The 72,089-nt window shown below is 42.5% G+C and overlaps 2 non-coding genes across 2 annotated transcripts; one reads left to right on the forward strand and one right to left on the reverse strand.

Moving 5' to 3' along the window:
- Positions 1-33,320: 33,320 nt before the first annotated feature.
- Trnat-cgu (transfer RNA threonine (anticodon CGU)) lies at positions 33,321-33,394 on the reverse strand. The gene has a single exon. It is a non-coding gene; the product is annotated as a tRNA-Thr (tRNA).
- A 174-nt stretch (positions 33,395-33,568) lies between these two features.
- Positions 33,569-33,642, forward strand: Trnai-uau (transfer RNA isoleucine (anticodon UAU)). Its single transcript has one exon. It is a non-coding gene; the product is annotated as a tRNA-Ile (tRNA).
- Positions 33,643-72,089: the final 38,447 nt, after the last annotated feature.

Raw genomic sequence — 72,089 nt, forward strand, 5'->3', positions numbered from 1 at the left:
AAAATATTATTGTCCACTGAGGTGACTTGCAGCGCATTGTTTATGTCGCGTATTCACTTCCTTGATGGCGGGGAGCCATGATGCCGGAAGCCTATAGCTGTCCTCTCTATCGAAATTAGATGCATTCTTCGAAATTTCAACCGCTTCTCGGACCTGCCTTTCTATCCAATGACGATGGGCTGCCAATGGTATCTACAGGAGATTAGCCAACAACGCCCCTGCTTCTGCATCAGAGAGAAAATATTAGCCTAGGACTATGGCCCACCAATGGTAGCGATATGAATTTTAACCAATACTATCACTTCTCCAGCACGAACGCAGGAAAACTCCCCGTAATAAGAGGACGCGACACTCATCTCTTACAGTGTTCTAGCAGTAGTGGACACCAGAAGATCCTGAGGAAGATCCCAGCAGAGAGATCGAAACGTCGATCATTTTAGTAGAAATATGACGCGACCTAATAACCCAGAAGATTTTGACTTCATATACTACTAGTTTGTTATGGTTGACCATTGCACACATTACAAACACCATCACAGTGAGAACAACTTATTTGTGGGTCAGCTAACCGTGAAAAAGTTGTAGTATAATTAAGGGATTTTGATATCTACGTCATGTCCGAGAACAGATTTTATTTACTCTCTACAATTCACACAATTTGCATGAAACTGACAGAAAATAAAGTTCTCTAAAATCTCTGTATAAAATATGAAAAATTACGCTAATATTTGGGGGGAGGGGAGGTACGAAATTATATGGAAGACTGTGTGACAAAAGTAAGATTTCCTCATCTCTGCAGCTCACACATTCAAATTTAACATGACAAGACACCAAAAATTATAATCAAATAGGCAACATAAGGTGTGTGGCAGAACAAGTAGTTGTGAGCTGCTCAGTATATGGTTTGCGTTCAATTCCCCAAACATCAGTTAGGATTCACCAGTCAGCACGAGATGGCGGCCAGTAAACGAACTGCTGAGAAACTTCCTTCTCAACACTCAACTCCCAACACTGAAGAAAAAATTTCCACATGGAGAGGATGACTCAGTGCTGTTGCCAACGTGACAAACCAAAATATCATTTATTTCACGAAAAAATATGGGAACACAGCAGAAACTTACTACTCTTGGCATACAAAACGTGCATTAACAAACAAAACGTTGTGACTGGCCAGGAACAGTGTCCCATTAATTGGTCAACCTCTTCGCGACAAGCATGGTGGCGATGGTGATTCATTGACTTGAATGCACCAAAACTTTGGAGCAAACTCAACTGACTTTCTTAAGCTGCTTGCTGTGTCCTTTGATGTCCATACGCAAAAGATAAATATGTCATGATCAGTTATTCTCTGGCGACATTAGAATCAGCACATTGGTCTCTGCCATCAGCGAGGTCAGGCACCGGCTCTAGTCAGCAGAAGCATAAAGTAAGCTGCAGTCCCTCTTCTGTGAAGCTGCTCAACTCTCTGGAAATGCTTGGCCCTCTTAATAACTCACTGGTCATCTTCTGTCGGCAGACAGAAACTAGAGACCACACCAGGAATGCAACTCCGCAGCGACAAAAATGCAAACTTTTGCTTCAGATCAAATATGTCCACTTCTCTCAATAAAATTCCACGAAACACTGGCAGAAAAAGGTAACAATATTGCTAGCGACATGGGAGTCATGCCATATGTATGATGATGCGTTCTTGCGTCCACTTGTGCCAGCTCAAAGTAAATTGTTGCTATATATTTCTTTCAAATACAGAAAACGGATTGCTACACAATACTCCAGGTCGTCAATGGGCTGTGCTATTAAGGTTTAGCTCTCCTGCGGTGTGATACAATATTGTGGCACTTGGATTTCAGTGTGTACCAGGAATACAAAAATGTATCTTCAAACAAATTACTTACATAACTTTTTTTTGAAGGTGATGATTAAAACTTGACGACTATCCTTGATACTCCAGCAACTGCTGGAACATTTTTACACAGACACAATAAGTGAGATTTGTAATTAGCATTCTTGAGTGATTAGTTTGTCTCCAATAGCACCATCTACCTAAATATGTCTCACTTGTCACCCCCTACGCTCTGTAAAGAGGCATGGGACTTCATTTCACATGCGAGAATGCCTGAATAAAAGGTAATAAACATTGGTTTCCTGCATCCAGTATCTGCAACATGAGAACATGCTCTGTTTTAATGTTAGTGCCCCTTATGAAGCCAACTTATTCTGCATTCAAGTAAAATTTTATACTTACTGGGGAGAGGAATCGTCTTTGTGGAGAACGAAAACCGCGCAACCCTCATAGTAAGAATCCTGCTAGTAGGACACCAAGTGATTAATCTTCACAGGCAGCACATACTGGATATTACACAATTCCTATTACAGGCTTCTTGGGTTTGTGGAGGGGACCAAGTAGATATCGTTTTGACAAGGAATCTTTGTTGGGAAGTGATCCGATTTGATCGCTTTCAAATCCTCCACTTTGTGGTGCACACACAAACTGAACAGAAGGTGCTGTCATCAGTCCCTGTTGTAATTATGACATCGAATACCACTGATGTCATTTGAGATAGATTCTTGGCATCCCCAGACTTGGATGCATCAGAAATAAAAAATATGGGAATTATAGGAAAAGAAAGCAGTATTCTCGACGCCATAAATAACAAAATATGAACTTGGTATGAGCAGATGTAATGAGCTGATGATAATTGACAGCCAAAAGGAATCTATGAATAGACACCAGCTGAGCAAAGAAAAAGTGGAAGACCACCTAGATGATGGATGCAAACTGTTAGTGATGCGAGGCATTCAAGAGGGCTTCAGGAGCAGAATTGGACTGATAGGAAGCCGTGGAAGTCGAGAAGAGGAAGATGATAAACATAGGAAAAAATGTACAGACACAAACTATATATATATATATATATATATATATATATATATATATATATATATATATGCTGTCTAGATAGGCGGCCTGCAACTCTGATTTTTCAGGGCCTAGTGACGCAGATCTGCGATGTTCTGGCAGCGGCCGTTTGGCAAGTATCTCGGAATGTCCAGACGGCAGTTGGCTGGAGTGCCCTTGAGCCCGCAACGCGGGTGGGCGACGTCGGGGGAACTACTGTGGCTCAGAGACGCTCTGATATATATATATATATATATATATATATATATATATATATATATATATATATATATATATATATATATAGGGTGTTACAAAAAGTTACGGCCAAACTTTCAGGAAACATTCCTCACACACAAATAAAGAAAAGATGTTATGTGGGCATGTGTCCGGAAACGATTAATTTCCATGTTAGAGCTCATTTTAGTTTCGTCCACCTACGCTCAATGGAGCACGTTATCATGATTTCATACGGGATACTCTACCTTTGCTGTTAGAACATGTGCCTTTACAAGTACCGACACAACATGTGGTTCATGCACGATGGAGCTCCTGCACATTTCAGTCGATGTGTTCGTATGCTTCTCAACAACAGATTCAGTGACCGATGCATTGGTGGAGGCGGACCAATTCCATGGGCTCCACGCTCTCCTGACCTCAACCCTCTTGACTTTCATTTATGGGGGCATTTGAAAGCTCTTGTCTACGCAACCCCAGCACCAAATGTAGAGACTCTTTGTGCTCGTATTGTGGACGGCTGTGATACAATACGCCATTCTCCAGGGCTGCATCAGCGCATCAGGGATTTCATGCGACGGAGGGTAGATGCATGTATCCTCGCTAACGGAGGACGTTCTGAACATTTCCTGTAACAAAGTGTCTGAAGTCACGCTGGTATGTTCTGTTGCTGTGTGTTTCCATTCCATTATTAATGTGATTTGAAGAGAAGTAATAAAATGAGCTCTAAATGGAAAGTAGGCGTTTCCGGACACATGTCCACATAACATATTTTCTTTCTTTGTGTGTGAGGAATGCTTCCTGAAAGTTTGGCTGTACCTTTTTGTAACACCCTGTATATTTTGTGTGTGTGTGTGTGTGTGTGTGTGTGTGTGTGTGTGTGTGTGTTGTGTGTTTTTGTGTATATGTTCCATGTCTTCTCCCAAAACACAGTTTCAGTTCTAACCATATTTGGTACACACCCTACAAATTTGATACACACTCTATTTATTGTCTAAGCAGAAGTAGGCTATTGTGGGGTAGTAACTACCTAGCTGCAATAGGAGTGTGGTTGGAGATGAAAAGGGTTGGTAACCCATGAAATCTAGGCCTCCTTGCACATCAGAACGTGTTCCAGGAGTTATACATGCAAATGCCACAACTGGACAGAGTGAAAGGGGAATGTAGGAAGAATAGTGACAGGGGGAGGATGAGGTGGACAGAGAAAGGTGGAAGGGCAGATGGGTGGAGAGAGGGAGGAGGAAATGGACAGACAGGCAGGGGTAGAGGATATGGATAGAGAGAGTTAAAGGAGGATATGGACAGATTGGTTGTTGATTTGGGGAAAGGGAACAAACAGTGAGGTCATTGGTCCCATCGGATTAGGGAAGGATGTGGAAGGAATTCGGCCGTGCCCATTCAAAGGAACTGTCCCAGCCTTTGCTTGAAGCGATTTAGGTAAGTCACAAAAAATCTAAATAAGGATGACTGGGCACAGGTTTGAACCATCAAGCTCCTGAATGGGAAGCCAGTGTGCTAACCACTGCACCACCTCACTTAGTATATGGACAGAGAGAGAAGGGAGGAGGAGGAGACGGCCACAGAGAGGAGGAGAAGAAGGATGGTGAGGAGGAGGGAGACGCAGGAGGCAGCTGAAAGATGGAGAGGAGCAGGTGGAAAAGGAAGAGGGGGGAGGAGGAGATAGAGTAGGGGGAGTAGGAAATGAATAGAAAGATGGAGTAGGAGATGGATGGAGAGATAGGGGAAGATGGAAATGCAAACGGAGAGGGAGGAGGCAGGCGGAGATGGATTGAGAGAGGGGAGGAGGAAATGTGAGCAATGTATACACAGGCAAAGCTGTGTGTAATAGGATAATACACCTGTACACATATTTTTTTGTCCGAATGCAATGGCTGCGAGAAACTGGTATGTTCGCAACATGGAGGGTAGACTGCGGTGCTCCACGGATGCGCCGCGCTCTAGACTGTCCGCCTTGTGCATACCGAGATGTGGGAGATAAGCAGGTGATCCTAGCTCCAAACTTAATTCACATCCAAACGTTACACTTGTGGACATGGGATCCTCGTCGAAACTTTATCTGCTATGTACCTCTACGATCCTTAGACGCTTGTAATAGGAATTGTGAAACAACCTGTATACTGTCGTTGACACAAAGTATTTGTTACTCAGTGTGAGGTCTTCTCTTGCCAGAAAAGAGAGTGTGGGGCAGGGAAAAAGCCGAGCTTCTTCTTGTACACTTTTTATCGAAAGCACGTTAGAACTTCGTCCTTTATACAACGCGGTTTCCCTTCTGACTTTTAGTCATGGACAGTGATTGATATTTGACGTGAAAGTCGCCTAGGAAAGCCCTCAGTGACCGATCTTGAGAAAAATATTGCGGTCGCTCGAGTTCCGGCACCTGTGGCAATTTTCTGAAGCGGGCTGTCGCCAGGTTGACATTTGCGGCTCCGGCAGTTCCCGTGCTGCGCGTCAGCACATTACACGAAACGGGAGCGCATTGTGCTGTCTCTGCTGCAGCGCGGCGGGTGAATCAGAGCGTCTCTGAGCCACAGTAGTTCCCCCGACGTCGCCCACCCGCGTTGCGGGCTCAAGGGCACTCCAGCCAACTGCCGTCTGCACATTCCGAGATACTTGCCAAACGGCCGCTGCCAGAACATCGCAGATCTGCGTCACTAGGCGCTGAAAAATCAGAGTTGCAGGCTGCCTATCTAGACAGCTTCCAGGGGCAACAAAGAATTGATTTGCTGTATTTTATATTACAATTGATCGAATTAAAAAATTTAAAATGCTATCATAATCTACTCATTACGTGGTTTAGCTTTACGTTAAAGGTTTAACACATTAACACAAGTATTAAAATTAGAAACCGTGTGTGTCTCTTGCAGCAGCGTAACTCATGGCACGCAAATTTCTCTGATTATACTCATCTAGTGTTTTATAGTGATAGCACTTAGTGACTCCCAACAAACTTAAAACAAAATTTTAAAAATTTTCGAAACTTTTTCGTTAGTCTACATTTGAATAAACCGACGCTCATGAAACGATAATAATAAGGGTTTTCGTCTTCAACCATAAAGGTTTTACACACGAAACATCAAATATTTAACCTATTAACTCACTGGTAAAACAATCAGGCATCTAAAGCTGTTTTATGTATGGGTTTTCCATTCTTTAAAGCATCATGGGAGGGGAGGAGGGAAGGAGTTGCTGATAAAAGTGTAACAGGGCAGTATGCAATCTGCTTTCGAGCGAGATACCACTATCACGAAGCGATATAGGGATGGAAAATTTCTGTTAAATGAAGAAGAAACAGAAGACAAATGGCAGGAATATACCGACGGTCTATATGAAGGAGAAAAACTGCTCCAACGTGTGATAGAAGAAGAAGATTAAGTTAACGTGCACATAAATAGATGACCCAGTATCGGGATAAGGAGTTGAGAAGGCAGCGGAAATCAATGAAAAACCTTCGGAGTTAATAAAATCTGGAAAAGATGTAGGAAGCAAAAAGTTTTTTGAGTTGCTGTCAAAGAACCAAGAAACCAGATATGTGTGTATGTGATAGTAAAAATATAAGTGAAGTGATGTAATATGCGATCCTGTTTGCGTGTGATTCGATTAAACTCACTGGTGTAGGTACTGTGCAATAGAGTCCACAGCGGCAGTTCGTAACAAAGCAATGCGTACTGCTTCAATAAGAAAAAGGTTTCCTAGGAACTTCCATTAGCTTTTTGTCGGTACACTGCCCTCCTGGATAAAGGAATGGACGTGCAGCGGGAAGCCACAATCCATCAAAGACACCGCTTGAAAATAGCGAGTCAAAGGAATCTGGTCATTGTGGAATATTATAGCTTTTTTCTTTTTGCATTGGGCGCATTATTTGGAGAATGTTTTGTAAATGTCTTTTTTAATTTATGTGATTCTTACAGTGTATCATGCAGATTTTTTCACCACTCCAGGAGTATAATAAATCAGATTATAAAATTTATAGCTTTAGTTTTAAGTTAAGTGTTGAGAACGAGGTACTAAAGGCGACTTACGTTGCGCGATATATATGTACCAGCAAACGTCACAGAATGAAATAAAAAACATTAGTATATGGTAGATAATTGACATCTTCAAATTTCATGGTGTAAATTTGTGTGCAGTATTTCATGTTTTTCATATTCGTGGGAATCAGCGTGTTTTGCTACTGTTTTGTTATGCTTTTTGCATGTTTACCATCCTGATAAAGTTCCTCGACAAACACAAATTTAGCATTGGAAATTCTAGGTTAAAATGAATCATGGAATGTGTGACACATGTGCCTACCACACTGGTTTTCAAAGCCGATCATCTCAAAACTTTTTGGTTGTGAAATTGTAATATTGCTCGTAGAAGAAGACAGTTTCTGAGCTTTTATTTTGCAGATACGTGTAAAATGAGTTTTAACCACGAGTGAGTGAATCCTCATCCTCCTGAAGCGAAAAACTTGTAGTTCCATGAAATAAGTGTCTAAAGTGTTACTCAGGCAGAACGAGAGAATCTTTCTGTCTAGGCAGTCTGGTAATAGTTGTCCTTCTCAGTCAGTCAGTCGATTCTAAAGATTTTTCATGTTGTTTATGCTCATTTCCGTTGCTTCAGTACATGTACTTACTAACGTTAATATTTCTCTGTCTGATTCCCAACATTTCCGTATCACATTGAACTTACTGAATAGAGTGAACAGCCTACTGAGAGAAAATATGACTGAAGCATAAACAAAAGTACTGTAGCAGAACGGAGAGCATGGACTCGCTTAATACAGCAGTGTAACGAGTAAAAGTATACATCAAAAACCTACCATTGTCTTGAAAAATTAAGCTAAAGGTTCAGTTAAAAATTTGAAACAAGAATTACCCGGATTTCCAGGCAACTTTTAGGTATGTTTCACTGATAATGGAATCTGATTCGGAAATTTTGAAGACAGCGGTACTGCTTTCCCAAGCGCAATGGGGATTTCATTGAAATGTTTCTGAAGAAAATAGATCAATAAATGTTAACCAGGAATACTGCTGCATTAATGAATAAATGTGTAATGAGCCTCATCTTATAGACGGAACTCGTGCAAGACAAAGGTATTTTCCATCTCTGCGAATTTAAACTAAGCATCCAATGCAACAACTTTTTGATCTTGATAAATAATGAGGAAATTTATGACAATATCACTGCTCCGAACTGCGTACATCTGCAAATTGCATCACGTTGACTTACCTGATAGCTGTAACTATTATGGAAGACAGCATAAAAATGTGAGGCGAAATAAGGTGAGTACCTTACTCACTGGAGTAGAATCGTTAAATGGGAACAGATGCCACGAGGAAAACCAGTAACGGTGCAAATATGATAATCTATGTGGATGAATAGTCAAATTTTTTTGTTAGTCTTCAGTCTTACGGTTGCCTTGATGCAGCCCGCCACGAATTCCTTTGTCGTGCCAACCTTTTCAACTAGTTCTTTCAACCTCCGTCCTCAAATAATTGCTGGTTGTATTCCAATCTCCCCCTAAAGATTCTACCTTCTACACCACCCTATAGTACCATGGACTTTATTCCCTGATGCCTTAACAAATGTCCTGTCATTCTGCCCTTTCTTCTTACCAGTGTTTCTCATGTATTGATTTCCTCGCCCAGGCTGCGGAGAGCCCCCTCATTCCTTACTTTATCAGTCCACCTAATTTTCAACATCGGTTCTGTACAACCACACCTCAAATTCTTCTATTTTCTTCTGTTCCAGCTTTCTCCCAGTCCATCTCTCACTACCATACTATGCTGAGCTCCAGACGTTCATTCTCAGAATTTTTTCCTGAAATTAAGGCCTATGTTTCATACAAGCAGGCTTCTATTGGCCATGGCTTCCCTTTTTGCCAGCGCTAGACTGCTTTTTATGTCTTCCTTGCTCCGTCCGTCATGCATTATTTTACTGCTTAGGTATCAGAATTCCCTAATTTCGCCTACTTCGTGATCCCTAATTCTGAGGTTGAGTTTTTCGCTGTTCTCGTTTCTGCCACTACTCATTACTTTCGTTTTTCTTCTGTTTACTTTTAATCCATATGCTCATCATACTGTTAATTCCATCAAACATGTTCTGCAATTCTTCTTCACTAAGGATAACAATGTCATCAGCGAATCTTAACTTTGATATCATTTCATCTTCAATTTTAATCACGTCTTGAATCGTTTTTTCATTTCCGCCATTGCTTCTTCTATGTATAGACTGAACTGCATCCCTGTCTTATACCCTTTATAATCAGAGCACTTCGCTCGTGGTCTTCCATTCTTATCGTTCTCTCTTGGTTCTTGTACATAGTATTACCCGTCTTTCATTATAGCTTACCCCTATTTTTCCCAGGATTTAGACCATCTTGGACCATTTTACATTGTCGAACGCTTTTTCTAGGTCGGCAAATTCTATTAATGTGTCTTGATTTTCTCTCAGTTTTGCTTCCATTGTCATCCTCAAAGTAAGAACTGCCTCTCTGGTGCCTTTACCTTTCCTAAAGCTAAACTAATCGTCATTTAACAGATTCTCAGTTTTCTTTTCCATTGTTCTTTATGTTATTCTTGTAACCAACTTGGGCGCTGATTGTAAGATAATTCTCTCACTTGTAAGCTCTTTCAGTCTTGGGAATTGTGTGGATGATTTTTTCCGAAAGTTAATAATCGTTTAGTTGTCACTCACCCCAATAATTTTAGAAATTCCAATGGAATGTTATCTGTTCCTTTTGGCTTATTTGATTTTAATTATTCCTAAGGTCTTCTAGACCCCCTGTCTCTTCCCTATCGACTCCTCTGCATTTAACAATGGAATTCCCATTGCACTCTTAATGTTATCACCCTTGCTTTTAATTTCTCCGAAAGCTGTTTTGACTTTTCTATATGCTGACTCAGTCCTTCAGACAAGACATTTTTCATGTAGCCATTTCGCCTTAGTTACCCCGCATTTACACTTATTTCATTCCTATTTCTGTATTCCTGAATTTACCTAAACATTTTTGTACTTCCTTCTTTCGTTGATCATCCGAACTATTTCTTCTGTTACCCGTGGTTTATTCGCAGTTACCTAAGTTTTTCCCTCCAACGTCTGTGGTTGCCCTTTCTAGTAATGTCTATTCTTCTTCAACTGAACTGACTACTGAGATATTCATTATCACATTACCTGTACCCTCAGAGAACTTCAAGCGTATCTCTTCATCCCTTAGTACTTTCGCATCCTACTTCTTTGCGCATTGATTCTTTCCGACTAGTGTCTTAAACTTTAGCCTACTCTTCACCATTACTAAATTGTGATCTGAGTCTATATCTGCCACTGGGTACGCATTAGAATCCATTAGCTAATTTCGGAATAGCTGCCTGACTGTGATGTAATCTAACTGAAATCTTCGTGTATCTTCCGGCCTTTTGCAAGTATACCTCCTCCTCTAGTGATTCTTAAACATAGTATTCGCTATTACTAAACTAAATTTGTTTCAGAACTAAGCTAGTCTTTCTCCTCTCTTATTCCTGCTACCAAGCCGATACACCGTTTCTTCCATGTTTATAACGGCATTCCAATCCCCTATTAGATTTTTATCTCCCTCTACACACTTAATTACCCGTTGAATACCTCTTCATCTGATTCGACGTCGGCATGTGTACCTGAACATTTTTGAGGGTTACGGTTTGCTGTCGATTCTGATGAGAAATGAACAGTTCACAGTAACACACTCTCTGCCCTACCTTCCTGTTCACAACGAATTCTACTCGCAATATATCATTTTCTTCTGCTCTTGATATTACCCTGTACTCTTCGGATCAGAAAACCTTGTCTTCTTTCCCTTTCAATTCACTGCCACCCACGGTATCTAGATCGAGCCTTAAAATTTCCCTTGACAGGTTTTCTAGCTTCCCTACCACGTTCAAATTTCTGACGTTCTACGACCCGACTAGTAGAACGCTAACCTTTCGTTGGTTAATCAGCCTTTTTCTCATGATCATCTCCCCGCTGGTAGCCCCCTGCCGAAGATGCAAATGGGAGCTAGTTTTACTGGAGAGATCATCACGACACTTTTTCAATTACAGGCCACATGTCCTGTGGATACACATTTCGTCTCTTTAATACAGTTGTTTCGCTTGCCTTCTGCATTCTCATGCCGTTGATCCGTTGATCACTGCTGATTCTTCCACCTTTACGGGCAGTCTCCCATGCCAAGGCCAAGACGTCCCCTAAACCTCTGTCCGCTCCTCCGCCCTCTTTGACAAGGCTGTTGGCAGAATGAGGGTGACTTCGTACGACGGAAGTCTTCGGCCACCATTGATGATGACTGTTATTCAAAATTTAAGCACTGGCGGGGTTTGAACCCGGTACCGGGTACGTTTTGATTACTAATCAAAGACCTACGCCAAGACCACGGAAGTCAAACACAGCAAAACTTTTAATGGAATGGGGTAAAAACGAACGCAGATTGTGATAGAAAGATATTATAATGTCCAAACAGATGAGCATCGCAGAATAGACAACACCATGAGGTCGATTGCAATTTGTCCAAGTTCCGCACAAAATCATCAGATGTGTAGTTATTTCAAAAGACAAAAAAATAATACAGTGAAATCATTATTCCTACTTTTAGTTGAGAGTGATAGAGAGAGAGAGAGAGAGGTTGAATATCACCGGAGCTCGCGGATGTGTTCATCGCAACTGGAGATCTCCATCTGTTTGGGCACATTTTCTACCATTTCCACATTTCAGCAGCTTCGATTCCTTTACAATTTACTCAAGTCTAACTTTCACTTCCAGAGAGCAGAGAACTCCATACGAATGAGTTTGCAAAGGATTTTCTCATATCTGCATCCATACTTTTCTAGTTAATACACTTTTCTTAGTCATAAATGCCTCTTTTGCCAGTACTGTCCTTCTCTTCACTTCCATTTAGCATCTATTATCGATGATGATGTTTACTCTACCGAGATAACAAACTTCTTTCACCTGATGAATTATGACATCATCAATTTTCACATTGGTTTCAGTTACTCCCATATTTTTCCGGACTACCACAATTTTTGTTTTCCGATTGCTCATTTTTAATTGAGAAAGTTTAAGAGTGTCTGACAGGACTTGCTTCATTCTGTTCATTTCTTTTTCGGTTCTGCAACTGTCACGTTGTCATCAGCAAATTGAATACGATGTATCCTTTCGTGCCTTCTTTTTCATGATCTAAGAAGCTTCCTCAATGGGCACAATAAGTAAATATGGGTTTAAGACATAATTGTCTAACGTCTTTTCTATTCGTGTCCTCTTGCTCTATGTTACTGGTATTTGTTTCTGTGCTTTGGTTCTGATACAATTGAACAATCATTCTTCTGTCCTTCCAGTTAAGACCTATTTTTTTCATAGTTCTAAATAGTAGCTCCCAATTCACTTACCCAAGTCAATGAAGGTGAGTGAAGTTCTTCTATGCATATGTATCCTTCTCTCCAATAGCACATGAAAGGTCAAAATTTCTACTCTTTCGTCTGTCTACACTGTCTACGAAATTTTTCCACCCACGCTTGCCCCCATTAACAAGCTGACGATTCCTAGTTGCTTCGGGGTTTATCCTATCAAGCGATCCCTTGTTTCTGTGACGTCGCGCCATAAATTGCTTTTTTCCAGAGCTGTTTTCAGCACCTCATCATTAGTTACTCAATCTTCAACATTCATCTGAAGCACCGCATTTCAGGGGCTTCTACAGGGAGAGTAAAAAAGAACTTTACAATTTTGAAATCATACAGAAATCTATTGAGAGAACTTACAAAATCGGTAGATGTGTCATTTTGTAGCAAACAACCAGAAGTTTCACAGAAAAGTGTCAAATGTTATTTGGCGGTAAACATCCCACCGGTAACCAATTTTTTCCCACTCTCGTTGCAGCAAATCGGGCGTAACTTGTGCAACATCAGCGTAGACTCGATTTCTCAGGTCGTCTAAATTGTTTGTTGGGAAAAGAACATACACACGGTCTCTAATGAAAACCCAGGGAGAAATATCCAGAAGTGTAAAATCTGGGGAGCGAGGTGGCCATGTGCTTGGCCCTTCACGGCCAGTCCACCGACAGTGGAAGCGATTATCGAGAAAACAAATTTCTCTTGCCAAGTGTACGGTGTTGGTGTGCTTGGAGGTTCTTCAGCGTATTCGGTACGAAATTTACGCCGAAAAGTTATTGCAGTTTTCGTTGCATGAAACCAAAACACACAGCGGGCATGCTCCGCACCAGTGAATGTAGCTGTTTCGACTGTGCAGTTCGCTGGCGCCCCTGATGGCGGAGTGGAATGAAACTTGAAAGTGTTTGCTGAAAAATGACACATCTACCGATTCTTTCAGTTATCTGAATAAATTTCTGTATCATTCCAAAAATGTAAAATCCTTTTTGACTCACCCTGCATTCTGCTCTTGTCTACATTGCTAATCATTCACGTTGCACTCCTGTACAAGGCTACACACCAGACAAGTACCTTCAAAAAAGACTTCCAAACACTTCAATTTGTATTAGGTTTAATAAACGTCTTTCTTCTGCAATGCTTTTATTGATATTGACACTTCACGTGTTGAATGCTCCCGCTCTGCTTTACATCAGTTATTTTCTGTCCAAAAATCAAAATCCTTTTACTAATTTTAGTGTCTCTGTAAACTCACATTTTATGTCCATCTTCACAGCTTTCGGATCTCAAAGATAGCATGAATCTTATATTTGTCGTCTGACTGCCTTTTCAGTAGTGGCTTGCTTTAAAGACAAATGCCGGTGCCTCAGCATGGTCTTCTCTCGCTTGACAGCGTTCCTTGTGAACGGCAGCGTTCCTTGTGAACGGCTGGAATTCAAAATGTTGCATATTTTTATGATGTAAAATTTGACTTAGATTGTAATATAACGAACGTTTATTTCAGCCGGTTGTAATTTGGTTCATTATTTGTCCTAATCTGGTTTTCTAAAGGTATTTTCAAAAAATTAACTGTTCTACGTCGGTCGTCTTAATACAACGATGCAGTTGATCGGCCGTCGTTGTCGACGCTTTAAGTGCAAATCGCAAGATCAGAATTAGAACCTGGAATGATTTAGATTTTACGTTCTCGAAATGCGGTATTATTTTGAAGAATCATCCTTCCACCAAGTCAATACAGACAGTAAAACTGTCTTTTCACTGTCACGCAACATCGTGTTAAAGATGGGTCGCCAATACAGACTTCGCCGATTCTGATTCCTCCCGTCGTCAATGTAATCGCACTTTCTCCCTTTTTCTTATTTTATTCCTTACAACCAACATTTAAAAAAATTACTTTTCAGGGAAGAGGCGCTTATATCTCGTTTCCTAATCTAATTTCCTCAGCATCGACTAACCTAATGTAATTACACTCTATTACCCTTCTTTTACTTTTTTTCATGTTCATTTTGTAAACGTTTTTCAGACACAGTGCATTCCTGTCAATTGATCTTCCAAAGCCTTCTCTGACGGTATCACAATGCCATCAGCAAACATTAAAGCTTCAGTTCATCTTCATGAAATTTAATTCCTATCCAAATTAAGGTTGTATACCTGGAAGAATCCTGGAGATACTAAAAGGTATAAGATAGATCATATAATTGTAAGACAGAGATTTAGGAACCAGGTTTTAAATTGTAAGACATTTCCAGGGGCAGATGTAGATTCTGACCACAATCTGTTGGTTATGAACTGCAGATTGAAACTGAAGAAACTGCAAAAAGGTGGGAATTTAAGGAGATGGGACCTGGATAAACTGAAAGAACCAGAGGTTGTAGAGAGTTTCAGGGAGAGGATAAGGGAACAATTGACAGGAATGGGGGAAAGAAATACAGTAGAAGAAGAATGGGTAGCTCTGAGGGATGAAGTAGTGAAGGCAGCAGACGATCAAGTAGGTAAAAAGACGAGGGCTAATAAAAATCCTTGGGTAACAGAAGAAATATTGAATTTAATTGATGAAAGGAGAAAATATAAAAATGCAATAAATGAAGCAGGCAAAAAGGAATACAAACGTCTCAAAAATGAGATCGACAGGAAGTGCAAAATGGCTAAGCAGGGATGGCTAGAGGACAAATGTAAGGATGTAGAGGCTTGTCTCACTAGGGGTAAGACAGATACTGCCTACAGGAAAATTAAAGAGACCTTTGGAGAGAAGAGAACCACTTGTATGAATATCAAGAGCTCAGATGGCAACCCAGTTCTAAGCAAATAGGGGAAGGCAGAAAGGTGGAAGGAGTATATAGAGGGTTTATACAAGGGCGATGTACTTGAGGACAATATTATGGAAATGGAAGAGGATGTAGATGAAGATGAAATGGGAGATAAGATACTGCGTGAAGAGTTTGACAGATCAATGAAAGACCTGAGTCGAAACAAGGCCCCGGGAATAGACAACATTCCGTTAGAACTACTGATGGCCTTGGGAGAGCCAGTCATGACAAAACTCTACCATCTGGTGAGCAAGATGTATGAGACAGGCGAAATACCCTCAGACTTCAAGAAGAATATAATAATTCCAATCCCAAAGAAAGCAGGTGTTGTCAGATGTGAAAATTATCGAACTATCAGTTTAATAAGTCACAGCTGCAAAATACTAACGCGAATTCTTTACAGACGAATGGAAAAAACTGGTAGAAGCGGACCTCGGGGAAGATCAGTTTGGATTCCGTAGAAATGTTGGAACACGTGAGGCAATATTAACCTTACGACTTATCTTAGAAGAAAGATTAAGAAAAGGCAAACCTACGTTTCTAGCATTTGTAGACTTAGAGAAAGCTTTTGACAATGTTAACTGGAATACTCTCTTTCAAATTCTGAAGGTGGCAGGGGTCAAATACAGGGAGCGAAAGGCTATTTACAATTTGTACAGAAACCAGATGGCAGTTATAAGAGTCGAGGGGCATGAAAGAGAAGCAGTGGTTGGGAAAGGAGTGAGACAGGGTTGTAGCCTCTCCCCGATGTTATTCAATCTGTATATTGAGCAAGCAGTAGAGGAAACAAAAGAAAATTTCGGAGTAGGTATTAAAATTCATGTAGAAGAAGTAAAAACTTTGAGGTTCGCCGATGACATTGCAATTCTGTCAGAGACAGCAAAGGACTTGGAAGAGCAGTTGAACGGAATGAACAGTGTCTTGAAAGGAGGATATAAGATGAACGAGAAATTTGTTAACATCGAGTATAGATTTAAGTGTCAGGAAGTCGTTTCTGAAAGTATTTGTATGGAGTGTAGCCATGTATGGAAGTGAAACATGGACGATAACTAGTTTGGACAAGAAGAGAATAGAAGCTTTCGAAATGTGGTGCTACAGAAGAATGCTGAAGATAAGGTGAGTAGATCATGTAACTAATGAGGAGGTATTGAATAGGATTGGGGAGAAGAGAAGTTTGTGGCACAACTTGACTAGAAGAAGGGATCGGTTGGTAGGACATGTTTTGAGGCATCAAGGGATTACAAATTTAGCATTGGAGGGCAGCGTGGAGGGTAAAAATCGTAGAGGGAGACCAAGAGATGAATACACTAAGCAGATTCAGAAGGATGTAGGTTGCAGTAGGTGCTGGGAGATGAAGAAGCATGCACAGGATAGAGTAGCATGGAGAGCTGCATCAAACCAGTCTCAGGACTGAAGACCACAACAACAACAACATCCAAATTTCTCCATTCTGATAGTTCTATGTAGAGGTTGCAACCGCTGTCTCACTCCCTTCTCAATTACTGCATCGCTTTAATGTACTTGCATTCTTGTAACTGCAGTCTGGTTTCAGTGCAAGTTGTATATAACCTTTCGTTTCCCGTATTTTATCTGTGCTATCTTCAGAATTTCATCGAGTGTATTCCACTCCATACTACAAAATCTTTCTAAAAATTTACTGATGTTGCAAAGTTACATTAGCTTTTCTTCAGTCCATCTTATAGGATATGTCGTATAATTGGTAATCCTTCGTGTGTTCCAACAATTCTCCAGGATCCAAACTGATCTTTCCTGACGTTGACTTCTATCAATCTTTCCCTTCTTCTTTACATAATTCGTGTTAATATTAACGCCTGACCTATTAAATTCTTGGTTCAATATTATTCACACCAGTCAATCGCTGTCTTCTTTGGAATAGCTATTATTTACTGTAGCAGCCCGGCGGTGAGGGGCCACTATGGCATAGAGGTTGAGAGGCGGCCAGAGGGTGGAGATGATGGTGCCGTCCGGTGGTGGGTAGGAAAACACAGCTGAAAGGTAAAACATTTTAATTCAACTTATGCTACAACATTCATAGTGCGGTGACATCGTGGTCATGCCCTCTTGTGTGTCTGCCGTGGAGGTCCAGCTGTTCGCTGCAGAAGCCATCTGTCGGCGACGTGTCTGGCTCTGATGTCTGCACCCTACGTTGCTGACACTTGTTTCGCCCGCTCAGCAGTGTGGGCGAATCCTGCACAGTGTGCTGGTATGCAGCAAGAACACGTATGTCGGCCAGAATTCTCGTGGAGGTGTCAGAGTGCAGGAGCCTTTGCCCTTGCATACGATGATTGTAGGTGCCGGAAAACGCGCCCAGGATGGAAAAGGCGGAGGACTGCATCGTCCTGGTCACGGACCGCTGCCCTCCAATGCAGAAGTTTGGCTGCTGCAGTAGGGGGCTTAGTAACGGCTCATCTGTCGCACGGCATGAAGTCTAGAGATGGCATACTTATCACACGGAATCTGTCTATTGGAGGTGGTATCCCCACCCAGTGTCGGCTGTTTGTTGACCTGTAACCTGCTGGTTGCTGGGGTTACCCTATATTCGCGGTGGTTGCTGCCAGACCGCGAGTAACTAAAACCAACGAGTATTTATACTGGTTAATGACACGTTTGTTATGTCGATGCACGGCTTCCAAACATGTATGAATCGACACCCCTGTGGCTGAATGACGTAGAAACACATGGCTCATCCTGCAGTTGCTCTGTACTTTTGCTACGTCGCCATGATTGCGAGGCGCGGCTTGGTCTGCCTCGTGCTAAGTAAAGAGGCCCCTTGATGAAATTGGCATAGAGTTGTCCCAGCGCCCACGGTTTTCAACACAGCCGTAGCAGAGCTGCTGTTTCCATGGTAGCGCCGAATAGTAAACGGCAGCACACTGTTAGTATCTCCTTGAAGTCTGACGATATTTCGCTTGTCTCACATATCTTGTATGCCTGGAGGAACTGCTCTGTCGTGACTGGTTCTTTCAAGAATCTCAATAGTTCTGAGGGAATTTCGTCGGCGCCAGACGCATTATTTCGCTCAGGTAATTCAGAACTGTGTCAAATTCTTCTTGCAGTATCACATCTTCAGTCTCATCTTCATCTAATTCCCACCCACTTTCCATAATAGTGTCTTCAATTTCATTTCCCTTCTATATATTCCTTCCTTCGCTTAGTGCTGGCGGCCATCTGAGCCCTTGATGTTCACACAGCTGCAGCTCTTTTCTCCAAAAGTTTCTTTAATTTTCCTTTAAGTGGCATCTGTACTTCCCTTAGCGATGCAGGCTTCTACAGCTTTGCGTTTGTCCTCTTGCCATACTCATTATGCCATTTTACACTTTCTGGCAGTATCTTTTTTTTATCATCTGTATTCCCTTTTGCATAATTCGTTTTATGCATTTTCATAGTTTTTCCCTTCATTTCTTAAACTCAGTATATCTTGTGACGTTCAAGTATTTCTACTGGACGTCGTTTTATTGCCTATTTGATCCTCTGGTGCTTTCAGTATTCCGTTCCTCAAAGCTGCCTTAAGTTTCATTGTATTCCTTTCCGCTACATTAATCACACAGCTGCAGAGATGTGTACGGGTTAATAGGCGAGCAAATGTTGAGCAAGTAACTAACAAGATGGAACAACGGACTACGATCAGTTTCTCCTCAACGACTGTTCAGCGAACGTTGCTGCATATGGGCCTCCACAGCAGGCGCCTCGTTCATACACACATGCTATACGCTATCCGTCAGTAACGAAGGCTGGAATTTGCACGCCAGTACTGCAACACGACGTTCACTGAGTGGAAGTAAGTGACTAACGCTCGCTTTGAAACTCTTGAGAACTGGTTCTTTCAATTTATCCATGTCCCATATCGTTAATTTCCTATCTTTCCGTAATTTCTTAAGGGTTAGATTTCAGTTAATAAGCAGTGACCTGTTGTCAGACTCTTCGTAGATTTTAAAATTTAAAATCTTGTATCTAAATCGGTCCTACCATTATACAGGTTATTAGAATAATTTTGGTACAAATTAAAGGGGAGAGTAGGGAATGAAGAAACAAGCAAACAATCGTAAAAAATGTACCGTGAGAAAATCAATTCACATTACATACCATGAAAAAAAAAGTAGAAGAGCCTGCAACTAGGCTTCAGAAGAGGATCAGCAGCTACCAGTAGATAGTTTAGTTTTTTAATTGATTGCCTTGACAGGCATATGACGTTCCATTATCTGATTTTAAAATTATTACAAAGAACTGGTTGAAAGCTCTTAGTACACTAGGACAGTTTTATACATGCTGCAAAGATGATCTTATTTACTGACTCTCTTGTCCCTAAGAATATTAAAGTCGTGTGATTCTGATCTGCAAATATTTTAACCAACATAATATAGTTAATATTCTTTTTATAAAATGTCCATGTATTTTCTTTGTATTTGTTTTTTTTTGTCTGTATTTAATGTACTTCTGTATGACGACATCAATTACATTGCAGTATGATAAAGATGGAATAAAATGATTTGATTTGGTTTAAAAAAGGAATAAACTTAGGCCCGGAATCCAATAGTTTCTCCGGTACCGGGTATTACGACTGAGTACACGAACATTTTATAACAGAGTCCCTGAGGAGCCAAAGTGCAGTTATGCACTTTAGGACAAACACATTACAACAAGTTTTCCACATGTTCATGTCCCCTCATCAGTATACGTACACGGTCAAATATCTCAGACTTGTTCCGAATACACTGACAATCACCCAAATCACCCACTATGCGTTCCTGCCGTTAATCGACCCTGTTAACAGCTCTGGAATACTCGAAAGCTTGTAAGAATCCCAAAACAAAAGTCTGGCGGGTTCAAGTTGGGGGATACGGGAGGCCATGGTGTTGACGAGCTACGACCGATACATTTGCTGTCGAAGATTCATGCTGCATATTCCTGAACAGCCACACAAAGATGTGCCTGTTCGCCATCATGCATTTACCACATACGCCTCGTTTCGTCATAAGGAAGATCATCGAAAACATAGCCTTGGAAATTAGTGTTATAACATTGATTTCACTGCAACTGTTACATCGTATCGCGGAAACCTCTGGTTTCTAGACCTGTGTTTTTTTAGGACTATTCACGTATTTCATTGTCCTCTACTCGTCGTTTTAGGTTTAACTGTAACAGTGAAACAGCCTATATAATCTGAACTAACGTATGCAAAACAGTTTATAGAAGATGCTGGGAGCTGTACTTACGTAGAGACGAAAAGATTGGCATCATATAGGAATAGATGGAGGGCAGCACCAAACCAGTTGCAAGATAGATAACTGGAAAGTATGTGGTTCTGGTGAACGTAGGATAGCCACTCACAACGTTCTTCGCAACAGGTGTGATCTGACACACGCTATCGCAGCTTCTTTTGTAGTCGAGATAATTTCTGAATTCTCACAAAAATAGGTTTACTATATTTACTGGTAGTAATCCCCAAACTAAGGTAACTGAAGAGTTCATTAAGTAATGCGTTCATCGGATGGACGCAAGGATGTCGCATACTGTTCTGTTGAGATGTAATGGGATGAAGGCATTACGTCCAATATAACTCTGCCGAATTAAAATGCGATAGCAAATCAGCAGTGACATTCGCATGGAAGAATGTGTTAAATGTAAATGCGACAAATGTAAATCATGATGGTTGTATGGGGATTTGAGCCGGGCCTGGTGGTAAAGTGTAAAAGCGTGTGCTTTGAAAACGAAAGGTGATGGGGCCAGTTGCCAGTAATACCATCGATTTAGTTTTTGTCTACCTTTAACCTAACATTCATCGCTCAGTGATGTGAAAATTCGCCAAAAACGACTCGTGGTTCGGTTTCCACGTTAAGCAGTAGGTACACTTTCCCCATGTGGATAACTGTGTGCGGTTTGGTGGGCAGGGGAGTACGGTAAACACGTACTGGAGGGATTCGAACCAGGCAAGTATTCTGCGAGCTGTGTGACATGTTTCCCTGCCCTGCTGGTAGGTGCCATCGTGCTGAGGACAAACAGAATGCACGTAGAGGTGGACATGGTCCCCAAGGATAGATGAACACGTGTGTTGATACATTGTGGCTTGCAGAAACTACGATATGACCCAGGGAATGCCATGACAACATTCCCCACACCGTAACACACTCTCCACCGACCTGGAACATTCCGACGATTGTTGCTCGGTGTTTTTCCTCAGATGTTTCACGCCGTACACGTCATCTGCCCGATGGAGCATAAAACGCGATTCATTCGGAAATCCCACCTGTTTCTACTCACAAGGGAACCTCCCCATCGCACCCCCGTCAGATTTAGTTATAAGTTGGCACAGTGGATAGGCCTTGAAAAACTGAACACAGATCAATCGAGAAAACAGGAAGAAGTTGTGTGGAACTAAGAAAAAAATAAGCAAAATATACAAACTGAGTAGTCCATCCGCAAGATAGGCAACATCGAGGAGAGTGAGAGATTAGCAGCGCTGTGGTCCTGTGGCTAGGGCGAGCACCTGGGGAGTGAGAGGTCCTTGGTTCAAGTCTTCCCTCGAGTGAAAAGTTTAATTTTTTATTTTCAGACAATTATCAAAGTTCAGGCACTCACACATGATCAACTTCGCTCTCCAAAATTCCAGGACATGTTCAGATTTGCTTGCACATATGCAGGATTTGGCGGTCTACACACGGAGAAATTTGAAAACATTAAAAACATATGTTTTGACAGAACACAGGGAAAACTGTGCGACTGTGAAACTGTTGCATTCATTTGTTGCAGTTTACGTGACAAACTCTTATGTTTTCATCACTTTTTTGGGAGTGATTGTCACATCCACAAGAAAACCTAAATCGGGTAAGGTAGAAGAATCTTTTTACCCATTCGCCAAGTGTACAAGTTAGGTGAGTCGACAACATATTCCTGTCATGTGACGCACATGCCGTCATCAGTGTCGTATAGAATATATCAGACGTGTTTTCCTGTGGAGGAATCGGTTGACCTATGACCTTGCGATCAAATGTTTTCGGTTTCCATTCGAGAGGCACGTCCTTTCGTCTACTAATCGCACGGTTTTGCGGTGCGTTCGCAAAACACAGACACTAAACTTATTACAGTGATTACAGTGAACAGACACGTCAATGAATGAACCGACAGATTATAACTTTGCGAAAATAAAGAAAGTAAACTTTTCAGTCGAGGGAAGACTTGAACCAAGGACCTCTCATTCCCCAGATCCTCGCGCTAGCCACAGGACCACAGCGCTGCTAATCTCTCACTCTCCTTGATGTTGCCTATCTTGCGGATGGACTACTCAGTTTGTATATTTTGCTAATTTTTTTCATAGTTCCACACAACTTCTTCCTGTTTTCTCGATTGATCTGTGTTCAGTTTTTCAAGTTCTATCCACTGTGCCAACTTATAACTAAATCTGAGGGGGGTGCGATGGGGAGGTTCCCTTGCCAGTGAACGTCCTGTTGCAGTACTGGCGTGCAAAGTCCAGCCTTCGTTACCGACGAATAGCCTACAGCAAGGGTGTATGAACGAGGTACCTGCTGCGGACGCCCATATGCGGCAACTTTCGGTGAACAGTCGTTGAGGAGGCACTGCTCGTAGTCCCTTGTTCCATCTTGGTAGTTACTTGCTCGACAGTTGCTCGTCCATTCGCCTGTACACATCTCTGCAGCTGTCGTTCACCCCTGGTGCAGCACTGTTGCCTAGACGCCGGTTTTGGATAGCGCCATTTTATTGTGCACGGGAACAGTTAACAAACTTAGCCGTTTCGGTAATGCTTCCACCCTTGCCCCGAAAGCCAATGATCATGCCCTTTTGGAAGCATTACGACCTCGACTGCAGTGTTTTCTCTCCGCCAACCCCCATCCTCCCCTCGCCGAATACGCTTTTATACAGCTTCCACTGCTTGCGCTGCCACCTACCGACTGTAAGTGGTTATTGTACGTCGACGTAGGCGGTGGTGACATTAATGCCACTGGACCGTATACTACCATTACAGGAACTTGAATCTGTCCCATCTCAATACAGGAGCAGCATCTCAAGCACTAGGTTAGCTCGTCCACTTACGACGTACAGCCATTCTGTTTCCTCCGCTTTACTATTCAGCAATCCAAACGGTTAGCGCGTTTAACGAACTTCAAATATTATTCGCGAATAAAACGCTCTAAGTTAAAGTTTAATGTAATTGTTTTAACAAATTACAGTACATATCCAGTGCTATTCAGAGACCGTGCTGTGTGGTCATATGCTACATTCTAAACGATGATTCATAAGTTGATTGTAAATTATTTACAACAAACCTGAATACGGCGTCAGTCACGCTAGTATATACTACGCATTTCATTGGTCGCACCTCGATCACCTGGTGCAGTCTTTTATCTTTTATACTTTGAACTGTTTTTGTGGCGTCCACGTGAGATGTTTTTCGGGATACAGACATACACTGACAGCCTAACGTGCATTCGTATACACATGGCACATCAACATCAGTGGCGTGCTTTTCTTCAGAATGCGACGACAGGCAGAGCGAAAGCAGTTTTATGCCATGGAACCACTACTTGTAATGGCGGCAAAAGAACGCCCTGAACGCTGTTAATTACATGGGTAGCCTCCAGAGCCTTATGGCCTCAAAGTGTATCTCGAAAACCGTGGACATATTCGGGCCGGATGATTCATTACTTCCAGATCTCCGAAAAACTTTCCACGCCTTACCGCACTATTGGCTGATAAAAAAGATACTAGCACCCAACTTATGTCTTTCAAAAATTATCGTATTCACTAACGTAGCTTCGCCAACATTGTCATATTCACCTCTCCAACCTCCTCCACGCCGACATTTCAAATGTTTCCACTCTCCTTTCGTACTCTCTTCTCAGTATACATGCTTCAGCTCCCTTGAGTGCCACACTCCAGACAAAACAATTATTGGCTAGTATTTTCCTGGGCTCTTTATCTAGCTTTCCTCTTTACATTGAAAGCTTCCTTACTTACCGCAGTTCGAGTTTTGACCTCAATGTGGCACCTTACATCTATCACTATTATGCTTACTAAATATTTGAAATCGATTTTTTGGTAATTGTAGTTTGTCCTATCCTAACATTAGCTGTTTTACCTCCTCTGCTAGTCACCATGCACATTACGTTTCTCTTATTGATCTTCATTGCCATATTCTTGACATGTCTTATTCAGATCGTTTAACATTTTGTTTACGCTTCCTGCTAGTAACGTCATACCATCGGCAAATCGTACACATACTATTTTCTTTCCTCCAGTATAAATTCCACTTACTCCAACCGAAAAATTCTCAATATCTCCCACTTCGTATAGGTAAAGAGCAATGGGGAAAGACAGCAGCCTTGCCTCACTCACCCTTCCGATCAGACTTTCAGACATTTCAAAGTTGCAAATATATATTTTAGATCAGTTTTTTCTCCTTCCATCAACCCCTTCTTCTTTTCTAAGTCAGCAAATACAGCATTAATTTCTCTCCCTCTCTCAAACTATTTCTCTTCTATACTTTTAAATAATCCAGTTGCATCTCTCGTTCCTTTAGCTTTTCTAAATCCAAACAGTCCCTCCGTAATATGAAAACTGAAATTAAAGGGAAATGAAAACTGTTTTTATAGCTTCAAATGACTCCATGCCGCCTTCAGCTCTTGAATTTCAGTTTATTTATGCACTATTACGTAATTTCGGCCTTAGGCCATTTTCGGGTTATTTGGCCATCCAAGTGTTATAATAACAAATGTTGCCATACCGGTCTATTGTGTGTGTTGTGTATGAAGCACGCCACATAAGGGTCACAAAGCTACAGTTCGTTAGGTTTGGCAAAGTACGTATATGACGAAGTAAATGGTAGGATTACTGGTAGTGTTGGTAGCATTGGTAGGAAAAGAAAAATTAATATGTGACAGCGAAATGGGGAACAGATAGCACTTTGTTTTTTATTTGTTTTCCACATAACTGAAACCGCACATAGTTTAGCGTTAGTCTGTTTTGTATGTTATGTCCTTACTAGATATAAATTGCATTTCATAAGTAATAAAAATTATGTGATCGCGTAACTTCTGCGAGCTTTTGTAACCAAAGCAATCACATTTGATGCAAGTACAGTTTACATAGATTTTCTTAGGGGGAAATTGTGTTTTCAAGAGCTATATGATAAATCTGTATTTTTATTTTATTTTTACTGCAACATCCCTCTGTTTTGCGTTACAAATCAATAGTTTAGGATGAAACGTGAATTAAACGTTGACAAATTCAGTGTTGCTATAAATACTATTTATTTTTAAGTACGTGACAGGAGGATAACTATACAGAACAAAAATGTTCGGTAGGTTACATGGACTTCAATATATCTTCACTCATTTTCTACACAGTTCACAGCTTCCAGTTTCCAGCGGAATCTAGTAAGACACTGATTGCCTATGTGAACAGAGCGATCGCTTTGCACACCTAATGCACAGGCAACGCGGTTACGATCTTAACTGACCGAGGCTACAAGGGAAACGACAGTAGTTTACGTTTACTTTTGATAGTCTACGGTAGACTACGTTAGTTTTACAGTTCTAGTCGTATGTATTATTAAAGCGTTCCAACTAGCAATTTTGCTATGTTTATTGCAAACACTTATGGAGTATACAAGTTCCCGCTGCGCGGCCACTCCCGCCGATGGTTCGAGTCCTCCCTCGGGCATGGGTGTGTGGTTCTTACAATAAGTTAGTTTAAGTAGTGTGTAAGTCTAGGGACCGATTACCTATGCAGTTTGCTCCCTTAGGAATTCACACCCATTTGAACATTTGAACAAATGCCCGATTATTTGAATGGGAAGCGAGAATTTTTAAACGTGGACAAAAAAATTTCAGTTTTGAACAGATTCTCGAATGTTGTATTTACTTGAATAACTGTATTTAACATCAAAATATTCTCTCTCTCTCTCTCTCTTTCGGATACTTTGTGCCGAAAGAGCACTAAATTTCTGCCGCTCTGCACTGTGTTCATAGAAGAACGTCGTCCGGTAACTTCACCATAAATGCGTTTGCTTCAGAGGAGCATTATCTGTTCGTTAGCCTCTGTTGTGCCAGTTCGTGCGCTCACTCGCACATCGGTGACACGCGCTAATTTCTTTCCGTGCAGCCATGGATTATGTATGCAGGCGCGCGACGTCAATGGATGGATAGCTCGTTCCATTATGATCGGCGCCGCCCTTACGTCACCTCCACAAGCCTTCCGCGATGCAAATGCGTCGCCCGCGGCAGTCTGCTTCATTGCGCGCATTCCCGCAGGGATCGGTCGAAAGCGACGCTTCAGCAGTTCGAAAGGTACATCATTTGATCAAAAGTATTCGGACACCCATTAGTGGACGCTAATAAAGGATGTACCCATTCCTCGCCTTGTGACAGCTTGAACTCTGCAGGGGACACTTTAAGCGAGGTGTCTGAATGTGTGTGGAGGAACGGTAGCCCAATCTTCCTCAAGAGCCGAAATCAGAATAGGCAATGGAGTCGGCCGCTGTCTGGAGCGAAGTCGACATTATAACTTATCGTGGAGATGACCCATTAGGTTCAGGTCGGAACGCCAATCCATTTGAGTAATTGTGGTTGGTTTTTACTTTTAATTGGTTTTGTAACTATATTTATGGCGGGGTTGGGGGCAAATTTCAGGAATGTTATTGTCCGCAAACCTTTGCCGCACAGATGCTGCTCGTTTACGCTTTAAGGTGATAATGAATCATCGACTACGAATTGTTCTTCTGCTGTATATAGTACACATTATTATGAAATGTGTTCATATTTTCCTGCATTTAACGTTTTCATAATCGCAAAGAGTGGAACACGTCCTATTCACGAGAAACACCCCCTAACGTTACTCCACCTCCTATTGGTGGTGGTGGTGGTTAGTGTTTAACGTCCCGTCGACAACGAGGTCATTAGAGACGGAGCGCAAGCTCGGGTTAGGGAAGGATTGGGAAGGAAATCGGCCGTGCCCTTTCAAAGGAACCATCCCGGCATTTGCCTGAAACGATTTAGGGAACTCACGGAAAACCTAAATCAGGATGGCCGGAGACGGGATTAAACCGTCGTCCTCCCCTCCTATTGGCCCTTCACATGATGGCAGGTAACATTCTGCAGGCGTTCGCCAGACTCAGACTCTTCCATCAGATTGCCGCAGGCTATAGCGTGTTTCACCTCTGCAAATCACTTTTTTCCAGTCATCCACCGTACAGTGGCGTTGCTCTTTCTATGTCCCCACCGCAAAAATGTGTGGAGTATGAGGAGCTTGCACTACCCCCCATTATTTTTAACTCCATATGCACAGTCATTGTGCTAGCTGGAGTGTTGGTCGCATTTTGGAGTGATTTCTTCCGTTGCTTTCACGTGATTTTTTAGAACCACTTTCACAATTCTCGACGATCCCTGACCATAATAATTATGTGAGGTGTCCATGGTCATGGCGTGTTTCTACTCCAGAACCACATCACCAACAATCGACTTGGGTATCTTTAGAAGTGCTGAAATACCCGTGATGCATTTGTTACACAGGTGACATCCAATGACAAGTCATGATCGAAATCACTGAGCTCTCCTAACTGAGCCGTGCTGCTGCTAGCTCTGTAGACAATACAAGACTCCCTGCCTTCTTTTGTGCTGGTGGGTCCACCCGTCGTGTAATCTATGCCAAATTCCGAATTACATTGTGGTGACCAGATACTTTTGATCAGATATTGTCAAACGTGTCTACCTGTTCGTTTCTTGTAGCTTCAGCTAATTTATCACTTGTGCATTGTTGCCCATTATCGAGGTTGCCACGCAAAATTTTTACCGTGCCAACTTTGCAGTAAGAAGATGGACGAAGCTAATTGTTTTATTACATTTATTTCTATCGATGCTATTTTTATTTCCTTTATCCAGTATTTCATGAATGATTGTCATTGGATGGTTGCGTGCATGTTTGGAAATTAACGTAGTGTGGTGACAGAGAAGGGAATAGGCTTTAATAGGCACAGGGCGAGAAGATTGATTGGGAGTTACAAACCCAACAAATTTCTCTCCCACCTCCCTACTTTTTTAAACAGAGAAAGGACCACGAGAAGGTTAGAACAAAAAGCGAAGCCTGATCTAAAGAGTAACTGGACATTTCGAACCCAACGAATCTCTCCCCTCTAATTTTTGAACAGAGGAACTGTTCTTTGGATACCGTGGCGGTATGCATGACAGGGAAAAAGACAGTCTCGGACAAGAATGAAAACGTTACGACGGGAACGAGATTTCTTGGTTAGTTATTTCAAACTCAATGAATCTTCCCCCTTCTTACGAACAGAGAAGTCATTTCCTTAATGGGGTTATTTTCGAAACACTTGTGGCTGAACTGTGTAAGTGAGCATACGTGCTCGTCAGTCCATTTTTGTCTGGTCTTGGGCGAACGGTATTACAATGTGATCGTTTGCGATCACTTTTACTTTAGCTCCGTTATGTTAGAGAAGATTTTGTGCTGTTATTGGATTTTACAGTGATTTTGGATTTAATAAGAGGTTCGTAGGGTTCCGACATGTTCTGTCTAACCCGCAGGACAGAACAGATAGAATAAATTGTTGAAAGAGGCCAAAATAAGGGGCTGTCAGTTACACTCGAATATACAACTTTATTATTTGATCAAATATTACAAGAGCCCAAAAAATTTTTTAAACACTGAGCTTTAATCTTTGGGACTTAATTACCGGCTGAAAGCAGCTTTAATTTAAAAACCGCTGAAGGCCAATAACTTAAAACGTAAGCATAACCAGAAATTTAAAAGGCAAGCCTTATCTTGAAACAGTTCTTTAGTTAGGCTGAAGTAAACAAGTTAAATTCAAATCGGCTGAAGGCCACTTAAAACTCCAAAACAATTTTTTCTAAATACCAATGTCCTTAAGTGAAACAGTTCTTTAATTTAGGCTGAAGGCGTCAAGAACAAACAACTGAAACTCAAACTGGCTGAAGGCCGAAGACTTAAAAATTCAATAGGTTAAAGTAAACAAGTTAATTTGAAATCGGCTGAAGGCCGAAGACGTAAGAATTCAAAATTTTTTTAGAATGCCAAAGGGCTTACGTGAAACAGTACTTTAAACTAGGCTGAAGGCTTTAAGAATAAGACAATTTAAAACACAGAACCGGCTAGAAGCCATACAAGTACCAACAACAAGAACAAATTTTACAAAAAGGGCAGTCCACACAAGGGCGCCCAGATGTTCGAGGGTCGGCCTGTAATTCAAACACTAACGCTCACTTAGGTGAGATAGGCAGTCGGGCCAACCATTCACGATCCGACAAAAACCCAACCGACCGACAGTCAGCTGACCAACCGACAAGATAACTTCCACTTCACCCGACCAGGGCAGAACAGGGAGTTCAACGGAACAACGTAGAAGATATTGGCACCCACAAACAATCATACACGGAGCTGTCTAACTACACACCCTGCTGGACAGCAACAACACGATGAGGAAACGACACTACCTGAAATTTACGTCAACGCCCAGGGCAAGTAACCGGAACGTTAACGGCCACAACGCAGATGATTCCGCTGGTGCACTTCAGTTCATATAATCAAATACAGAGAAATTCCACTGGAGGGTGGCTAGAATTTTCCAACTTGAAAACCACATTGTTGCTCGCGGGAATATCCCAACAGCCGACAACGAACTCCAAACAACACAATGTGAACAGTCTTGACTTGCTGGTAGATTAAATCAAAACTCAACTTTCGTGTCCAGGGCCAGTCAGCCACGGACCTCGTAGCAATGGGGACAGCGCCACACTCTCCGACACCGAGTAGAGACTGCCAGCGGGCCCTGGCCAAACTACGGCCCGCCGAGAATTCGTCACTGCTTCACGCCAACCGACCGACTCCTCAGAGCCACTACGCCGACAACATTTAAAATAACTTGTCAGTCAAACTCACACCAACTACACACAGTTTCACGAACACTCGCACGAAGAACTAGACAATGCTAACGGCAGTGACTGTACAATAACAGGGAGGAATCACGAGTCGGCACACACTGCCAACCTATAAGCGATTGCCGGCCAAATACACGTCGTCCGGCAAGACGACCGACCGACGACCAACCAAAGTCGTTCTCAGTCAAATCATGTGTGTCGGAACCGACGGGCGAGTCATAGCAGTCCGAACCTCACTGCTGCCGCGCCACAACTGAACTTGTGCCGCGTGCCAACTCAAACACTGCCAAGTCCGAACTAACTCGTAACACACGACGACCGGGAAGCAATAGCAGTCCAGCAAAGATAATACGGCAGGGCCTGTATCGATAAGCGCTGCTGCTGCCGCTCACGGGCAGGCAGAGCAGCAACGTAGTGACACCGGTAATTGAAAATTAACGTAACGAGGTGGCAGTACAGTAAAACCAGGGTGTATATTAAGAAATGGCATGAACACGAGCCACGCACGGCTCAGGTTCCTGTTTCACGCTAGGCAGTGCTGCTTCCCGCACTCTGTCACTCTATTTCACCATAGTGAAGAGTAATTAATAGCATGGCACGGTGTTAATATGTATATGTGGTGTATAAGAGTGGGTAACATTTTTTACTTCATGACAAACAGGTCCCTCAGTTCCGCCCCAGTTAGTGCATCTTTTGACATTTTAACTAAATGTTAAACTTCTGTGTTTTTAGGCACCACTGGTTCTCATTAACTGTTTTTATTGCGACTATATATGCATATTGAACCATTTGACCCTGTTTAGAAGAATAAATGATTGTCATTGTAAATTATAGAATCATTACACCGTTTATACATAACGGTTCTGATAATTCCCACGACTTTTCACTCACCAGAATCTGTATATGAGAAAGAGTAGGTGCGTTTGTATGGTAAGCCCTTTCAGTGTTAAATCACATCATAACTTTAATTATGTGCAACATCTGCATATGCTATATGCGTTCCATTAAGTCTATATGCTTATAAGACGTTACCCCATTGCGAAAAATTGGATTATGATTTTTACTGGGCCATGTTATAGTTATTTCGCCCTTATCACTAAAGCAACAGCTGATGAGAGAGAGAACAGAAAAAGCAAAGAGGTAGTTCCAAGTTAACACAAGTGTTTCATTCAGCACCTTACTTCCAGGACAACAGTAATAACTTAATGGTTAACTTTCATTAACCGACATGCCTGCCAAGGTAATAAAAACATTTATTAAGGATCAAAATAATCATTTTTATTTTACTTTCTTCATTTATGTTGAATATTTTTATGTTCATCATTTATGTTTAACTTTTATGTTCATCATTTAATAAATTGTTAACCTTTTCTTTATATTACTAACATTATTTTTCTTGTCATATTTATTGTAATAAAGCCAAATTCATAAAAAGTCCAATATTTACTACATAATTCTTTTTAAATTGTCGAATTTTACATCACTACCAACAAATTAATAATAAATATAATTTAAATTCTTATCATCTTGTATGAAAATATTTTAAAAAATTAGAATTATCTCTAACTAATTGTTTTTGTATTTTTGAATATGTTTGACTTTAATAAAAACAATCTATTCCTTTCTGTCTACTTCTAGTAAAATAATCTCTAACTATATCTTGATTTACAAAAATGAAATCATCAGAAAATGAAACTGAATTATTTTCACATTTGTCTAATGGAATAATGTCTTCACTGTTTTCAATAAAAGTAGTATTTTTTCACTAAAATTATCTTCAATATTTCACACATTTTATGAATTCTTGATATTTTGTTTGGTCTAAACTTTGAGAATAAATGTGCCAATGGTAATTTTATTCCAGTTTGAACATCCAGGTCTTAAAATATAATTATCAATCATTAGTGTTGTTTTTGCACAACCACTTGGTCCTATTATTCTACACTGAATATAACTTGGTAAAAGTTTACCTGTGTTTATTTCTTATTTTTTCTGGATTCTGTTTTTTGGTTCACAATCTATCATTTGTTTTCATAAATTTTATTAATATAAATGAATAGATTATTTCAATCGAATGATAATTCATTCTAAAAAAAAGATTAACTTTTCTGTAAGAGAAACATAAAAATGTTTCACTAGTTCAATTCCATACAACTTTTTAACTCCAAATATTACATCAAAAAATAATAGATTAAACATTAACAAAGAAATGATATAAATTACTGTTGGTCAATATAGTTTGTAAAATCTGGAAAAATTTATTCAATTGAAAAGAACCTGATATACACATTAAATAGGATAAAATTTTAAATAGAGTTGTTATTGAAAGTAACATTAAATTAGCTATCGATAAAGAAGATTTTATTGGTCAAATTTTAGTATTTAATGATCCAATTATTGAAGCTAATGGAAGAAAGAATTGATAATAATGGTTATAAAATTATTCCAGTTGAATTAATAAATATTAATGTTAATGTAGTTGTTGGAATGTCTGTTAAAAATAATTAACATTATAAATGATGACTAACTGAAACCCTCAGCTGCCGACAGGTGTTGTTGATATACCTCGATGAGGACAGCTGAAAATGTGTGCCCCGACCGGGACTCGAACCCGGGACCTCCTGCTTACATGCCAGACGCTCTATCCATCTGAGCCACTTAGGACACAGATGAATAGCACGACTGCAGGGACTTATCCCTTGCACGCCTCCCGTGAGACTCACATTCCCAACTGTCCACAATTCTACATATGTAATGTACCTTATAGACATTTGCCCATTCACTCATTACTCGCGCATGCTTTGGCGATTCCCGTAAGAGTTTCGGCAACCTGTGCGCATTCGCACAGACGAAGGTGAATGGCTGGGTAGCCTTTAACTATATATATGAAGACAGTAACTGTTCTCGAAAGAACAGATTACTGTTGTTGACCGTGCAGCTTTTCCCTGGAATAAATGATGACTAACTGAAACCCTAAGCTGCCGACAGGTGTTGTTGATATACCTCGATGAGGACAGCTGAAAATGTGTGCCCCGACCGGGACTCGAACCCGGGATCTCCTGCTTACGTGGCAGACGCTCTATCCGTCTGAGCCACCGAGGACACAGATGAATAGCGCGACTGCAGGGACTTATCCCTTGCACGCCTCCCGTGAGACTCACATTCCCAACTGTCTATAAAGTGCATTACATATGTAGAATTGTGGACAGTTGGGAATGTGAGTCTCACGGGAGGCGTGCAGGGGATAAATCCCCGCAGTCGCGCTATTCATCTGTGTCCTCGGTGGCTCAGATGGATAGAGCGTCTGCCATATAAGCAGGAGATCCCGGGTTCGAGTCCCGGTCGGGGCACACATTTTCAGCTGTCCTCATCGAGGTATATCAACAACACCTGTCGGCAGCTGAGGGTTTCAGTTAGTCATCATTTATTCCAGGGAAAAGCTGCATGGTCAACAACAGTAATCTGTTCTTTCGAGAACAGTTACTGTCTTCATATATATAATTATCATTATCATAGAGAAACTAATAATTTTTCTTCATCTAAACGAAACGCTGAATTTGACGCTGTTTAAAAAACTGACTGCAAAGTGGTATACCAGCTGCCTCATTCTACCTTACTCAGTTCCTTCAAAAATGTTCCCCAAAAATTTGGCAAGCGAATCTATTCCTCGCTTTTTTATGATGAAAAAGAAGGAAACAGTGGCTGTGGGAAAGAGATGGAAAAGTAATAAACAGTGAAAGATCGTAGACGAAAGTTGCGGTATAGGAAATGCGTGGGAGAAAATGGCAGTGTGAGAGAAAGAATGGGACACAGTGCTAGTGGAACATAGTTGATAGTGACAGAATAGTCCTAGGAAAGGAGTAAAGGACAGGTTGCCAAGGGGACAGGAATAAAGAGAAGGAGAAAGTGTAAGTAGGTGAAAGGCAGTGATGTTAAGAGACAGAGTATCTGCCAGTGACAACAAGGAGGAGAGAGATTGTGACACTGACAAGAGACAGCAGCAGTGAAGAGAAATAAATAAGACAGTAGAAGTAAGAGAGAGCAAGAGGGAGACAGTGAGAGTGGGACAAGACAATAGTTGAATGACAGAATGAGTTAGACTGTGGCACAAAGTCACAAAGAGATAATGACAATGAGTTAGGCTGAATGTGTGAGTGACAATGAGCAAATGGGAGTGGATGAGATGAGCAACTTACAGCGATGGAGTGTTGGGTGAGTGCGAGTTACAGTTCGTGGAGCGAGTTGTGCACTGAAAAAAGCACGAAAATTTTCGCATGCCAAATTCTTTTGCAAAAGTTTTTAAGATGCTGTGTAAGGTAGAATAAGGCAGCTAATACCCTACTTTCCTGTCAGTCTTTTAACCATGAGCATATTCACATTTTTGTGCTCAGATAAAAGCATTTATCTGCTGGTTACCCCTGCCTTTTAATCCGCCTCTATAGTCTAGGTCGCTGGCACACAATTCTGGGACGGTGCTCGACCTGGAGGTAGCTGGATCGAAACATGCGAGGCCGAAGAAACTTCCTTTGCCACTATTTGACCGGCAAGGGGAGCAGAAATGGTGGCATAGGGCAGATGGTCTTTAGACTCAGCCATAGCTGGCATAGTCTCATACTTTCGCAAATTGTATGCAGTGTCTCACGGAGTAAGTGCATGTGACATTTTTGATGGTGATCCAACTGTTAGAAAGGGTACGTTAAACTACACTCCTGGAAATGGAAAAAAGAACACATTGACACCGGTGTGTCAGACCCACCATACTTGCTCCGGACACTGCGAGAGGGCTGTACAAGCAATGATCACACGCACGGCACAGCGGACACACCAGGAACCGCGGTGTTGGCCGTCGAATGGCGCTAGCTGCGCAGCATTTGTGCACCGCCGCCGTCAGTGTCAGCCAGTTTGCCGTGGCATACGGAGCTCCATCGCAGTCTTTAACACTGGTAGCATGCCGCGACAGCGTGGACGTGAACCGTATGTGCAGTTGACGGACTTTGAGCGAGGGCGTATAGTGGGCATGCGGGAGGCCGGGTGGACGTACCGCCGAATTGCTCAACACGTGGGGCGTGAGGTCTCCACAGTACATCGATGTTGTCGCCAGTGGTCGGCGGAAGGTGCACGTGACCGTCGACCTGGGACCGGACCGCAGCGACGCACGGATGCACGCCAAGACCGTAGGATCCTACGCAGTGCCGTAGGGGATCGCACCGCCACTTCCCAGGACAATGCACGTCCGCATGTATCCCGTGCCACCCAACGTGCTCTAGAAGGTGTAAGTCAACTACCCTGGCCAGCAAGATCTCCGGATCTGTCCCCCATTGAGCATGTTTGGGACTGGATGAAGCGTCGTCTCACGCGGTCTGCACGTCCAGCACGAACGCTGGTCCAACTGAGGCGCCAGGTGGAAATGGCATGGCAAGCCGTTCCACAGGACTACATCCAGCATCTCTACGATCGTCTCCATGGGAGAATAGCAGCCTGCATTGCTGCGAAAGGTGGATATACACTGTACTAGTGCCGACATTGTGCATGCTCTGTTGCCTGTGTCTATGTGCCTGTGGTTCTGTCAGTGTGATCATGTGATGTATCTGACCCCAGGAATGTGTCAATAAAGTTTCCCCTTCCTGGGACAATGAATTCACGGTGTTCTTATTTCAATTTCCAGGAGTGTAGATGATTAGAGAGGATTACACTGTAAGCCAGAGCGCAGAATCGGAACCTGCCACCTCTCTCACACAATTAACAACAACACTAACGTCACAGTAATAAATCACACTTATCTGTGATATTAAAAAGCCTAGTCCCAGTTACAGTTGGCTATCTAACAGTTTGCAGGGGCAACAAGAATTTGATTCCAGAATGAGATTTTCACTCTGCAGCGGAGTGTGCGCTGATATGAAACTTCCTAGCAGGTTAAAACTGTGTGCTAGTTCTGCAAGGTCCGCAGGAGAGCTTCTGCAAAGTTTGGAAGGTAGGAGACGAGGTACTGGCAGAAATAAAGCTGTGAGGACGGGGCGTGAGTCGTGCTTGGGTAGCTCAGTTGGTAGAGCACTTGCCCGCGAAAAGCAAAGGTCCCGAGTTCGAGTCTTGGTCCGGCACACAGTTTTAATCTGCCAGGAAGTTTCAAGAATTTGATTTTCAATACTTCACTTGATTATTGACCGAATTTAAAAATTTTAAATTCTGTCATGAGCTGCTCATTAAGAGGTTCGATCTTGCATTAAAATTTTAACTCTATAAGTCAACTTCAATGTTATAAACTGCGTACATGTCTTGAGACAGCATAACTCATGCGCACGAGTTACCCAAACTATATTCATTCCGTATTTGAGACTTCCGACAAACTTAACGGATAATTAAAAACCTTTAGGAAAGTTTTTCTCGGTGATACTCCCCAAAAAGTAATCACAGGAAAAAGTTTCGAAACATATTTTGCAGGTAATATCCACATATACCACCGAATCTTCCTGCTAAATTATATCACTGCACGACACATAGTTCAGGAGAAATGACATTGCAGACATTGAGGAGCCATGATAAACTAGATTTTCTTAAAGCTGAACGTTTCGTCAGACATTTAACCCATCAACTTTTTTGCAAAGTAATCAGACATCTGAAGCTGTTTTCTACACGCAAGTTCGGCTCATTAAAGAATCGAGGTGGAGACTTGGGGGTCACTGCTAAGAGAGGGATTTGGGCTAAGCAGTATTTTTCCTTCGCCCAATACGTGTATCGAATAGGAATCAAAATTCATAATACTGGTACAATGTACCTGCACCAGGCACTATACAATGGCTTGACGGAATGTATGCAGGGTGTTTCAGATAAGACATTTTTTCATTATAACTAAAAAATAAAGCGAAATGTATATTTATTTGGGTACATAAACGTAAGAATCTAATAATGTAAGAATCTCACCAACAGTATCTGCATACCAACAAATATGGGACACAGAGACTATAAGAGTTTGAAGAATGCTGATATAATGACTCGTCATCTTCCATTGAGGCCAAACTCAGAATGAAAGACCAATTTTACCAACTAGTTTTTTTCTAAATCACTCATATTCGCATGTTTTAGAAGCCACAAAATTACCTTTGATGAGCAACTACAGCAAATATCCACTAGGAATGTCTGACTAAATACAAACAGGAGCAAGTGCAAAAAACTACAACAACAATAACTGATTAAAGTTGTGAAGATTTCAAAGCACGCACCAGCGTACTTCATCAACGACAAATGGCGCTTTATAGTCATATGAGTGATTTTTGAATAGGTAGACACTGTATCTTAGACGTCTGATCAGTTGTTTTGACTGAAATTTATTTGTTCCTAATAACGCAAATTCACAAATATTAAAAGTTTGTCTGACGTGGCATAACACATAATTCTGAGTATACTATAAAATTACTTGCAACAATTAACCTCATTTCATACCAATTTACTTATATTTAGACCACCAATAGTCGTTTTGAGGTTCAAGTTTTCACTTCTAGTTCCTGTTTTAGAAATTATGCTTAAAATTTGCTAACATTGGTTAAAAGTCGCAGCCTCATTTCATTTGTAGCGATGTAATAGAATTTATGACTGATAGCTTCCATGAGCCAATTCACGAAGATCAGATATGAGAACACTGTTTAACTTATTTATCAGCACTGTCTGAAGACAGCCATTTGAAAGTTATTCATTAGGAAGCGTCTTCCACACCATCTACCTAAATGTGAGTTATAATTGCTGGCGAAATGCAAAGACACTACACCCGGGTTTCATCCGCTAAGAATGTTACAGTGTTTGCCTACATAGTGAAAGATTGTCTACACGCTAGACTTTGAAGATGGTAGCTGACTGACCAGTCCTGTGTCAGCGCAGGAGAGATTTGAACTAGTGTACTCATGTGGCCTGTAAGAACAAGCACACTTGCTTCTCCGGGACTGCCTACGCTAGGCAAATTGCATGGATGCTGCCCACACTTTCCGTGGCTCTAAGTCTACAGCTTGCTTAATATTTAATTTCGATGACTATTTCTACGCTGCATCATACAGGAAATTATTTTCGTCACTAAGGTTCTATCCGTTACTGAAAGAGTGAGTACCTGTTCTACTTTCAACTATCTATATCGGTGTTTCACTTATTCATCCATGAATTTAGGACACGGCAAACATTACAATTCAACTTATTTACCACTATTACGAGGATCAGGAATTATATCGGGTTCGTTTTGTTCTGTTTTTTTGATGCAAGGTAACCTTTTTTACTAAATTCAGCTATCTATTCGATGAATAATAAACCAGAGTTTCGTTAAATTCTCTTTACATATTTTTTACCCTGAAGCAATTTATACGTTTTTACGTATGTCCTGGGTTTTTCATGTGCTCATTTATTCTTTTTCTTGTTATTGGTTGAAATTATTTATTAAATAAATTTGCCTTCAGCGTAGACGCACTTCAGACAAACTGCCGTCAGCAGGAGTAGTTTTAATTTCTCTGTATGCATTTTACATCAAATATAATGTAAATTTGTGTTGCGGATGACTTAGAGAATTCCTGCTGATCCTGAATATGTTCTAAGAGACTAGAGTAAATGATGTTTATCGTGCGTAGGTTTTAGACTCCACAACGTTATATTTACAGCTCCATTGCACGTGTTCTCTCTATATGAGAGAATGAAAACATACTTTCAGATCATCCTAGGAGGTCTGAGTATGTTGATGATAACTTTGCCCGCTATATATCTCGTTGCGCTATGAAAGTCCTCCATACTTTTTAATGTATCACCAGTTGAAGTCTGACGCCGTTAATAATCACCCATAGATCAAAATATTTAGTGAAAACATGAATAATTTCAGGCCATTTACGTTGAAGTCATAATAGTTACGTTCTCGCCTTAATTTCAAAGAGGTGGAGGACGCTTTGACACGTTGAACGATTGAGCTATCTCGGCCGATACCAGTGGTCAAAATACCTATATTAAGACGCCAAATTTCCCATAAAAACGACGTTTTGTTTAATGAAAACCACTTGATGTGCTACTTTCGGGGCAGCATACTGATTCTCACGATGACTAACAGTGGTAACCGATTAGTTGTCATATATCCACCAAATTCGATCAAGATATTCGTGAGAAAAAGAGTGTCGAACCATAAGTTTAATCGGTTAGTAAATACTAACGTAACTACTGTGTGGAAGGATGGAACGACTGGTAGAAGCCGACTTGGTGTAATAGAATATGATTTCCTGACAATGTCAGAACACGCGAGGTAAAGCTATCCTTACAAATTATTTTTGAAAACGGGTCGAAGAAAGGTAAACCGATATTTATAGTATTAGTCGTCTTAGATAAAGCGTTTGATAATGTTGAGTGGAACAGACTCTTCGAAATCGTGAAGTTATTGAGGGTAAAATACAGTAAGTGAATGGTTGAAACGTGTAGGTTTGCCGCCGTCAAGATAATTCTCTCTGAGACGGGATAGGACTTGAAGAGCAGTTGAACGGACAGGACAGGAACTTGAAAATAGGTCGTAAAATGAAAATCAACAGACATAAAAGACGGATAATGGAGTGTAAGGGAATTAATCCAGCCGATAATGAGTGAATTACATTAGAAAGTGAGACACTGAGGTTGTCGATGAGTTATGTTATTTGGACAGGAGACCGATGACCGTAGCAAAAAAAATGGCTCTGAGCACTATGGGACTCAACTGCTGTGGTCATAAGTCCCGTAGAACTTAGAACTACTTAAACCTAACTAACCTAAGGACAGCACACAACACCCAGCCATCACGAGGCAGAGAAAATCCCTGACCCCGCCGGGAATCGAACCCGGGAACCCGGGCGTGGGAAGCGAGAACGCTACCGCACGACCACGAGATGCGGGCGATGACCGTAGCAGTCTGGTCCCTTTCATCCCACAAACCGCCCATTTGGACAGGAAAACGAGAGAGGACAGCCGAAGTAAGTACGATGTAAAATGTGTAGTACGAAAAGTAAGGAAAGCTAACATCGAATATACTCTGTTCAGCCAGAACGTCCAGACGATAGCACCGTGACCTGGCGAGGAATAACTGCTAGTCAGAAAAGCTCGTTGTGGGTAGAATGGGGAAGGCGCGCGATCTATCTGAGTCCGACCGAGGGCAGATTACGATAGCCCGGAGTCTGGGCGCGAGTATTTAGAAAACTGTACGATTTGTTGGGCGTTCTGGTAGTGCCGTGGTGAGTGTCTTCAACACATGACGAAACCGAGGTGAAATCACGTCCAGACGTCGTGGAGTTGGGCGTCCATCCCTCATTACAGACGTCCGACGTCGCAGGCTGGGCAGACTGATAAAACAGGACAGGTGGCAAACTGTGGCGAAACTAGCATCATACTTTAGTGCTGGGCAGAGTACAAGAGTGTCTGAACCTGCAGTGCACAGAACACTCCTAATGATGGACACCCACAGCCGATGTCCCATGCATGTGCCAAAGTTAACACTACGAACACTGGCAACTGCAGCTGAAGGGCGCGAATCCATCGTCTTCCAGAGGAGCAGCTCTTTGACACCTGTACTGTGGGACGAACACAATCTGGTGGCGGCTCCATTATGCTATGAGGATCGTTCACGTGGGCATCCTTGTGTCCAGTGGAGCTCGTGCAATTCACCATGATGGCTGAGAAGTATAGTACGCTGGTTGCAGACCACGTACTCCCCTTCATGACGATCATGTTTCCCGACGATAGTGGCATTTTTCAAAAAGATAGTGCGGCATGTCACAAGGCCAGGAGCCTGATGTTGTGTTTCTAGAACCATACTGGCGAGTTCCAATTGATATGCTGGCCCCAAACTCGCCAGATCTGAACCCGATCGAACACATCTGTGATGTGATTACACGTGGCGACAGAGCTCATCGCTCTCCTCCTCGGAATTTGCGAGAATTACGTGACTTGTTTGTGCAGATGTGGTGCCAACTCCTTCCAGCGACCTACCAAGGCCTCACTGTTTCCATGCTACGACGCGTCGCCTTTGTTATCCGTGCCAAAGGTGCACATACTGGCTCTTAGGTAGGTGGTCATAATGTTCTGGTTGATCAGTGTAATTTTAAGTATTAGGAAGGTTCTTCTGCAAGCATTTCTTTGGAGTCTATCCTGATATGGGAATGAAATATGGACGTTAAACAGTACAGAACAGGGGAGAATAGAATCTTTTGAAATTTGGTGATGCGCATTAGATGAGTGCATTGAATGTCTAATGAAGAGGTACTAAATCAAAAAGGGGAGAAAAGAAATTAATGTCGCAGTCTGACAAAAGGGCAGGATTTCGCAACGGAGGGGAGTATGTGTATCTGGGGGAGACATAAAATGTAGAGGGAGACCACCTCTTGATTACATTAAGCAAGTTCAGGTGGACGTATTTTGTAGATATGGAGAAGATCGCTCTTGATAGACGCATGGAAATCTGCATCAGACTACACTGGTGTCCAAAATTAAAGCAACAAACGGAAATTTTGCAACTTTGCGTTTATTTTTCCACAAAATAGTATAGACAGGTGGATTAAAAGTAGAAACAACATAAAGAATACAGAACGTAAACGACTGGAAAATGCAGAACAGTAGACGAAAATGTTCTTCGTTTTTTGCAACTCAACAGCTTTGCACACACACTTTCTGACAACTGGTTAATGTGCTCACTATAGGGGTGTGATCATCTCTGGTAGTAATAGAGTCCAGGAAACGACGGAGCATGCTGTGAATAACGTCATCAATGTCATGTTGAGGCAATAACGCCCATTCTTCCCGCGGAGTTGCTCGCAAATCTCTTAGTGTGGTTCGTGGATGTTGGAGTGATGCAATCTGTCTCCCTAGTGCATCCCAGATTTGTTCTATGGTATTCAAATCGGGAGAGCGAACAGGCCGCGCCGTGCGTGCAGTATCTTCCGTTTCCAAGAAAACACCACTTGTTCTCTATGAGGTCGAGCATTATCGCTCATCAGTACGAAGTCTGGGAGCACAGCACCTCGCAACAACCGTACATGAAGTCCTAAAAGCTCGTCACGGTACCGGAAAGCAGTTAAACCTTTTCGATTCACCGTAAAATTTCATGAAGAGATGCTCGAGTGGTCAACACAATCCCTGCCCACGCCATTAGCGATCATACTCGTTATCGGTCTCTTTCCACAATGATCTGGTCTCGAAATCGTGTTCAGCATTCCCTTCAGAAGCGAATCTATCAAGAATCACTCTCAAGACTCATCTGTGAAAAGAGCATTGGCCAACTCTTCGACTGTACAGGTGGCATGTTGACGACTCCACTCTAGATGTCCCCTTCTGTGAAGACGCGTCAGAGGCTCACATTCAGCAAGTCTCCGACAATAAAGGCCACTCTGTCGAAGCCTTCCCTACAGTTTGCCTCGATACAACACGTCCAGTGGATTTTGGCGAGGTCCGACGCCAGTTGCCACGCAGCACTAAGAACCGTCGTGCCCTTTCAGACAAATAACGATCTTCTCTTTCTGGTGTCGCACGTGTTCGGTCCTGCCCTGGTCTTCAGAGGGCCACCTTCGCCACATCCGAGAAACAACAGAACGACTCACGTTAAGCTATCGGGCCACATGAGTTTACGATTTTCCTGCTTCCAATCTTCCTATGGCCCTCCACCGCAGAGAGTCTGGTAGGCGTTGTTCTGTGCCATACTGCACCGTTCGTGACTGTGTACACAGCGATTGTGAATGTGGGACTACCCGACAAACACTACTCCCTTTGATAGGTGCCCTGACGTCAACGTTGGCGTGGTTTTCCGTTGACTGAAATGCCGTCGATCGTACGGACGTCTTGGCAGTTTGTGTGATTACATCGTGAATTAAACACAGGACGGGGAAACAGCGGTTTGTTGCTTTAATTATGGACACCAGTGTGGACTGAAAACCACAAGACAGTCGTCCTGCCGAAAGGGTAAACATACTTCTATGTATGATTACAATTAATGCATTGCTCATGTGAGTTGTTTGGGTGCGAAAACGGCTTTAAGCGTCACACAGTAACCGCAATTTGGTTTCCGGCACTTTTGAACGGCGTTAGTTAGCAATCGCGAAGTTTGATGCTCTGAAAGATCATTATGTACACGACGTAATTCCACATATTGAGAGCAGTCTAACCAGTAAGCGTTACATCAGAGAAGTATTGCTAGTTGTTCTGATGGCATGGACGCGAAAGAGGTGACTATCATGTGCGTCTTAGACTTCAGCAAAGTCTTTGAAACTGTTGACTTCGACATCTTCCTTTCCAAATTTAGCAGCCTAAATTTCACGCTAAGTGCAATACAATGGTTTCTCTCATACCTGACGTCTTGCCAGCAATGCGTCACGCCAGGGTGCATAAAGTCGCAATGGAGGCAGATATCAGGCATCCCTTATGGTTCGGTGCTAGGTTCTACATTCTTTTCGTTGTTAGTAAATGATGTACCATCAGTTTTGTGCTACTGCAAAAAGGGTACACCGATTGGTTCAAATGGCTCTGAGCACTATGGGACTTAACTGCTGAGGTCATCAGTCTCCTAGAACTTAGAACTGCTTAAACCTAACTAACCTAAGGACATCACACACATCCATGCCCGAGGCAGGATTCGAACCTGCGACCGTAGCGGTCGCGCGGTTCCAGTGTGTAGCGCCTAGAACCGGTCGGCCACTCCGGCCGGCATAGGGTACACTCATGACCTCCAGTTACATCTAGGACGCAAGACTACTATGAGAATCTCAATACTGTACCTACCTGTGTGCGCTATGAAAATGGACGCAGAATAAAGGATTAAAAATCAACCCATCCAAAACCTAAGCGGTACTGGTTGGTCATTCTAGGCACATTAGCCAGAAATATTGGGAATATCTACCGTCTTTACCCCTAAATTGGGTAAATATCAACTTCTCTCCTTCAGCAAAGAGTCTAGGAGTTACAGTAGATGAAAATATAAATTGGACTGAGTAAACTTCAATATGCAAGAAGCCATCAGCACTTCTCCATTACCTGCTCAAAAAGAGAACTGAATAACATCCGCAGCTTCAGAAGACGGTCAATGACATATCTACTGAAGCAACAATAAATATTCCATTGCCCCTGTAAACACTCGTTACCCTCGTACATCTTTCTTCCCAACCAGATCCACCTCTTTTCTCAGTATTCTTAGCTGGTGCGGTTTCCTTCAATTTCTGCTATATCAGGAAACATCTGTCTAGTATACCTGTGAATTCTTTTCTTATCTGCCACTATCATTATTGTTGTTACTGCCATTATTATTACTACGGGGGTTAGAACTTTAATAGTGGCAACTATTTATTCGCAAACGATACAAAAGAGTTACATGTTTGCACCTGTTACTGTCCTTCAAAGTAGTCACCAGCGTTGTGTAGCACCCGTTGCCAGCGATGCGGAGGGGCCCTGTTAGCAGGGCCTGTTCTGTTAATGATGCGAATGGTTCAGTCTACTGCCTGTCGAATCTCTGGAACATTACTGAAGCGAATGCCATTAAGTGGTTCCTTCATCATTGGAATGAAATCAAAGGCACAAGGACTTAAGTACGGGGAGTATTGTGGATGGTACATTACTTCCCACTCCCATCGACCGAACAGAGCAGACACAGCTTGCGCTGTATGCGCCCGCGCATTGTCGTGAAAAATGATTGGTGGGTTGCACATAAAGTGACGCCGTTTCTTTCGCAAAGCTGGTCGCAGGTCATGCTTCAAAAACGAACAGTAATACTGTGCACTGACGGTCTGCCATGGAGGAACGTAATTCGTTAGCATAACACCATCACAGTCGTACATGAGAATCACCATCACTTTAGACCCATCAACAGAACAGGCTCTGCTAACGGTATACTACACCTTCCACATCGCTGGCAACGGGTTCTACACAACGCTGGTGACTACTTTGAAGGACAGTAACATGTGCAAACATGTAACTCTTTTGTATAGGTTGCGAATAAATAGTTGCCAGTATTAAAGTTCTAACCCTCGTATTATCACTATTAGCGGTAGCAAAAGTAGTACAAGTATTGCCAGTATTAACTTTGTTAGTTCATGGTCAGAATTATTTACCCGCATTGCCACTTCAGACACTCAAATAATTATAATACTATTTGTCGTATTACAATGGTTGTTTCTTAGGAAACAATGTTATAAAAAGGTGCTGTATGTGTGAAACCCTGATATAATGTAAGAGTGAACCAGAGGGCGCTAATCAGATCAGATTAGATAAATAAACAAAAAAATATTTGGAGAGGGCAATGTCTGGACTCATGTGGCAAGGAAGTGCAATCCTTCTCCCATGAATGAGGGGTACCATTGGTTCTCTGTCCTGAACGTTCGCCTTACGTGTAGCCCATTGAACATGTCTGGTATATGGGCGATTAGCTACTTGTTGCAAACATTACTACTTGATCAATCGGTGATTATTTCTGATTTCCTTTCGCTTAGAGTATACGCGATTCAGGTGATTAGTGACGTTGTCTGCCTTTGTCTCATTAATCGTGAGCTTCCAGATATAAGGCCTTGTAGAATGTTATAATTTACAACTACATTGAAGCGGACGGAGAAATACGCCACCAGCAGACTTCAGCAAGTCGCTTTAATAATCAAACACGAAACAGGTCTCAGTTTCATCGTGAGTGTAAGGCAGCTGAAGTAAATGTTGTCCTTAAAAGATAACGAGTGGAATAAGTCGTGTTGTAGAAGTGATCAACTTATATGCTGATGGAAGCTTTTTTTAAAACTGGATCTTCAGCTTGTACGTCTTAGAGCAGAAAGGAAACGAAAGAATCTCGTCAGCATATAACGCCATAAAGGTCGCCATAAAAGACATTCTGACGCGAGACGTGCGGCGATGGGAAACCGTATCTAGATGGCACGCCAGTGTGTGGTTTCATTGTGGGACTTATCGAAGATCTTGCAGCTCGTGAGTCGTGCAGAGTAATGGCAGTGCGGGAGAAGCGTGTGTGGGAGCTACAGCATGGCGCCATTCCGTCATGATTGAGTGGCACTTGCAGTGTGTATCACTTTGTGGTTGAGCTACCTACAACGAGTATGGCAAAAATAAGACCGACGCACATCACATGCCCGCGGTGTACAGATAAATACCCCCACTACCGAGATGCAATCCTACACAGTACCTGTACTCAAAATCCTACTTGTGCGTGTTACGTCTGAATCAGTTGCAGATTTGACAACGTCAGTGCTTGGTACGCGCAGTTACGGTGGTAGCTGGCGGACAAGTTATGTGACTACAATACGCTGTTTACTCCATTGGCTCTTCAGCGAGCGCCTCGTATCACACATTAAGTTTCGGCCTTCAGACCGCAATCGCTACGTAAGGTCTCACTTGTCTCTTGTTCTAGCTCCTTCTCGACTGCCGTTATCCGCCTTCGGAACAAGCTACACTGCACGCTGCTCAGTGTCCTGTTGCAATGAAGAAGAAACTAAAGCTCTTCCTTTTGTCCCCGTCATAACTTTTCCCTAAAAAATTAACATACGTGGCCAATTGCCCCTCTCAAATGTTGGACAACACTTCGAACTGACGCAGATAATTGACACTATTTTTCAACGTAGTCACCAAGTCTCTTTAAACAACGGTCGGAACGTTCTACTGATCTATAAATTTCTCGACGATAGAAGTCCGCTTCTTGGTCACGTAACCATCCGACAACCGCTGAGTGAACGTCCTTACCATTGGAAAATCTCTTTCCGCCCGTATGTTGTTTAAGTTTGCCGAAACGATGGAGATCATACGGCGCAATACCTGAAATGTATGGTGGGTTGTAGTGGTAGGGAGCCTCGAGGTGGGATTGATAAGCTGCTGAATCAAAGACCAAAAAGTCTTAACAAAATTATTTGCTTCAGCGACATTTTGAAAATGGCAAAGTGAAAAATAGGGACCACCATAAAATGTTTAATGGCCACAATGTGAACGATAGATCAAGTCATTGAGTATGTATCGAAATTTTCAAAATTTGGTACAAGTTCTTGAACATGACCAGCAATGAGATAATTTATTTTAAGAAAATTTAAACAGTGAAAACAGGGACCATATTAGATTTCATTTCCAAGAGTGGAACAACTACACTATGTGATCAAAAGTATGCGGACACCTGGATGAAAATGACTTACAAGTTCGTGGCGCCCTCCATCGGTAATGCTGGAATTCAATATGGTATTGGCTTACCCTTAGCCTTGATGACAGCTTCTACTATCGCAGGCACACGTTCAATTAGGTGCTGAAAGGTTTCTTCGGGAATGGCAGCCCATTCTTCACGGAGTGCTGCACTGAAGAGAGGTATCGACGTCGGTCGGCGAGGCCTGGCACGAAGTCGGCGTTTCAAAACATCCCAAAGATGTTCTATAGGGTTCAGGTCAGGACTCTGTGCAGGCCAGTCCACTAAAGCGATGTTATTGTTGTGTAACCACTCCGCCACAGGCCATGAATTATGAAAGGCTGCTCGATCGTGTTGAAAGATGCAATCTCCATTCCCGAATTGCTGTTCAACAGTGGGAAGTTCTTAAAACATCAATGTAGGCCTGTGCTGTGATAGTGTCACACAAAACAACATGGGGTGCAAGCCCCCTCCACGAAAAACACGACCACACTATAACACCACCGCCTCCGAATTTTACTGTTGGCACTACACACGCTGGCAGATGACGTTCACCGGGAATTCGCCATACCCACACCCTGCCATCGGATCGCCACATTGTGCACCGTGATTCGTTACTCCACACAACGTTTTTCCACTGTTCAATCGTCCAATGTTTGCGCTCCTTACACCAAGCAAGGTGTCTTTTGACATTTACCGGCGTGATGTGTGGCTTATGACCAGTCGCTCGACCATGAAATCCCAGTTTCTCACCTCCCGCCTAACTGTCATAATACTTGCAGTGGGTCCTGATGCAGTTTGGAATTCCTGTGTGATGGTCTGGTAGATGTCTGCCTATTATACATTATGACCCTCTTCAACTGTTTGCGGTCTCTGTCAGTCAACAGATGAGGTCGGCCTGTACGCTTTTGTGCTGTACATGTCCCTTCACGTTTCCACTTCACTATCACATCGGAAACAGTGGAACTAGGAATGTTTTTTTTTTTTTTTTTTGGTCATCAGTCTACTGACTGGTTTGATGCGGTCCGCCACGAATTCCTTTCCTGTGCTAACCTCTTCATCTCAGAGTAGCACTTGCAACCTACGTCCTCAATTATTTGCTTGACGTATTCCAATCTCTGTCTTTCTCTACAGTTTTTGCCCTCTACAGCTCCCTCTAGTACCATGGAAGTCATTCCCTCATGTCTTAGCAGATGTCCTATCATCCTGTCCCTTCTCCTTATCAGTGTTTTCCACATATTCCTTTCCTCTCCGATTCTGCGTAGAACCTCCTCATTCCTTACCTTATCAGTCCACCTAATTTTCAACATTCGTCTATAGCACCACATCTCAAATGCTTCGATTCTCTTCTGTTCCAGTTTTCCCACAGTCCATGTTTCACTACCATACAATGCTGTACTCCAGACGTACATCCTCAGAAATTTCTTCCTCAAATTAAGGCCGGTATTTGATATTAGTAGACTTCTCTTGGCCAGAAATGCCTTTTTTGCCATAGCGAGTCTGCTTTTGATGTCCTCCTTGCTCCGTCCGTCATTGGTTATTTTACTGCCTAGGTAGCAGAATTCCTTAACTTCGTTGACTTCGTGACCATCAATCCTGATGTTAAGTTTCTCGCTGTTCTCATTTTTACTACTTCTCATTACCTTCCTCTTTCTCCGATTTACTCTCAAACCATACTGTGTACTCATTAGACTGTTCATTCCGTTCAGCTGATCATTTAATTCTTCTTCACTTTCACTCAGGATAGCAATGTCATCAGCGAATCGTATCATTGATATCCTTTCACCTTGTATTTTAATTCCACTCCTGAACCTTTCTTTTATTTCCATCATTGCTTCCTCGATGTACAGATTGAAGAGTAGGGGCGAAAGGCTACAGCTTTGTCTTACACCCTTCTTAATACGAGCACTTACTTCTTGATCGTCCACTCTTATCATTCCCTCTTGGTTGTTGTACATATTGTATATGACCCGTCTCTCCCTATAGCTTACCCCTACTTTTTTCAGAATCTCGAACAGCTTGCACCATTTTATATTGTCGAACGCTTTTTCCAGGTCGACAGATCCTATGAAAGTGTCCTGATTTTTCTTAAGCCTTGCTTCCATTATTAGCCGTAACGTCAGAATTGCCTCTCTCGTCCCTTTACTTTTCCTAAAGCCAAACTGATCGTCACCTAGCGCATTCTCAATTTTCTTTTCCATTCTTCTGTATATTATTCTTGTAAGCAGCTTCGATGCATGAGCTGTTAAGCTGATTGTGCGATAATTCTCGCACTTGTCAGCTCTTGCCGTCTTCGGAATTGTGTGGATGATGCTTTTCCGAAAGTCAGATGGTATGTCGCCAGACTCATATATTCTACACACCAACGTGAATAGTCGTTTTGTTGCCACTTCCCCCAATGATTTTAGAAATTCTGATAGAATGTTATCTATCCCTTCTGCCTTATTTGACCGTAAGTCCTCCAAAGCTCTTTTAAATTCCGATTCTAATACTGGATCCCCTATCTCTTCTAAATCGACTCCTGTTTCTTCTTATATCACATCAGACAAATCTTCACCCTCATATAGGCTTTCAATATATTCTTTCCACCTATCTGCTCTCTCCTCTGCATTCAACAGTGGAATTCCCGTTGCACTCTTAATGTTACCACCGTTGCTTTTAATGTCACCAAAGGTTGTTTTGACTTTCCTGTATGCTGAGTCTGTCCTTCCGACAATCATATCTTTTTCGATGTCTTCAAATTTTTCCTGCAGCCATTTCGTCTTAGCTTCCCTGCACTTCCTATTTATTTCATTCCTCAGCGACTTGTATTTCTGTATTCCTGATTTTCCCGGAACATGTTTGTACTTCCTCCTTTCATCAATCAACTATTTCTTCTGTTACCCACGGTTTCTTCGCAGCTACCTTCTTTGTACCTATGTTTTCCTTCCCAACTTCTGTGATGGCCCTTTTTAGAGATGTCCATTTCTCTTCAACTGTACTGCCTACTGCGCTATTCCTTATTGCTGTATCTATAGCGTTAGAGAACTTCAAACGTATCTTGTCATTCCTTAGTACTTCCGTACCCCATTTCTTTGCGTATTGATTCTTCCTGACTAATGTCTTGAACTTCAGCCTACTCTTCATCACTACTATATTGTGATCTGAGTCTATATCTGCTCCTGGGTACGCCTTACAATCCAGTATCTGATTTCGGAAGCTATGTCTGAGCATGATGTAATCTAATTGAAATCTTCCCGTATCTCCCGGCCTTTTCCAAGTATACGTCCTCCTCTTGTGATTCTTGAACAGGGTATTCGCTATTACTAGCTGAAACTTGCTACAGAACTCAATTAGTCTTTCTCCTCTTTCATTCCGCGTCCCAAGCCCATATTCTCCTGTAACCTTTTCTTCTACTCCTTCCCCTAAAACTGCATTCCAGTCGCCCATGACTATTAGATTTTCGTCCCCCTTTACATACTGCATTACCCTTTCAATATCCTCATACACTTTCTCTATCTGTTCATCTTAGGAGTGTGCAATTACCGCATACAGACTTATGACACAAATGACTCCAAATCGCCTGACCACGTTCGAAGTCCGTGAGTTCCGCGGAGCGCCCCATTCTGCTCTCTTACAATGTCTAATGACTACTGAAGTCGCTGATATGGAGAACCTCCCAGTAGGTGGCAGCACAGTGCACCTAATATGAAAAACGTATGTTTTTGGGGGAGTCCGGATACTTTCGATCACATAGTGTATAATTAATATTTACTCAAGCATTGGGATCAGGTGTTAAGCTTGAGCTTAACCCAGACATCGCTCGGTCTCTCATATTAGTTGCTCTAAAACACACACAAGGTAAAATGTAATCACAAAGCAACAAAGTAGCAACATCACAAATGAATACAATGCCGGTTGACATATCAGATTTGTCTGTATCGAACCGCATCATAATGTAAAAAAAGGAAAAAACTGTACTGGAGAAACCAACGTTCCTATGATAGTTACAGTGGCCTTCTTCTGGGACTACTGGTTTCTCCAGTACAGGTTTTTTACATGATGACGCGGTACGATACTCAGAAAACCTTTATGTCAACTGTCTCTTACCATGGAAGCTTACGCAATTATAAATATAAGATCCTTTCAGGTTCTAACTGTGACTCAGTAATATTTTAAAAACTATATGACAATTTTAACATATGAATAGTTTAAAGAGGATGAACACCTTAAAGGATTAGCCTGTCATAGTTACACACATACCTTTAAAAACGAAGCACGCAAGTTAGAAAGTTAATTTTTCTTTTTGACTGGAAATCGGGCATACGACTTCCATAAAACAGTACGCCTTAAAATCTAGCTTAGTTTGCCTTTAAGAAATACACGTACAAGAACTCGGGCATGTGCTGATATATATTGTGGACTGAGACAAAAAACAGTTGTTGCTCAAAACAAGACAGCGGTACATGCGAGAATTAAAATACAGTCTGTATAGCAAAGCCGTGATCAAAGAACCAGAGTGACAAACGGCACATCATTCACACATAACAAAGAGTGCCCACCATTTTTCGTTCTTCTCCGGTGCATGGCTGTAAATACAAGCACCTCAGTTTCCTCAAATCAAAGTAGTAGAAATAGGAAACGTGCCGACTCTGAAGACTCAAACGTACGACCACAAAGGCAAAGAGAAGTAGTAAGCCTTCAGATATGGTACACACACTTTCCACAGCCATCCATAAAATGACGAACTTTGACCTCATTCCTCTATCTGCAACCCCAGTTATTATGGAGGAGAGCAGCCAAATATTCCCCCAGGAAGGAGCGCACGTGTGTCAGACTAGTTCGTTGCGCGGCACTCATGGATGTTACTATACTTCCCACCGAAAATGCCTTTGCTTAATTTTCTAGGTGTAGCGCAGTGATGTCCGAGTTATACAGTAGAGATAGGAATTAATGGTTTTGCCCTTTGCCATAAAATCCTTCGCAGTCAAAGAAAATGGTGGCCATGACCTTCTTTTACATTTCTTCCATGGACGAGATGAGACGTGTCTGTGTTCCATAGGTGCTCTCTTCGTTGCAGGTGACAAATGATCGATCCATGTCTCATTTCGCGTAATGATGCAGTTTAGGAAATCGTTACCTTCCATGGAAGGAAGTACAGTGACACCGAAAACTCTGCCCCTTTGTATGACGGTTACAGTGATTGTGGAACCCACTGTGAGCGCAGTTTCCTATACTGCAGACGACATCGATACGATGGAATGTGCGCCTCCTATTGAGATACACATTTACCGAACAAAGTCCGTGATAGCCACTACGTGACTGCTGTGAATCTGTTTCTCCACTGCCCGGAGATTGTCATCTGTGGTCGAGGTTAATGGCATTTCTTACTGATCAGCTTCACCCACGTCTTACTGGCACTATTTCACCAAGACTGGTTGTGACATTTCATTTGGCTCTTATGTTGCCAGAATTGTGAATCTATGTGCAATTTAAACGTTTTGCAAACAAGAATTTTACTGTCGCGCACACTTCATCTTTGGAATACGTTTCCAGTCGCCGCACAGTTTCATTTGCACACCATGATTCATCTGTTATCCGTACCGCAGCAGAACTGTCTCTGCAGAAGACCCGGAACATGTACTCTCTTCTGGCATGCGCCTCTCTGGCTGGACAATGATCTCAGCGATCTTAGCGTGGGACGACATAACTTTCTTTGTGAAGTCTACACTGAAGCGCCAAAGAATCTGGTATAGACATGCATATTCAAATACAGAGATATGTAAAGTAAACAGGCAGAAAACGGCACTGCGGTCAGCAACGCCTATATAAGACAACAAGTGTCTGGTGCAGCTGTTAGATCTGTTACTGCTGCTACAATGGCAGGTTATCAAGAGTTAAGTAAGTTTGAACGTGGTGTTATAGTTGGCGCACGAGCGATGGGACAGCAACTCCGAGGTAGCGATGAAGTGGGAATTTTCCTGTACAACCACTTCACGAGTGTACCGTGAATATCAGGAACCCGGTAAAACATCGAATCTCCGTCATCGCTGCTGCCGGAAAAAGATCCTGCAAGAATGGGACCAACGACGACTGAAGAGAATCGTTCAACGCGACAGAAGTGCAACCCTTTCGCAGATTGCTGCAGATTTGAATGCTGGATCATCAACAAATGTCAGCGTGCGAACCATCGATATGGGCTTTCGGAGCCGAAGGCCCACTTGCGTACCATTGATGACTGCACAACACAAAGCTTTACTCCTCACCTCGGTCCATCAAGACCGACACTGAACTGTTGATGAGTGGAAACATGTTGCCTGGTCGGACGAGTCTCGTTTCAAATTGTATCGAGCAGATGGACGTGTACAGGTAGGGAGACAATCTCATGAATCCATGGACCCGCCACGTCAGCAGTGGACTGTTGAAGGTGGAGCAGGTTCTGTAAGGTGTGGGTCCTGTGGAGCTGGAGTGATATGGAAACCCTACTACGTCTAGATACGACTCTGACTGGTGACACGTACCTAAATATCCTGTCTGATCACTTCCATCCATTCATGTCCATTGTGCATTCTGACGAACTTGGGACATCCCCCCCCCCCCCCCACCTCCAGAATTACTACAGAGTGGCTCCAGGAAAACTCTCTTCCGCTGGCCCCCAAACTCCCCAGACATGAACATTATTGAGCATATCTGGGATGCCGTGCAACATGCTATTCAGAAGAGATATCCACCCTCTCGTACTCTTACGGATTTATGGACAGGCTGTGAGGTGCTGGGGTGGAAAAGAGTTTGTACCTCTTTAATTCTGACGAATTTTGCAAGACAACTAGACATGCACTCGACCCCCTCCTTATCTACCACTTAATTAATTATGTACACAACGGTAACGAAAGGAACTGATGGTCGGTCCTGCTAGTTGGTAAAATAAGCAGTGCACACTCACAATAATTTAATAAAAATCGTAATCTGCTCAGAAAAATTTTATTATAATAAACGCAGAAAATGGGATTCTGCATCCATCTACGAAATGATGATGATGATGATGATGATGTTTGGTTTGTGGGGCGCTCAACTGCGCGGTTATCAGCGCCCGTACAAATTCCCAACCTTTGCTCAGTCCAAACTCGCCACTTTCATGGATGATAATGAAATGATGAGCACAACACAAACACCCAGTCATCTCGAGGCAGGTGAAAACGAAACGATATGCGGATAAAATATTACAACGAGATTTATTAAAATCAGAACATAAAGGTACTTGATTGCCGTTACAAACAGTAGGCTAAAGGATAGGGTATGCTGAACTGTTATGAGAATAAGAGTTGGCTCTGGAACAAGGAGTTCCTACTCTCTGTGATGCAAGAGATTGACGATAATGACTGGAAGCCCTAATGAGTCAAATATTACTCCTCCCCCGACTATAATGCAGTATCGCGATTAGTAGTGAGAGCTCCAATGGGAACACATGGAGAAACAAACAAAGTGAACTTGTAGCAAAGCGAGTGCGTGTGCTGCTGAGGAATTCAGAATAAAAATGATAGACCTTACAATGCCGGAGCCGCGAAATACTGTACCAGTCCCGAAACCTGCAGCACGTCTCGGTAGGCAGCGTTCTGGTGATGTAGGCGCCGACTCCTACTGTGCAGCAACTCTGTTTCAACCCCTGGCCTCGAAGGCTGTCCGAGAATTCTAAGTTCTGCTCGTGTGACCGAGGCAGAGGAACTTTTGGATGCACGAGGATGTATCTCCAGGAAGAGACATAACTAAACCGCCTAAACTCGCCCTGTCGGTACAGGTGCGAAAACCCAGAGCATGAATCTGGGTCTTAAGTCGCAGAGTGAAACCGGAGTATGACTGAAGTCATCCTCCACAACGATTCCGAAAAGTGCGACTAAGTCGCACGACCGTCCGTTTCCGACGAAGATCAGATCCTGAGTGCCATGGGCCCATGCAATGCAAGAGCAAACCCAACGTTACTCAAATCCCCACTACCATCGAAAAGCCACGAATCCGCATTCAGGGCTGATTTCAAAATTCTCCCACCCCATCTCGGAACATCATCCGCTCCAATAGCGATCGTTCCTTCCAATTTCGTGCAGGGCCTTATGACGTCAACTGGCTTCAGTTTAAGTTGACCAATCATGCCTCTGCTATTTAGCTGGGGGCACCAAACTTACCGTTTGACCCGCTACGAAAACAGCATGCCAAGACCATCGGCCATCCGGCGCCAGCCAGTCGCACCCAGCAGGGCACTGCCCACAAGTATTCTAAGAATCATGAAGACAATGCAATCAGTCGACGCCAGCAGTCTTCGTTCCACGCGCGCCGGAACGGTAAACACATAAGCTGCGGCGACACTCAGACGCCCTCCATAGAATAGGCGAAACTCGACCAAGGTCAGTCGCCCCGCCAGGCGCTCAAGCCCACTGATGTACCACCGTCTCCGTATTCGCGGAATTGCATCCCCCCAAGAAAACGCAGTGTGTCGCATCCTCCGGTGCTCGCCTCACAACAAGCCACACAGGAAAGTAACAGAGAAAACTAAAAGCAAGACCACCTACAGTTCCCAACACGCATAGCAATCATGTGAAAAGTAATATGAGCTCTCAGTACAAATACTCTCATCAGAATAACCTTATTCGGCCCATTCCCACCAGGAAATGATATAAAAATCATTAACAAAATTGATGAAAATGAGAGGCGACAAGAAAAAAAAAATGGTTTGAAACGTCTCAGGCCCTGCAATAATCATGGTGTCAGTTCCCTCCATCCCTATTTCAGACATTAGTCGAGTCCATGTGACATGGTGTTGCGGCAGTTCTGCGTGCTTGCGGGGGCTCTACATGATATTAGGCAGGTGTACCAGTTTCTTTGGCTCTTCAAGGTATATGTAAATGCGAAGGCCTCCACTGTCAGAATCAAAGATAATAACATTTTGAGCATTTTACACGTCATTTTGTTACTAAAACCACTTAAAAACCGATTTTTCGATCGACTTTGCCACGGGTGACTAAACTGCTGGTTTCCAGGGATAGACTTCCCTATATACCATTCTGTTTTGGTTGTCACGCGACTATCGCCGTTATTTTCCCGAAGATTATTGGACAGTTGGAAGTCAAGAGGGATGGTTGTGCTACATTGGCATGTGATTGGTAGGCAACAGCAAAATTTATATTACGTATATATGTGGTATATGTTCAGTCAGATATGCCCGTTGATGTAGCGGCTGTAAGTATCGAATTTCGAAGAAAAGAGATCGACGCTAACCGCAATCGGTCATCGAAAATTTGTGTCCACATCTGCCGCTTAATGTGAGTGGTTGCCTTGCCAGCCTTTTTCCATTTTCTCGTCAGTGTTCGCGTCATTTGGTCTGGGAAAACGCCATATGACACCAATTACACTTCATTGTTGAATACTTTACTCACTTTTTTTTCTTACAGAAGGCAGCCAGCCCTCTGAGCAGACATGCTGAGCTACCGTGCCAGGACATCGGCCAACTAGGCATGCATCCTGTCCAACCCAAATTCTCAACTTTTCACACGCTAGTAGCGTCCACTGTCCATTCAACTACTTGGTCGCAGCAAGAAATATCCGACAGAACAGACACCACACACATACAATAGTATACCTATTGGCGTAACTGCCTTGATAACGTCAGTGCAAATGCACAACTGGGTCTGAGCCTCTTGCGGGAATACAATACTCGCTGCGAGCAAGTAGCTGAATGGATAATGGACGCTACTAGCGTGTGACAAGTTGACAATTTGGGTAGGACGGGGAGCGTGTCCAAATAGTCGATGCAATCGCTCGCGTTAAGTGAGTGATCAGGGTACAAGCCCCCGTCCGATACAAATTTTCAACTTTCGCTATCGAATTATTTCGATGCTCGATTGCAGCTGACGTCGATCTTTCCTGCGAAGCAACAAGAATTGGCAGGTCGTATACAGAGCAGCGTGTTTCCACAGTGAAAAGTCGATCCGACACACCACTTCTCTTGTAGGTTCTTGTTTATGTTGGTACATCCGGGTAGCGAAGAGCTATAATGTGACTGCTGAGCCAAAACCTTATGACCATTGGCCGCCATGAGGCTGAATGTTGCCTATTGGCATTGCAGGCAAGTGACATGTTACTGAAAGTTTGTGTGCAGAGCAGAAAACGAATGGGCAATTCTAGCGACGATGAAGCCATAAAAGGGGAAATAGCTCGCATAAGCTACTTTGGCAAAGGTCGAACTGTTACGGCTTGGAGCCTGGGAACGGGCAACTCGTAAACAGAGAAGCTGGCTGATTGCTTGCGCGCTAATATCGTCAGCTTCTATGGTAAGTGGTTAAAGGATGGTGAAAAGACAAGTAGGCGGCAAAGTGTTGGACGTCCAAGTTTCACAGAATGTGGAGGTCGGAGGCTTGTCCATTCTGTTAGGCAGGATCAGCGGTAATCGTGATAGATCTGACCATAGAGTAAAATGCTGGTACAGGCGCAAGTCTTTTGGAGTTCCCCGGTCAGCGTGCATTATTAAATATGGGCCTCCCTAACAGATATGTTTACGGAACATCGTCAATTAAGGTTGCGGTGGCCACGGGATCATCGAGATTTGATAGTGGATCGGTGGACACGAGTCGCCTGATGCGATGAATTGCGTTTTTTGTTATATCAGGCCGAGCTGGACGCACGTAATGTACACTGTGCCACGAACACTAGACAGCGAATGATGTGGTTAATATAATGAAGACAAACCACGGGCTCTGTGCTAGTAATAGGAGGGAAGATGACGGCTTCGAACTACGTGAACATTACTGCGGACCGCCTGCATCCCTTCGGCTTTATGCCTTTCCTGGCAGTGATGGCATGTTCCAGCAGAATAACTAACCGCGTTACAAGGCTATAACCGTACGACAAAGGTTTGAGAAGTCTGATAGTCAACTAGGTCACCCCGTTCGCCTCATCTAACGCGGTGGGATACATTTGGGACGCTATCTGCCGCTAAGGGTTGTCGAATCAGTGCCACTAAGAATGAACTGCGGTCAGAAGGTTAGCGAACACGCTATTAAGCATGTTGTAATGACGTTTTGTCTCATCTAATTCTACATTTAACTCCACATGTGCATCTGCATACATATTCCGCAAGCCTGTACCATTAATAGGCATTTGTATTCCAGTTAAACTCGTAAAAGAGCGAGGGAAAAACGGCTGTCTCCGTGCGAGCCTTAATCTATAGTATCTTATTCTCATGGTCCTTCCGCGAAATGTACGTTGGCGGCAACAGAATTATTCTGCGCACAGGATCAAATGTTCACGAAAAGAACGTCGCCTTCCCTCCAGTGATTCCTGTCTGAATTTCCGGAGCACTCCGTAATACATGTGTGCTGTTCGAAACTACCGGTAACAAATGAAATAGTTCGCCTCTGAATTGCTTCAGTGTCTTCCTTTAATCAGACCTGGTGTGGATCCCAAACACATGAACAGTACTCAACAACGGGTCGCACTACGTCCTGTATGCGTCATCCTTTACAGATGAACGACGCTTTCCTAAAATTCTCCCAATAAACCGAAGTCGACCATTCGTCTTCCCTACTACAGTCCTTACATGCTCATTCCATTTCATATTGCTTTGCAACGTTACGCCTCGATATTTAATCGATGTGACTGTGTCAAGAAGCCGGCCCCGGTGGCCGAGCGGTTCTAGGCGCTACAGTCCGAAACCGCGCCGCTGCTACGGTGGCCGGTTCGAATCCTGCCGCGGGCATGGATGTGTGTGATGTCCTTAGGTTAATAAGGTTTAAGTAGTTCTAAGTTCTAGGGGACTGATGACCTCAGATGTTACGTCCCATAGTGCTCAGAGCCATTTGAACCATTTTTGTGTCAAGCAATACAGTACTAATCTCTATCCGAGACTTATGGGTTTGTTTTTCCTACTCATCCGCATTGACTTACATTTTTCTAGCTTTAGAGCTAGGTGCCATTCATCACAGCAACTAGCAATTTTGCCTATGTCATCTTGCATCCTTCTATAGTCAATCAACGACGACACCTTCCCGTACACCTCAGGATCATTAGAAAACAGCTGCAGACTTACACTTACCTCGTTATCTAGATCATTTATGCATACAGAAAATAACAGCACTCCGATCACACTTCCCTGGGGCACTCCTGATGATACTCTTGTCTCTGTTGAACACTCGCCGTTGGGGACGACATAGCTGGTTCTGTTACTTAAGAAGTTTTCGAACCACTCACTTGTCTGGCAAACTATTCCGTACGTTTGTGCCTTCGTTAACTCATCGGTGAAAGCTGGCGAAACCAGGAGACCGATTAAGAACGACGCGTTGGGTCATCAACGGCACGTGTGACTGGATCAGTACAGCAAATCAATAGCCAGAAACCGCCTGGACTGTGGCCGACCCGTCTATTTCCCAGGAAAGCTACGGATGCAACAACAGAAGAAAGAAAAGCTTTTGAAATAAATTTGAATTAACAGGGAGGATGGTGACAAGGATGGCAGCCTGGCTGCCATACCTTTCTAACCCATAGCGTGTGTTCGACGGCCAGTTGCTCTTCAAAATACAGATACACCAACATGTCAAAGCGGCTGAGAGAATTGCCGTGCAGCACAGATATCTTGCTGCAGGAAAACGCCAGCCCTGGATGCAAGGTGGCGATTCGCTGTTGCTGGCCACAGGCGACGTCGAGGACGGTATGTAGGAAAGACCGTACTCAGAAACCAGCGTTTTAGTTACACCGAAAACGAACGCTGCAAAGACGGTCGAAACGTCGGTTTAATTGTTTTACGGTGTCAAAATTTCTCGGCCTAATTCCCAAAGGTAATTTTCTACAAATCCAAGCAAGTGCTGACATATTCACCTAGTTGTGCCTGTACGTCCTTTTCAGTCAGACACGCCACTTTTGACCCCTCCTCTCTTCATTAAGTCTAGTATACCCCTACACGGATAAACGACGTTGCAAAACTGAGTTTCGAAACTGCATTGCCAGGAACTTCTCCCGCGTAGCATGCAGTATTGAAAGTGACGAAGGTATTAAGTTTCGGGGCGTTCCAACTTTCACGACGTGAAACTATCAGTTGTATTTGTTTTTAGGTTAGGTTGTATTTCAATAAATGCGACTTGATGTATGGAACTGAGGAAATTATTGATTTTCAGACAGTTACGCTATGCGTAGGAGCTTGGGATTCAGTTAGAAATAATAAGACATCTAATATTAATAAAGATCCCTCTCTGCATTTGGAAACTTCTGTAAAATCTTAGGTCATTACGAAGTTATGAAGCCATCCTGAAGAGATTGGTTTCACTAGAAGCACAGCTACACAAAGGCGGATAGTATCCAATGAATATGATATGGAAATAACTATAAAAATAGAAAAATTGATATGAACTGTGTGAAATGCCTGATGTCTGAAAGCTGGAGACAAGAAACTTCCCCGTTAGGTGCCATCACAAAACGTCTGAAACTAATTCGGCAACAGCGGACTTTGGAACGCGATGTGGATACTACGACGCTCAGTACCTGAACTGTCATCTTCTTTTTATTCAGTCACGAATTCAACCACGTTTGTTCGTTTCTATTGTAATGATCTCAAGCTAGCTAGCCGGAATTGCACCACTACCAATGTAACAACCACACATTTAATTTCAGAGACGAAAATGGTGCTTCAGTACTCATAAAACGTTGACACCGAGGTGTGCAATGACGTCCACTTGTAGACAGCCAATAACGAAACCAGTTTCACAACGCTGTTTTCGAGGAATGAGTTTAGCAGCTGATTGTCTTCATATAAACTTGACTTTACTTTTGTTTCTGTCTCTCTCCCAATCCGTCTGTCTTGTCTATTGCTGCCAGCGCTAAATTATTCTACTTTTCACAAACAAATATAAACTGTGTTTCTTTTTCTGCTGCAGCTACTAACGTTTCCATTATTTATTTTATAACTATTTCGAGTTGTTGGATTCCATTTACGCATAAGACCTCATTTACATGTAATGAGCCGGCCGGGGTGGCAGAGGGGTTCTGGGCACTGTAGTCTGGAACCGCGCGACCGCTACGGTCGCAGGTTCGAATCCTGCCTCGGGCATGGATGTGTGTGATGTCTTTAGATTAGTTAGGTTTAAGTAGTTCTAAGTTCTAGGGGACTGATGACCTCAGAACTTAAGTCGCATAGTGTTCAGAGCCATTTGAACCATTTGAACATGTAATGAATTTGATGCAAAATATGTCTGTTTGGATATGTAAAATATGCCTGGTTAGAGGTAAGAGAGGACATAATGGTATTAAGCTTCCTAGGATAAATAAGTACATTTTTCCCAAAGCCTCATTCCAAAAAAATTAATACACCAAAATGACTTAGAATGGACCATTACATTTATTATTGGAAACAAAGAACATTTGTTCGCTTTGCTCTACGATACTGTTATGAATGTGTACTCGTACAACGGACAAGAGACAAGAAAGGGAGATGTTACTTTGCTGAGTCTAATGTTGCGTGCTCGATGGTGTCCAATAATCATTTGGGATGAATTAGATACTCTCTGCCGAAGTCTTCATTCAAGTTTATCCAAACAATTTAAATTTTGTCACCTTTACCGGCTCTAAACTTCGACTTGGCTCTACACACTTAATAAGTGTCACGTATGGTCTGTAGTCTGTACAGCCAGGGAAGTTACACTGGGCTTCGTGTAGCACCTTCAAATGTTTACTACAGTCAATCACGTAACGCGATTTTCTTTATAACTCTAGGGTGAAATTTCAAATATTGCTGCGATTCTTGACAACTATGTCTTCGAGGCAGTGGTGCGGGCAGCTTTCTTCCAGAGGTTTCGTGAACATATATCGAGAAACTGTTTCTGAATTTTATCATGTCGATGTCTTTTTATAGCTCTGTCAGGTCAAACACATGAATTTATATACTCGTTATGTATTTACTCTGAATACGAAATTGACAACGACTGTACATTGGCAGTCGTCAGTAAAATAGCTGACAGTGGAATAAGCCTCCAAACATTTTACAACAACAATGAAGAGAGAGACAAATGAGAAAAAGACTTCAAACTCATCTGGAAACTTATTTTTACGCCTGAAAAGACAAGGAAGGCTGTGTGGGACAAATATTGACGGTTTAGATGAAAATACAATTGGGCAGCGTTGTCGTTGTTGTTGTGGTCTTCAGTCCTGAGACTGGTTTGATGCAGCTCTCCATGCTACCCTATCCTGTGCAAGCTTCTTCATCTCCCAGTACTTACTGCAACCTACATCCTTCTGAATCTGCTTAGTGTATTCATCTCTGGGTCTCCCTCTACGATTTTTACCCTCCACGCTGCCCTCCAATGCTAAATTTGTGATCCCTTGATGCCTCAGAAAATGTCCTACTAACCGGTCCCTTCTTCTTGTCAAGTTGTGCCACATACTCCTCTTCTCCCCAATTCTATTCAATACTTCATCATTAGTTATGTGATCTACCCATCTAATCTTCAGCATTCTTCTGTAGCACCACATTTCGAAAGCTTCTATTCTCTTCTTGTCCAAACTATTTATCGTCCATGTTTCACTTCCATACATGGCTACACTCCATACAAATACTTTCAGAAACGACTTCCTGACACTTCAATCTATACTCAACAAATTTCTCTTCTTCAGAAACGCTTTCCTTACCATTGCCAGTCTACATTTTATGTCTTCTCTACTTCGACCATCGCCAGTTATTTTGCTCCCCAAATAGCAAAACTCCTTTAAGTGTCTCATTTCCTAATCTAATTCCCTAGGCAACTCCCGACTTAATTCGACTACATTCCATTATCCTCGTTTTGCTTTTGTTGATGTTCATCTTATATCCTCCTTTCAAGACACTGTCCATTCCGTTCAACTGCTCTTCCAAGTCCTTTGCTGTCTCTGATAGAAATACAACGTCATCGGCGAACCTCAAAGTTTTTTTTTCTTCTCCATGAATTTTAATACCTACTCCGAACTTTTCTTTTGTTTCCTTTACTGCTTGCTCAATATACAGATTGAATAACATCGGGGAGAGGCTACAACCCTTTCTCACTCCCTTCCCAACCACTGCTTTCCTTTCATGCCCCTCGAGTCTTATAACTGCCATCTGGTTTCTGTACAAATTGTAAATAGCCTTTGGCTCCCTGTATTTTACCACTGCCACCTTTAGAATTTGAATGAGAGTATTCCAGTCAACATTGTCAAAAGCTTTCTCTAAGTCTACAAATGCTAGAAACGTAGGTTTGCCTTTCCTTACTCTTTCTTCTAAGATAAGTCGTAAGGTCAGTATTGCGTCACGTTTCCAATATTTCTACGGAATCCAAACTGATCTTCCCCGAGGTCGACTTCTAGCAGTTTTTCCATTCGTCTGTAAAGAATTCGCGTTAGTATTTTACAGCTGTGACTTATTAAACTGATAGTTCGGTGATTTTCACATCTGTCAACACCTGCTTTCTTTGGGATTGGGATTATTATATTCTTCTTGAAGTCTGAGGGTATTTCGCCTGTCTCATACATCTTGCTCACCAGATGGTAGAGTTTTGTCAGGACTGGCTCTCCCAAGGCCATCAGTAGTTTTAATGGAATGTTGTCTACTCCCGGGGCCTTGGTTCGACTCAGGTCTTTCAGTGCTCTGTCAAACTCTTCACGCAGTATCGTATCTCCCATTTCATCTTCATCTACATCCTCTTCCATTTCCATAATATTGTCCTCACCTACATCGCCCTTGTATAGACCCTCTATATACTCCTTCCACCTTTCTGCTTTCCCTCCTTTGCTTAGAACTGGGTTTCCATCTGAGCTCCTGATATTCATACAAGTGGTTCTCTTTTCTCCAAAGGTCTCTTTAATTTTCCTGTATGCAGTATCTATCTGACCCCTAGTGAGATAAGCCTCTACATCCTTACATTTGTTCTCTAGCCATCCCTGCTTAGCCATTTTGCACTTCGTGTCGGTTTCATTTTTGAGACGGTTGTAGTCCTTCTTGGATCTTTCATTTACTGCATTTTTATATTTTCGTTTCATCAATTAAATTCAATATCTCTTGTGTTGCCCAAGGATTTCGACTAGCCCTCGTCTTTTTCCTTACTTGGTCCTCTGCTGCCTTCATTATTTCATTTCTCAAAGCTACCCATTCTTCTTATAATGTATTTCTTTCCCCCGTATTTGTCAATTGTTCCCTAATGCTATCTCTGAAACTCTCTACAACTTCTGGTTCTTTCAGTTTATCCAGGTCCCATCTCCTTAAATTCCCACCTTTTTGCAGTTTCTTCACTTTTAATCCACAGCTCATAAACTATTGTTGTCAGAATCCACTTCTGCCCCTGGAAATGTCCTTTATTGTATGATTATATGACAGCGGAACAAGCACTGGTAGCAGTTACTTCTGTAAAATATCTGGGAGTATGCGTGCGGAACGATTTGAAGTGGAATGATCACATAAAATTAATTGTTGGTAAGGCGGGTACCAGGTTGAGATTCATTGGGAGAGTCCTTAGAAAATGTAGTCCATCGACAAAGGAGGTGGCTTACAAAACACTCGTTCGACCTATACTTGAGTATTGCTCATCAGTGTGGGATCCGTACCAGATCGGGTTGATGGAGGAGATAGAGAAGATTCAAAGAAGAGCGGCGCGTTTCGTCACAGGGTTATTTGGTAACCGTGATAGGGTTACGGAGATGTTTAGCAAACTCAAGTGGCAGACTCTGCAAGAGAGGCGCTCTGCATCGCGGTGTAGCTTGCTCGCCAGGTTTCGAGAGGGTGCGTTTCTGGATTAGGAATCGAATATATTGCTTCCCCCTACTTATACCTCCCGAGGAGATCACGAATGTAAAATTAAAGAGATTCGAGCGCGCACGGAGGCTTTCAGACAGTCGTTCTTCCCACGAAACATACGCGACTGGAACAGAAAAGGGAGGTAATGACAGTGGCACGTAAAGTGCCCTCCGCCACACACCGTTGGGTGGCTTGCGGAGTATAAATGTAGATGTAGATGTAGATGCCCCTGGAAATGTGTTACAATTTAAAACCTGGTTCCTAAATCTCTGTCTTACCATTATATAATCTGATACCTTCTAGTATCCCCAGGATTCTTCCATGTATACAACCTTCTTTCATGATTCTTGAACCAAATGTTAGCTATGATTAAGTTATGCTCTGTGCAAAACTCTACCAGGCGGCTTCCTCTTCCATTTCTTAGCCCCAATCCATATTCACCTACTATGTTTCCTTCTCTCCCTTTTCCTACTCTCGAATTCCAGTCACCCATGGCTATTAAATTTTCGTCTCCCTTCACTACCTGGATAATTTCTTTTATCTCATCTATAAAATTGTACTACTGTAGTAGGCGTGGGCTTCGTGTCTATCTTGGCCACAATAATGCGTTCACTATGCTGTTTGTAGTAGCTTACCCGCACTCCTATTTTTTTATTCATTATTAAAGCTACTCCTGCATTACACCTATTTGATTTTGTGTTTATAACCCTGTATTCACCTGACCAAAAGTCTTGTTCCTCCTGCCACCGAACTTCACTAATTCCCACTATATCTAACTTTAACCTATCCATTTCCGTTTTTAAATTTTCTAATCTACCTGCCCGGTTAAGGCATCTGATATTCCACGCTCTGATCCGTAGAACGCCAGTTTTCTTTTTCCTGATAACGACGTCCTCTTCAGTAGTCACCGCCCGGAGATCCGAATGGGGGACTATTTTATCTCCGGAATATTTTACCCAAGAGGACGCCATCATCATTTATCCATACAGTAAAGCTGCATGCCCTCGGGAAAAACTACGGCCGTAGTTTCCCCTTGCTTTCAGCCGTTCGCAGTACCAGCACAGCAAGGCCGTTTTGGTTAATGTTGCAAGGCCAGGTCAGTCAATCATCCAGACTGTTGCCCCTGCAACTACTGAAAAGGCTGCTGCCCCTCTTCAAGAACCACACGTTTGTCTGGCCTCTCAACAGATACCCCTCCGTTGTGGTTGCACCTACGGTACGGCCATCTGTATCGCTGAGGCACGCAAGCCTCCCCACCAACGGCAAGGTCCATGGTCCATGGTCAGCGTATACAAGGTAATTCAGGTAAGCTGTTCTGCACACCTATTTCCGGAACCGTATGACATCGAAATTCTCTTTTCGCCCCAACGAATACTGAAATATTCTTGACTAAACGACGTATGGTCTTCATCATTTGGACTTAATGTTTTTGTATTCGCTGTGTTTGCAGTTAAAATTATTGGATACAAGATCCACGTCCATTTACACGTGATCATAAGTACATTTCTACGTGAATGTGTAGGCAAGTGTTGTAGGTGACTGTTTAATTTGGCCATATCTCTTAAGTAGGCCATTAAATGGTACGCATTATACAATGTCCTCTCGAGAGCATACCAGAGTTGCTGGATGACGTACCACTCTCTACAAGACAGCGCAGGTGATTCCATCATGACGGGGTGCCAACACATTCCAGTTTCCAGAAAAGTGGATTGGCAGTGGTGGTCCTGTACTCGCTGTCCGCTGAGTTAATCCCCCTGCACTTTTTTGTGTGAGGAGAGAGGTGCAACCTTGTTTACAAAACCACTGTTGAATTAGAAGAGGATCTAGTTGCCCGGATAGTACTAACAGCAATAGGGACGAAGGACGCTCCTGCAATCATTGGCCGTACTAGACAGAACATGACCTACCTCTACAGCCTCTGTTTACAAGTCAATGGAGGCAGTTTTGAACCTCTACGTAACTGAAGTAAATATGTTATTACCTACTGATAATAAAAATTTATAACTTATTCGTGTTACTTTTTGTCGTCACAGTAAAACACATTAGAAAAGTTATTTCATTTTTCATTGTCCAATGCAACCTCCCTGATTTTCTCAGATCAAATAATTTTCATCCATAGAAGACTTACTCTACCAGTTTAAAAAATGTTCCCAGGGAAATGTGATATTAGACAAAAATATCTATTTCTGTGTCTCGCGCAAACTTCCTGAGTTAGTCGGTATAAATAATTTTCACCCTGTATACTTGTAATGAAGCTGCGAAAATATTATATAGGCTACTGGTCCCTGTATAGGGTCTACAGAATTGTAACAGTAGTATAGGAAAAGCCGGAAGGAAATCCCTCTGTGTTAAGAAGGCGTAAGTCCGCCAATGGAAAAGGTGGACGGTGCGCGGAGAGTGCGACAGCTGAGGACAGAGCAGTACTCAGAAGTCAGTCATCATACTGAAGTCTCGGAGCGAATACGATGCAAAAATCTGCAGCGTGATTTTTTCCACCGTGTACAAACTATAGGGACTGGTCGCTGAAAGGATACGGAACGAAAAAGGTCTAATGAACGTATGTCCGGAAATGCATGGTTTCCATGCTAGAGACCATTTATTCAATCATACTTTGTTACAGAGACTGCGGTCTAAAACGCGCTGACCATGCAGTCACGGTTTCCTCCTAGAAGGTGGTACTGTTTCTCATACGTCAGATCCTAGCGCCCTCTCCTGCCATAGTAACTGGTAACTGTGACGGTACGTCACATAAATATTGACTTTTTATCGGTTGTAAACCGTAGTTAACGTATTTTATGAATATAATTAGTGTAAAAGATACAGTTAATGTTCTTGAAACAACTGATATGCAGCGATGATTTAAGAGTAGCATCTTTATTTAATGTCTACGAAAATAAAAAAGGATCGAAAGAGACGCGATTGTACGACCGAGGAGGAAGGACGTAATTTATGGTATGTTTCGCGATACGGAAGGCAGCCATTGAGCGGCTACACATATTTTATGTAAGTTATTCTGTATTATGCTAAAGTAAACTAATTATTGTGATCACAAAATGAATTTCCTTGTAATAGTTGTCACCTCAAATGCTCGCAGTGGCTAATTATTTTTAATAAGCATTTTTTCAGTAATTTGCGCTGCGGGAAGCTCATCTTCCGATGCATCCTCTGGTCGACCATTACACGCCGAAGTATTAATTAATTTTTTTGAGTGTTAACAGTAACTGTAAATGCGAGAGATTTCGTTGTAAGAACCTTTCCAAATTGCAACAGATAATTAATTTACGTTAAACTCCATTTTTTAAATTATACAGATTCCATGAGTTCAGTAAGTTTTATCTTGGCCGCTCCACGGCAACAATCGAAATTCTCTCGAGCCTTGCTTTACAATCAATAAATAGAAATTAACGAAATTACATTCAATTCAGTTAACGGCAATTATATTTTAGTCATCACGTTCAAAATCTAAAGTTGGTACATGAATAACAGCGGCCCTTCAAGAACCCGTTTCATATTTACTTATGCACGTAAGTAAAAGTTATAAGAAAAGATAATATTCCTGAGAGAATGAATCATGATCTAACAAAAGAAAGATTCGCCTGATAACATTAAGAATTAAAAAATGTAAAATAGATATATAATTTTTTGTATATAATGTAACGAATGGCACCGACGTAACGTAACGTTGTTTCCGATTCACTTATCTTGCTTACTCACCTTGTAGTAGATGTGATACAGCATTGCCCATGATGGTTCCATATTCGAATCGAGAGCTTGCCAACATGTTCTTTAATTACGGAAAGGCAAATGCCTACGGGCGGCAGGAAGCTAGGTTGAATGAGGAGATCTATCCCCGCCGACAACAACCATAGCATTCAATGTTTGTAACAGTGTTTCGCCATTTCTCTGACCAGGAAAGTACTTGGGCTCGAAGAAACAGATCGGTATGAACGTTTGGTTACAGCACCATCCTGTACCTCTGAATGTGCTGGTGGGTGTCGTTTTTCTGCAAAACTCTGCAGTCATGCTCTAGATATCACTGTAGATGTAATTGTAGACGCCATACGCAATGCTATAAAAGTAAATGCGGAATGTCAATAAAATGCTCCGAGCAATACGAATGACTGCAAAACGCACAGTGAAGAAATGCAAGTTGATCGCATGGCGTATTTGCACATTCTATAATATCAGTGTTGAACGCCACGTCAATGACACCTTTTGAAGTTGTTCACTGGTTCACCAATATCGTAGCAAGCGTTCTGCCACGCGTAACGAAGCATTGGTCTGTATACTCCCGCAGATAACTGATTGTAAATGACAGAATGCATATTCATGATAAAGAACCTGTCGTGCAATTTCGGCTGCATATTACTGGAACGAAGTTTAATGAAGTCTGTTATTCTCTTGGCATATTTTTTATATTGCCTGAAGAAATACACATCCAGACGTTGTGCATACTTTGTAGTTTTAGGCGGAATGATTTTTAAATCTACATGTTTTTCGCCAGATGCTTTCAGTAGTACTCGTTCATCCTTATGTCCAGGCCAGGAGTCACAAAGTACTAATGACTTTCTCGACAAATGTGGATTCAAAACAGAAAAAACGTCTTCAGATGTTGTTTCGTCATCTTCCCACTCACTCTTGCATCGACGACGACAGTTGGAGGGCACCTCGTTTCTGTTTCCTTGACACGCGGGGTCCAAACTTTCACTGGATTCTTGGAAGCAAATATAGAGTTTGTCTGACAATCGTCCGTCCATTGATATAGCAACATCGATCGTGTAACTATGTGTTGCACAGTTAACTGATTGCAACATCGCGAGAGTGTTTCTCTCCCCTTTCATGGATAGTGTTCTGCCACAAGAAAGTTCATAGTTGAACTGACTCTGATCACCCATACAGAACCAATATCGATGTTTTCTCTCGTTATATGCTCATTGACGTCAGCAACAAACGTTTGAGCTCTTTCAATCAGCTCTTCTTCGTCATCCTTATCTTTTCGTGCTTGGAGCATAGTGATACGGCGTGATGTTATCCTAAACTCCTTTTTCAAATTAGTAATAAATCCTAGTGAAGCTGTAAAGTTTGTACACCCGAGATTTATGGCTACGTCCAATGCCCAATGTTGTAAGTGCCAATAATGAACGGCGGAACCGCATTCTCGCGCTTCATCGAATTTCGCCATTACACGCTCCTTGATGGTCTTGAACAGCAGTGTACGATTTCCTTTGAAAACTGTATTTCCTTCTCTTTTCTTTGCCACGTAATCCAGTATGTTTTTAATATTGCTTTTAGACTTCAGTTTAGGGTATCTTTTCAGAAGCTTGTCGTATGTGTCGAAACCTCTTACGTAATAATCATCGTACATGTTCTCCAGTGTGTTGTCATCAAACGCCGTGATGATACTTGCAACTTTAACCTTCTCCTTGGGAGACGGTTGGTATTCACTGTCACTGCTTCCATCGCCTCTTCCCGCACTTGCCGTTTGCAATGAGTTGTTCGTCATTATCATAACTATCATCATCATTATGTGTTAATGTTACAACACTGTTTCTAACTTATGATCATATTTCTGCACCATAATAGATACGAGAAAACATGCGAATGATTCGTCTTCTACACCAATACCATCTTCACGAAGAAAGGTTCTTCGTAACTTCATCTCAACCAATCGCAATACATTAGCAGGATTGATTACCAATCGCCGAGCCATCTGACGCTTCAATACACAAATAATGTCACAAAACGCAACTTCAGAGGCACACTGCACCGTCCCTACTGGTCCCAACTGGAATACCGGCAGGTCAGTGTGCAATGCGGCCTGAGATACGCAGAGGCCTCTAGCGGACGAGTGCAGAGTTTTGCAGATGCGGGAGTGTCACTAGCGCAATAAGAGACCTTTACATTATTTCTCACACGATTTTGGTGTATTTGTGTTTGTTCGAGCCCAAGTACTTTCCTGGTGAGTCAGGGTCGTTTCGGGAGGCAGAAAGTCATGAAGGACGTACCCGAAATGTTCGGACACCAGACTTGGAACAAAATTTGACTAACACGACTCAAGGCGACTGCCGTGTCAGTACCAGGCAGATGGCCCGCCTGTACAGGGTAACCCAGACGACCGTATGGAACATTCTCCATGGCAATGTTACTATCCTTATCACTTGCAGCATGTGAAGGGCTTACTAGCGACAGACTTTCCTCGTCGGGAGCATTTTTGTCACTGGTTTCTTCACCAGGCAACCACTATTCCGGGATTTGTGTCATCAATCTTATTCACAGATGAAGCCACCTTTAAGCGGAGTGGAATCTTCAACTTTAATAACAGTCATCTGTGGGATTGCAGTCAGAACCCCAATGGTATGGCGATAGCGAATCATCAGCATCGGTGCAGCCGGAATGTGTTAGTCGGGATAACTGGCTATTGTACTTTGGGACCAGTCTTCCTTCCATGTCACCTAACAGGCCGGAACTATCGCCGTTTCTTGCGGGTGGCTTTGCCCTGGAAGAAGTGTCATTGATGGCTCGAAGGGTTCTGTGGCTGCTACATAATGGTACTTCGGCCCACTTCACCATTAACTTCCGGACACGTCTGAGTCGTGTCTTCCTGGTCGATGGATTGGACTAGGGGGTGCAGTTACATGTCCTGTTCGATCACTGCATCTCAACCCGAGTTGTTTCTTGCTATAGGGCCATCTCAAAAGTATCGTGTATGCAGAGCCCGTTCCAGATGTGGAGACACTGGAGTAGTGTACTGATGCTGCCTTTGACATTGTTCGGATCCTGCCTGGCCGTGTTAGACAGAACATCCTAAGGCGCGTTGAGGCACATGGGAACCATTTTCACCACATACTGTAACTGTGGCTGCATGGTACAGCGCGTATTAGACTGTAGTCTCTATAACAATGTACGAGGTGCATTCAAGTTCTAAGGCCTCCAATTTT

Source organism: Schistocerca nitens, chromosome 9 (genome assembly GCF_023898315.1).
Source record: "Schistocerca nitens isolate TAMUIC-IGC-003100 chromosome 9, iqSchNite1.1, whole genome shotgun sequence".
In the NCBI taxonomy this organism is placed as follows: Eukaryota; Metazoa; Arthropoda; class Insecta; order Orthoptera; family Acrididae; genus Schistocerca; species Schistocerca nitens.